The sequence below is a fragment of the Molossus molossus genome, unplaced genomic scaffold, assembly GCF_014108415.1.
Source record: "Molossus molossus isolate mMolMol1 unplaced genomic scaffold, mMolMol1.p scaffold_m16_p_12, whole genome shotgun sequence".
NCBI lineage: Eukaryota > Metazoa > Chordata > Mammalia > Chiroptera > Molossidae > Molossus > Molossus molossus.
The window spans coordinates 5,745,358-5,817,446 of NW_023425347.1; positions in this window are offsets into that span (position 1 = coordinate 5,745,358).

Consider the following 72,089-nt stretch of genomic DNA (forward strand, 5'->3'; position numbering starts at 1 on the left):
GCACCCCAGATCAGGCACCCCAATCTCACCCAGGCCTTTAATACAGTCTATATGCTACCGACCCAGACAGCTCTCTCCTGAGCACCAGCTGCCTCCCTGCACCTCTGTCGGTCTGTCTAACGGACAGCCCAAACTACAGCAGCCCCAAACCTAACTCCTGGCCGCGCCCACACAGCCTGCCCTCCCACAGCCTTCGCAGACGCAGCACCTCCTCACTCCCACCTCCCCAGGCCAAGAGCCTCAGAGTCAACTTCGGCGTCTCTCTTTCTCTCACACTTCACGTCTAATCCATCAAAAATTCTTTTGACTTTATTATCAAAGCACATCTGAATCCAATTGTTTTCACCATCACTGCCTTGGCCCAAGGAACCATGATATCTCAGCTAGATAATCACCAAGACTCTCCTCCTAGTCTCCCAATTCCTTTGCAATGTATTCTCTCCTCCCTGTTCAGACTCTTCAGTGGCTTCTCCTCTCACACAGGAGCATCCAGAGCCCTTGCTTTACTTACGAGGTCCGGCGCGAGATGCTCTTATGCACCACCTCCCAGCTCTCCCGATACCGCCCCTCTGTCCTTACCCTCTCTGTTCTCCATGCATCTGCTCCCCCAGCCACATCTGCTCTGTGCTGTTCCTCCACACGTCTCGGCAAACCTCAGGCCGGGGCACACTTACCGGTCTCCATGTGTGCCAGCTCACACCCGCACTACCTCCAGGCCCTTGCAGAGCCTCCGCTGACCACCTACCCCCACCCCTGCACTGCTGGACCCTCTGCCTGCAGGCATCCACACTGTTCATGTTCGCGCCATCCTCTCCTGTGGGAATGCGCTGATGCGCTCTATCCAGGAAGACGCCTGAGCTTCTCTTGCTCACTGCTGCATCCCAGGGACGGGGAGAGTCCGGGCTCCTGGTGGAGACTGACATCTGCTGACAGATTAACGGGTGCAACGTGGGGCAATGGGAAGCACATGGCCTTTGGAGCTAAGATACAGGTTTGAGCCCTATTTGACCTTTATTAATGAAAGATTTCTAAGTCACAACACCAAAAATCACAATCCATAAAATAACAAATTAATAAATTTTATTTTATCAAAATAAAGAAGTACCTTGCCCAGCCGGTGTGGCTCAGTGGATTGAGTGTGTCCCATGGACCAAGACGTCCCGGATCAGTTCCTTGTCGGGCACATGCCTGGGTTTCGAGCTCGATCCCCAGTAGGGGGCATGCAGGTAGCAGCCGATAGATGTTTCCCTCTCTCCCTAAAAATAAATAAAAAACATATTTTTTAAAAAAGAAAGTAACTCAACATGATAAAGGCCATATACGACAAACCTGCAGCTAATGTCATACTCAATGGTGAAAACTAAAAGCTTTCTCTCTAAGATCAGGAACAAAACAAGGGTGACCACTCTTACCGGTTATTCAGCACAGTAGTCCAAGCCAGTGCAATCAGGCAAGAGAAAGAAAATTCATCCAAATTGTGAATAAGGAAGAAAAATTGTCACTTTCTGCAGATGACATAATTTTTTATATAGAAAACCCTAAAGACTCCACCAACAAACTATTAAAAACAATAAACAAATACAATAAAGTTGCAAGACACAAAATCAATGTATAAAAATTAATTGTGTTCCTACATACTAACAATAAAATTTCAGAAAGAAAAAATGAAAAGAAAAATTCTATTGGAAAATGCAACAAAATAATTAAATACCTAGAAATAAACTTAACAAAAGATTTGAAGGACTTGTACACTGCAAACTATAAGACATTAGCCCGGCCAGTGTGGCTCATTGGTTGAGCATCGACCCATGCACCAAGAAGACACCAGTTTGATTCCCTGTCAGGGCACATGCCCAGGTTGTGGGCCAAATCCCCAGTGGGGGGTGTGCAGGAGGCAGCCAATTTATGTTCTCTCTCATCGATGTTTTCATCTCTCTCTCCCTCTCCCTTCCTCTCTCTCTAAAAATAAATAAAGAAAAAAACTACAAGACATTATTGAAAGATACTGAAGAAGAGACAAAGAAGTAGAAAAATACTCTGCGCTCATGGATCAAAAGAATCAACATAGTTAAAATGGTCATATTGCCTAAAGCAATGTACAGCTTTAATGCAATCCCCATCAAAATCCTAATGGCATTTTTCAAAGAAATAGAACAAAAAGTCATCAAATTTGTATGGAACCAGAAAAGACCCTGAAGCCAAAGCAATTCTGAGGTAAAAGAACAATCCAGAGGTATCACCCTCTCTGACATCAAATTATACTAAAAAGCTACAATAAATAAAACAGTATAACATTGATAGAAAAACAGACTCACAGACCAATGGGACAGAATTGAGAGCCCAGAAACTAATTCATATGTATATGGACAACGAATTTTTCAAAGAGGAGACAAAAACATACAACAGAGAAATGAAAGCCTTTTTATTTTTATTAAATTTACATTTATTGTTGAAAGTATTACAGATGTCCCTCTTCCCCCCCCCCCCCACTGACACCCTCCTCCCCACTCCTGGCCCCCCTCATCTTTTTAATAAATGGTGTTGGAAAAATTGGAAAGCCACATGCAAAAGAATGAAATTAGACGTATTTGATGCCACACATAAAAATTCACGCAAAAACCTAATTATAAGACCTAAAACAATACAATACATAGAAGAAAACAAATATTAAACTCATGAACCTTGGTCTCGGAGAAAATTTTATGAAATTGACCCCAGAGGTAAGGAAAGTAAAACAAATATAAATGAATGGGACTACATCAAACTAAAAAGCTTCTGCAGAGCAGAAGAAACCACTAACCAAACAAACAAAAAGGCAAGTAACCAAATGGGAGAAGATATTTGCTAACAATACCTCTGATAAGGAACTAATATCTAAAATATATAAAGAATGCATACAACTCAACAACAAAAACAAACCATCCAATCTAAAAAAATGGGCAGCGGACCTAAAGAAACACTTTTCCAAAACAAACAATCAGCCAACAGATATGTGAAAGGAAGCTCCACTTCACTGGCTACCAGGGAAATGCAAATCAAAACCACACGAGATACCACCTCACACTGTTAAAATGGTTATTATCAATGAGACAAGAAATAGCAAGGGTTGGAGAGGTTGTGGAGAAAAAGGAACCCTCATTCACTGCTGGTGGGAATGTAGTTGGTTCAGCAACTATAGAAAATAGTGTGGAGGTTTCTCAGAAAGTTAAGAACAGAGCTACCATATGACCCAGCAACCCCTCTTCTGGGTATCTACTCATAAAATTTGAAAACATTTATTTACAAAGATATATGCACCCCTATGTTCATTGCAGTATATTTCAGTGGTCAAGACATGGAAACAATCATTGATGGATTATTGGATAAAGAAGAAAATGAGGAACATCTGTAATAGTGTCAACAATAAAAAATAAGATGTGGTTCATACATACAATGGAATACTACTCAGCCATGAGAAAGGATGGAATACTGCCATTTGAGACAACGTGAATATAGATCTTGAGAGTATCATGCGAAGTAAAATAGGTCTGACAGAAAAGGACAAGAAAATATGGTTTCAGTCATATGTGGAATATAAAACAGAAAGCAACAATAAAACAAACAAAAAGCCTCATGGACACGGACAACAGTATTTTGGTTATCAGAGGGGAATGAGGGAGCTGTGAAGAGGGAAAAGGGTGTCACATATACGGTGATGGGAGGGGACTAGACTGTGAGTGGTAATGTATTATATAGAATTATATGCTTGAAACTTAAATAATGTTATTAACCAATGTCACCCCAATAAATTTAATTTAAAAAAAAAGACATGAGAATGACAAGACAAGCCACAGCCTAGGAGAAAACATTTGCAAATTATATATATGCTAAAGGACTTGTTTCTAGCATATATAAAAAGTCTCAAAACTCAAAAATACTAAACAAAAACCCCAACTTATAAAAATGGACAAAACGCCCTGGCTGGTTCGGCTCAGCAGTTAGAGTATAGGCCTGTGGTCCAGAGAGACCCCGGTTCGGTTTCCACTAAGGGCACGTACCTCGGTTGCAGTTTGACCCCGGCCCTGGCTGGATTGTGTGGGAGGCAACCACGCATGTGTCCCTTCCACGTCGATGTTTCTCTCTCTCTCTCCCTCTCTCTCCCTCCCACTCTATCTGAACAAAATACGGAAAAATGTCTTCAGATAAGGATTAAAAAAAAAAAAAGGACAACACATCTAAACAGACACTTCACTCAAGAAGACAGAAGTATGGTGACATTCAATGAAAAGATTTTCGTCCGCATCCATCGTTAGAGAAACGCAAAGGCAAACCACAGTGAGCAGCACTGCGCGCCTGACCGACAGCAGCCCTGTCGCCCGGCGCGCAGGCGCTGGGACTCTCACGGCAAAGGGAGGTGGAAAATGCTGCTGTCTCTTCGGAAAAGAGTTTGGTAATTTAAAAAATCTTTTTCATTTTCCAAGTAGAGTTGACATACAATATTTTATTAGTTTCAGATGTACAACATAATGATTAGACTTTTATATACCTTACAAAGAAAACATCTCGATAAATCTATTACCCATCTGACACCTTCCATAGTTATTAAAATATTATGGACTCTATTCCCAAAGCTGTACTTTACATCTCCTGTTTTTATAACTGGCAATTTGCACTTCTTAATTCCTTTACCCTTTTCACCCATCCCCCCAACCTTCCCCCGAATGTAAACATGTATCTATCATATGCCCCGGATTTTCTACTTCTAGGTTTTTATCCGAAAGAAATGAAAGCATATGTCCATCCAAAGACTTGTAAGTGAATGTTTATAGCAGCTGTACTTGTAAGAGCCCCAAATTGTAAGCAAACAAAATATCCACCAACAGGCAGACAATAAACAGTCATTCATCCAAACAATGGAATACTGCTCTGTAGTAAAAAAGAATGAAATATTAAAACTTGCTACAAAATGAATAAATTTCTGAATAATTACACTGAGTGAAAGAAGCCAGAATCCCCCCCCCCCAAAAAAAAAAATAAGAGAGAGCAGACCAGGGGTTTCCTGGCATTGGGAGGAAGCCAGGGGTGGTTGGGTAAGGGACTGCAGAGAATCAGGGGGGGTGGGAGGGGGACTGTGGCACCGGATTCACAGGTATGCGTGTGGGTCAGAAACGATCAAGTTATATGTTCTACAAAACATAGGCAACTTATTGTGTGTTGACTATACATCAATAAAGCTGTTAAAAATAAAATAATAATAATGATGAATTAATAAGAAAATGTGGGTAAAAATTAAGAAAATAAGATAAAATCATAGGTTAGGTAAAATACAAAAATGTGTACCAAGTGGTTCTATATACTAGCAACTGTAGCTCAGAAACTTAGCTCTGAGCTTTGCAGCAGCAAAAGCAAAGAAGACAACATGATGTTCTAGACTTACGAGATAAAATCATGCTAGTTTCTCCCAAGCACCACTTTCCAGGGTTCTAAGAGAGCCCTGAGATCATTTCCCCTCCAGTCCTCATGTGGATTGATTGCTATCCTCCACATTAGCACTAATCTCCCAGGCTCCTCTTTCTTTCTTTTTTCCTTTCAGTTTTATTTTGTGTTGGTTTCAGGTGTGCAGCTTAGTGGTTACACAATCATATACTCTACATAGTGTTCCCTTGATATTTCCAGTATCCCATCTGGCACCATACATACTTAACACAATATTATATTTCCTATGCTTTACTTGCATTCCTGAGACTACTTTGTAACTACCAATCGGTACTTCTTAATCCCTTCACCTCTTTCATCCAGCCCGCAACCCCCTGCCATCTGGCAACCACAACTTCACTCTCTGTGTCTATGAGTCTGTTTCCATTTTGTTTCTTCATTTATTTTGTTCTTTGGATTTTACATATAAGGGAAACCACTGATATTTGTCTTTCTCTAAGTGACTTATTTCACCAAGAGTAACACTTTGTCGGTCCATCCATGTTGTCACAAATGGTAAGATTTCATTCTTTTAATGACTGAGTAATATTCCATTGTATATATGTACCACTGCTTTTTAATCCACTCTGCTATTGATGGGTACCTGGGTTGCTTTCTTAGCTTGGCTATTGTAAATAATGCTGCAAAGGACATAGGGGTGCACATATTCTTTTGAATTAGTGTTTTGGGTTTCTTCAGGTAAATCCCCAGAAGTGGAATTGCAGGGTCTTAGGGAGATCCATTTTTAATTTTTTTTTTTTTAATCTTCACCCGAGGATATTTTTTCCATTTTTTTGTACAGATAGAGTGGGAGGGAGAGAGAGAGAGAAACATCGACGTGAAGGGACACATCGAGTGGCTGCCACCCGCACAACCAACCAAGGCCGGGGACAAACTGCAACCAAAGTACGTGCCCTTAGCGGGAACCGAACCCGGGTCTCTCCGGACCACAGGCCGACGCTCTAACCGCTGAGCCAAACTGGCCAGGGCCATTTTTAATTTTTTGAGGAATATTTCATACTGTTTTTTGTTGTAACCCAAGAGATCAACCTCACTCGGACACCAAGTAATTTTGAATATTAGGAGCTTTATTACCTGCGCAGGGACTGCAACCAACCTACACAGAGGAGAACTGCAGCCCCGAGCTCAGGGGGAGCGTTGCTTCTATAGGGCAGGGGTCATTCAAGAGTTTAGCAGAGCAAGCAAGCTGCGTGTACAGAAGCGGAGGCAGTTAGCGATAAGCAGGAGGGAACAGAGATGGGAGGGAGCTGAGGCGAAAGGGAACTGGGTGAACTGGGTCAGCACACATCTATCCTGCTATTCATGTACTAAGGAATATTTGTGGCAGCACTATTTATAATATCAGAAGTTTTGTCTGCCACAGTTTTGTGAGCCTTTAAAATGCTCATGTTCTCTGTGACCTTAGGTGGAAAGTATAATATATGGAAGGTTCTCAATTTTTTGACAAAGGAACTTTTGTTTATTTAATCAGGACAAAGTGATAGGAGCAGGTTATTACATTTTTTCATAGTGGCTGCATTCCCACCAACAGTGATATTCTCCATATCCTGGCCAACACTTGTCATTTGTGGATTTACTGATGATAGCCATTCTGACAGGTGTGGAGTAGTATCTCAATGCGACCTTAATTTTCGTCTCTCTGACAGTGACGTTGTCCCCTGCCCCTCCTTCTGACAGCATTTCTCAGAGAAATCACAGTCTCTGCAGGGGCCCCGGGCAGGTGTCAGGCCGGTGAAGCTGACTGGCCCTGCTCCGGAGCACATTCGAGATTGCAAAGAGCTGTGGGTTCAGGAACCAAAACCAGAGCTGTGGGAGAGGCAGGGTCATCACTGCCACAGTCATGCTGAGTGTTTGAGAACTTCAGATTCTCACCAGAGGTTAGAACCTTGAGCTCTGCTGCTCACTTCTTATGTTTTATAATTTCTATATTTACAATGAAATTCTCAATCCATCTGGAATTTATTTGTATGTGAAAACTGAGGGAAGGCTCTACCCCTATTTTTGTCTCAATCACTAGCCTGTTATCACATGTATTAGATAATTAATTTTTTACTCAAAGCTGACATGAGTCTTTAAATATTTATTTTATATTTCACATTCAGTAACCTTCACTTTCAGTATGTGGTTGCGGGAGTTTTGACAAATGTGTAGAGTTGTGTAACCAGTCACAAACAACATACAGGTGGGTTCTACCGCCTCCCCTCAAATCCCTCACTGCCCCTTTGTATTCAAACCCCACCCCATCCGTAACCATGACAACTCACTGATCTTTCCTGAACCCCTGTAGCATTGCCTTTTCTAGAACATCACCTGGATAGGATGTTCTAGTACGCTTCTGAGTATGGCTTCTACTTAGCACAACACATTTGAGCTCCATTGGCTGTCGTATGTGTATGTCTGTGTGTGTGTGTGTGTGTGTGTGTGTGTGTGTGTGTGTGTGTGTGTGATAGTTCATTGTTTTTTATTGCTCAGTAGTAGTTTGTTGTACCCATTTGTTTATCCATTCACTAGTTGAGGATCATGTGGAATGTTTTCTGGTTTTTGTGATTGTGCCTAAAGTTGTTGTATGAGCTGAATGCGTCCCTCCAAAAGGCCTATGTCTAAGGCCCAATGTGATGGTAGTAGGACATAGGAGGTGATTAGGTCGTGAGGATGGCGCCCTCCTGGGTGGGATTAGTGACCTTATACAAGAGGCCCCCAAGAGCTCTCACTCCTCCTCCGTGGAAGCGCACAGTGAGCAGCTGGCTCCCTCCGAGGTTCCAGGCCCTGGATCGGCCAACACTGTGACCTCAGACTTCCCAGCCTCCAGACCTGAGGGAGACACACGTCTGCTGTCCAGGCCGCAGGCTGAGCGACCAGGACAGTTCTTACAACATTTGCTACAAGTTTTTGTGAGAACATACATTTTTATTTCTCTTGGGTAAATACCTAGGAGTTGGACTACTGGATCACATGGTAAGCACTTCTTACCCTTACAAGAGGCCGCCTCACTGTTTTGCAGTGGCTGCTCCATTTTGCATCCCAGCAGCAGCGTGGGGGGTCCCAGTGCCCCGCACTCCCATCCGCACTTGGCCTTTTCCGTTTGTTTTGTCTCCATCCATTCTGATCGTTGTGTGACGGTAATCTCGTTACACTGATTTTAATTCACACTTCTCTCATGGCTAATGAGGTTGATCATCTTTTTTTATGTGTTTATTAAGCATTTGAATATCTTCTTTGGTGAGGTGACTTTTCCAATCTTGTGCCAAATTTTTTATTAGGTTGTTTGTTTTCTTATTTTTGAGTTGACATGGTAACTTTCTTATGCACTGCATTTTCATATTTATGTGAGTCTATTTCTGGATCCTCTGTTTCAGTCCATTAATCTACCTGTCTATTCCTGGGCCAGAACCACACTGTTTTTATTACTGTAACTGTTTTATTACAGTAAGAATGTATTTCATTCATATAAGACAAGTCCTCCTTTATTATTCTTTTCAAAATATTCTCAGTTATTTTCAAATATTTATTGCCAGATTTACTTTAGAATAATTTTGTCCATGTCCTCCCCAAATTCTGTTTAGATGTTTCCCTGAAATGATAATGAATTAAATAAAATGATTTAGGAAAAATGATCCTTTATAACACCGTCTTCCAATTCAAGAAAAGACAGATCTTTCCATTTATTAAAATCTTTATTTGCGTCTTATGGGTTGATTTTTTTTTTTCAGATATTTGTATTTAGTCTGTTTCTATATTCAGCATGTATCAACATCGGAGATACAATCAGAAATGAAAACAGGACACAGGACACTTTTGGGCAGAGCTCTGGTTCAGTCCCAAACTGGACAGGCTTGGGACTGAACCGTGACAATGATGTTCTTTACATCTGTCCTATTTTAGCTATTTGTAAAACTTACAGCTTTAAATTGAAGATTAGAAAGCAAAGAGCCCTAGTTACAGTTAAGACTCCACCTCCTTGTGCAGCCCATAACTCTTTCCAGTGAATGAAAACTCTTTCAGTTCTCTTTTCGCCCAAGGGATAGCCGACCCACTGCAGAGAAACTAGAGGAACTCTGCACGGCCACCTGTGGACGACAGCCACTCGTCTGGAGCTACACATTGGTGACACGTTTAAAATGCCACTTTCTTAGTTTTGAGAATAAACATAAGCCCATCTGAACAGGGCTTTTTCTTTTGAAAAGAACTATTTAGCTTGATGTACAAAAGAATTCTTGTGAATAAGAAGCAGTCCCCCAGCCTGCCTGCCAAGCTGCCTAGCTTTCCCTCTTAGCGATCAATCGATCAAAGTGATCAGCTCCATTTCCCGGTTTCTCTTCCTGACCTTTCCAAGTCTAGCCTTTGCTTCATTTTCAAGACACTGGTTTCCATAATCTACAATTTTGAAGGAAGAAAATGGCTCTTGTATATCTGACTTAAAATTTAAATAATATGAGTGTTGTCAGCTTCTATGAAGAAACTTGGTCCCGCACTGGCTGCGTGGCTCAGTTGGTTGGAGCACCCTACCATAGAACAAAAGGTTTGGGGTCTGATCCCAAGTTAGGACACATATTTAGGTTGCGTGTTTGATCCCCAGCTGGTGCACATAGCAGGTGGGGGGCACCGATCCATGTTTCTCTCATACATCAATATTTCTCTCTCCTTCTCTCTAATAGTCAATAAAAACATATCCTTGGGTAAGGAATAAAAAATGAATAAAAGAAGCTTGATTCCATTCATTATGCTTCCTGGAGGTTTCCGTCCTACCAAATTCAAGTAAATGTTTTAGTCATGACACAGGTTGGGCTTCCTTACAAGAAACCCCGAGTCACAGTGGCTTAAGAAGGAGAGGAGCTATTTCTCTCTTATGGAGAAGTGTGACTGGACACTTGGGACAGTTGGGCTCCCTCTGCCGCCGGCCCCCAGGCTCCTGCTCCGCTGCTCCGTCACGCGTGGGGCGGGCGTGCCTCGTCCGCGGGATCCTGGCACCGCCCAGCCTCCCGCCTCCAGGGGAGGGGAGGCCGCGCCCCTCCTTTACTGGCTCGAGTCGAGACCAGACGTGCCACTTCCACCCATGTCCCTTTGGACGATGTGTCAGTGGCTGCCAAGTTGCCCCGAAAACAGCCGTTTAGAGCAAGCATGTATTATTTCACAGTCCCCGCGGGTCAGAGTCTGCTCGTGGCTCAGCTGGGCCCTTGCAGCCCCAGGCTTCTCAGGGAGTCGCGCTGAGCTGTCACCGGTCTGCAGCGTCCTCTGGAGACTGACTGGGGAGGGTCCTGCTCCGGGCTCACTCACGGCGCCCTGGCGCCGCCGAGTTCCTCGCTGGCTGTGGCCAGAGGCTGCCCTCGGCTCCTCTCCTGCCGCATGGGCCTCTCCAGGGGCAGCTCACCATGTGGCCGCTGGCTGCTCTCGGAGCAAGCGAGTGGGAGAGCACGGGACGGACCCCAAGATGGAAGAAACAGCCTTTTTCTAGCGCGATCTTGTTCTAACACAGGCGGGCACAGACGGCCACAGCCCAGTGTTCCCTGATGAGCGATGTTTGCTCATATAAAACAAAGAAGAAGAAAGACAGAAACCATGATGACCATCTAGGCCGGGAAAGGACCACAACCAGACAACCAGGACTCGGTGGCTGAGCCACAGAGTGATGAGGCAGGTTGGGAAATGTCACCTTTATTCTATGCATCTATATGCCCGACTCAAACTTATCTGTTGGTGTGAGAGAGAAGAGGAGCATGGGTGCTGAGGAAAGAGCCAGGTGGCAGCTTCTGCCCCAGGACACGTTAGGAGACCTCCTGCAGGGCTCTCCAAAGCTTCGGTCAGGACAGACAAGGCTGTGTAGCAACAAAAGAACCCCAAAAGGTCTGCGAGTGACCCAACAGAAGGTAAGCTCTTGCAAAGTTCATTTGGAGTCTAGGTCCCTCCTCGGACAATGGCTGTCCTGGGGGCAGCTCAGTGTCCCAGGGTGCTTCACGTGCCATCATCACAGTCTCAGGGAGGAGCAGGAGCAGCGGGGACTGGATCCTAGATGCACCCTCTCAGAAGGGTGCCCAGCCTGAGCACGTCTGCTCAGACCCACTCCCCAGCAGGAGCCTATGGCCACGCTAACTTCAAGGGAGCAGGAAAGCGCAGTGCCCTGTGGACTTGGAAGCAGACAACCAAAGAACGGCTGGGCAACACTGCGTCTGATGTCTTCAGGGGCTTCGGGTTGGCCGGGGGCAGCAGAACAGGCCTAGAGAGGCAGTTCCTGCCCGGTGAGGGCTCCAACCCTGCGCTGCCACCCCAGCCTGCCGCTCGGTGCCAGTGGGTCCCCAGGTGTGGATGGCAGTCCGTTAACTCATTTACAGCCACGAACGGTTTTCAGTTGGAGCTCTGAGTGAACTTGGAACTCATTCAGACAGCAGGAACTAAAAGGACCACAAATAAATTATATTGTTTACTCGTCATTATAGGCCACCCACCTTGTAATTTCTTTGATGCTTTGGTGACATTTATTTATTTATTTATTTTAAATCCTCATCCGAGGCTATTTTTCCACTTATTTTCAGATACAGTGGGAGGGAGGAGGGAGAGAGACACATTGATTCGCTGCCTCCCGTACAACCCTGACCAGGGCCGGGGCGATCGGCAACCAAGGTATCCGCCCTTGACCAGAATTGAACCCGTGACTCTGGTCCACAGGCCAACGCTCTAACCGCTGAGCCAAACCGGCCGAGGCTTTGGGGACTTATGAAGTAACTTAGTCAGAAAAGTTGCACACAATCCGCTCAGCATGGAACGCCCTGAGAGCGGAAGGCCTGCTTGCTGCACCAGCTGTGGCTCATCAGCAGGGACCACGCTCTTCTCGGTCAGCGTCATGCACTCGCGGTCTCGGGGCCCATGCTGTGGTATCTTCCTTGTGGCCTCATCAGCTTCCTCTCACCCCCAGGACCGTATGGTAATTAATGAGATGATTTGGTTGCTTTAAGCCATCTTTTCCAGGATATCCTAGAATGTTCCGTGTTAAAGAGGACACACCTTGCCCTGGCCAGTTTGGCTCAGTAGTTAGAGCTTTGGCCCACAGACCAAAGAGTCACAGGTTCAATTCCGGTCAAGGGCACGTGCTTAGGTTGCAGTTCATCCCCGGCCCTGGTCAGGGTCATGTGGGAGGCAACCAGTCGATGTGTCTCTTTCATGTTGATGTTTCTCTCTCTCTCACTCTCTCTCTCTATCCCTCCCTCCCTCACACTCTATCTGAAGATAAATGAAAAATATCCTCAGGTGAGGATTAAACAAAAGAGGACACCACCTTCGCATTAGTATTTCTGCTGCTCCTTTTCCAGGTGTGACCATCTGTCTCCCTTTATCTACTGTGACTGCTTCTCCATTTGGGGAGGGTAACTCTAGCTGTTGTAATACATACATCTCCAAATCTCCATGGCTTTACACGGTACCAGTTTACTTCTCATTTACTGAAAATCTCGAGTAGGTATTCCTGGCTGTTGCCAATAGCAGGCTCCAATCCACAGCGGTATTCAGAGACCAGGCTGATGGAGCATCCACTCTCGTCAACAATGTTTCCACGTTTGCCCTGGTCCCCCAGAGCCCGCTGAGCAGAGACAGGGAGGAAGGGAGCAGAGAAGGCGCTCTGTGTTCATTCGCTAGGGCTGTCTAACCAGGTGCACAGGCCGGGGGGCTCACACAAGAATTGACTTCCTCAGTTCTGGAGGCTGGAAGTCTGAGCTCGAGCTGTAGGCAGGGTTGGTTCCCTCTGTGGCCTCCTTCCTTGGCTTGTGGGAGTTGTCTTCTCCCTGTACCATCACACAGCCTTCCCATGTGTCTGTGTCCTAATTTCTCCTTTTCTTAAGGACACCAGTCATATTGGATTAGGGGCCACCCTCATTAACTTATTAACCTTAATTACTTCTTTAAAGACTCTTTCTTGACTACAGTCACATTCTTAGATACTGGGCATCACAACTTCAACATGTGAATTTCGGAGGGACACAGTCCAGCCCATACCACAGTCCAGATCACATCAGACTGAGAGGTGGTCTTGGGCAGAGTCCCTGGCCAAAGCCGTCTGCACAGCACCACCCAGTGCACCGGCAGTCGGGAAGTGAGCCCCATGCCTGGCAGCGGCGTCTCCACCTCGGCATGGAAGGCGCGAGCGTGGTGGGCAGCCAGCCAGCTCTGCCACAGCCCGACGCTCTCCTTTAAGCCTCTTTATCCTGACTGCCCATCTGATTCAGACTGTCCGGTGCAGGGACTGGAAGCCTCAGAACATACTCATGGAATGTTAAAGCAAGTCCGCTCACTGCATACACTTCTTTTGTCGTGTGATGAGGACCAGTTGCAGGTTTCCAATTTCTTGCATTGCACTGTTAATGCGGAATAGACTTAACAATGTCGTTACACACTGAGATGACCATTACTGTCCTCACTGTCATCATCAGAAAGAGTAAATGGTGTCGTTAAAAGAGGGAGAGCAAAGATGCTGAGAAAGACCATCATAACCCCACACGAGAACCAGGGTAAGGCTCTCCCAAATGCCTGCCATAATCCTCACCCTTTGATTCCAACCCCACAAAAACGTCAGCCCTCCCAGAACTCTGACTTTCAGATGTCATGAAACACTAGCTGATTCCAGGGTCAGCCCCGATGAAACACAGCTTAAATGCCAGTTGGTAAGGTTCAGATACAGTTAACAAATGGAGAACACGTCTTAACAAATTCATCAGGGCAAGATGAAATGGCTGAAACCGACATTCTAAATATTTGTTTATCCTGAAACGTGGTTTATTAGACATCACCGCCTGTACAGTAAACTTCACAATCACCTGTGAGCTGTGACAGTCTTGGTAAGACAGGGGTCTGTCACCACGGGGCGCTCCTTAATTAATTTCTAGTGCTTATTTTATCTTTGAACATTAGGACCTTCCGCTGTGATTTCTTCAGGCCAGAATGACCAGAAAGTGAGCAAAAGGTGTCTGATAACTTTCAGAGAACAAAGGTATTATTAAGGAAGAACCAAGGCACTCATCTTAAAAACCTGATATATCTGTATCCAAACTTTTTCCTTTCCTATCAACAGATAAACATAAAATAAATATCTGTGTAGCCCGGCCGGTGTGGCTCAGTGGTTGAGCATCAACCCATGCACAAAGAGGTTGCCTGTCTAATTCCTGGTCAGGGCACATGCCCAGGTTGTGGGCCAAATCTCTAGTGGAGGGCATGCAGGAGGTGCCAATAGATGTTCTGTCTTATTGATGTTTCTATCTCTCTCTCTCCCTCTCCCTTCCTCTCTCTCTAAAATTAATAAAGAAAAATAAAATAAAAGTAAATAAATGTCTGTATAAACATAAAGATGGTGATTGTTTTATGAAGCTAGATTTGTGGTATAGTAGTCCCCCCTTATGCATGGTTTTGCTTTCAAGTTTCAGCAACCCACGGTCAACCACAGTTTGAAAATATTAAATGGAACATTCCAGAAATAAACATTCAAGTTTTAAATTGCATGCCGTTCTGAGCAGCGTGATGAAGTCTTGTGCTCGCCCTTTGTCCCACCTGGATGCGGCCCTTTCTTTGTTCAGTGTCTCCACACTGTTGTGCACACGACCTGCTCGTTATCACTTAGTAGCAACCTTGCTTATCAGGTTGAGTGTCAGGAATCACAGTGCTTATGTTCAAGTAACACTTGTTTGACTTAATAAGTTCCCCAAAGCACAAGGGTAGTAATGCTGGATGCCGATGAGAAGCCATAATGTGCTTCCTTTAAGTGAGAAGGGATGAATGTATACGAACATATCATAGTAGATATAGGATTCTCTACTACCCGTGGTTTTGAAACTGGACAATGAATGGATCCGGGCCACCTGTCAGTACTTGAGCCAATTGAGCGGAGACAAGTTGAATCGACATGAGCGTTTATTCCAACATTGCCGGCGGTATGGGGAGCAGTGGGTCATCCCGGGAACGCTCTGCCTCCTTCACTGCCAGATGCTTTCAAAGGGCAGAGAAACAATGACTACGTGAGAAAGAGAAGTTGGGCAAAAAGGAAAAAAAAAATGGGTAAAATGGTTACAGGCAAGGGGGAGGAATATGGGCCGGGGACTGCAGGGCTGATCGCCGGTGGGTCACTGTCAGGCCAGTGGGTCGCAGTCACGGGTCCAGGGTTCTGTTAATCAGGGAGTTAATCTTTCCATGATATCAGGTCGCCCCCTTGTCCTCGGATTGGGAGAACGGACAGCACACCTCCCAGCCAGGCCAGGGTGAGCTTTCCTTTAATCAGAACAAAGCAACCACAATTAACATTGTAAAGAATGATTAATATTTCTTGTGACTGTGGCTAGTATGTTACTATGATTAATTCTCTATTCTATTATTCTCTCCCGCCCTTTTCAGTTTCAGGCATCCCCTGTGGACGTATGCCCCGTGGATACGTGGGAAGTACTGTATACACACTAATTTGCAACGTGATTTTTTGACTAAATATATTTGATTTAATATATCTCCTACTCGTTTGAAGAACTCACGTTTCTTTTTCTAATTTCTTTCTGTAGATAAATAGGTAAATTAAATAGATGATAGATAGATAACATTTTACATGAATGAAATAATATCATGTATACCCACTTTTATTGTTGGCCTTCTTTCTCTTTTCCACTTGTCTCTCCCCCTGTCTGTGGCCCCCGCTGCAGGTGACACCTGGCACATGTCCTGCAGTTCTTCATCTGTGCGTGTGCAGCCGCCTTTATCTGCAAACTGTCCTGCAGAAACATACGTGGAGGCTTCTCGTTGTTAGTTTTGTAAATGAGATAGTGGTATTCACATTTCTCTGAGCCTTACTTTTTTCACCCAAACACTCCTCACAGAAATCCCTGCAGGTGAATTGGCAGGGCCATCATTCATTTCTTTTAGTGGCTGCATAACACTGTACAGGGTGGCCGTATCAGAATCTGCGGAACCATTCCTCTGCTGAGGGGTATATCTTTGCCAAAGGGAACAATGCCACTTTAAGAAGTTAATCATTGGAAGTTGTACAATATATACACATGTGTATTCATTGTAACAAATAAGTAGAGATTGCATCTGGCTGTGTGAACATTCCCCTTGTTTTAGGGTGTTAGCATTCTACCCAAGGGCCCCCTCAGATGCTGTAATGTTGAGCCCTTAGACTCCAACCCTCCATGTTGATCCCAAACCATCCCTGCCTTCTTTGTCCTCTCCTTTGAATGTTTTCAAGTTTGTCCAGCTCTAAGCTTCCCAAATAAAAATCATTTTTACTCCACTGATCCCAAAGATTCCCCTTACTGTATTTTAACAATATTATTGGGTCTCAAAAGCATCTGGAACAGTGATTCTGAAAAGCAGTTGAGAGACTGTGGGAACCGATGTACCCTCACGAAGCTGACCCTTGCAGAAGGGGCAGGGGTTTCTTGGGTGGAGGCGGGGCAAAGACAGCGTTCCAGTTGGAAAGGGATCTTGTTTGTGAATGACCACACAAGAACAACCCAAGAAAATTACAATTAAAAGTATGTTCCTTGTTTCCTCTGTCTTTTGCCTACCCCGGAGAATGGGGAACGGTTTCAGGACAGCCCTTTGTCATCCAGAGGGTTGTACTTCTCTTGACACAGAGTGGTCCTCCCTGCCGATTTCTAATGGGTTTCAGCTGGATCTCATCACTAGCAAGCAGCCAGATCCATTCACAGGGGATTTTTTTCTGCCTGATTCTAATCCTGGAACAATTAACACCTTTTCCCCCTAGCTCCATAGTCTTCTTTTTGCAGCCCTGATAATTATTTTTAAACCAGCAAATATGTCCACCCACCAAACCTTTATCAGTTCTTATTTGCTGAATAAAATTCCTATTGACACCAACCTATAAGGTCTCATTGAACATTATTTTTTTCTGAGTGGAAATGATCAGACTTAGCATTGAGATGAAAAGACATAACGCAAAAGATAAACAGCAGCTGCAAAAGGTTTATAAAGAGAAAAAACCTATTTGATTGTCATGAAGGGTGAGTCAAAGAAAGTATTGTGTTATTCCCATGCACAGTGACCTTACTTTGAGAATAAACTCGGAGAAATTTGAAAAATGGTAAAAAGGCATGTGGAGTGGACAAGGGAGAGGGTGATAAAATAGGAGGTGAAAGCCGGTAGGGTCTTGTAGTCTTGAGGTAAGGAATTTAGATTTTCCCCCCACAAGCTTAGAGAGCAGTCTTTGGAAGATGTTGTATAGATAATAAATTAGAATAGTAAAAATTGGAAACAGATGAATTAGAATGTTACTACAATAGAAGAGAGAAAAGATGATGTTGCTTAGGTAAGGGTGGTGGCAGGGGATATGAACAGAAGTGGATTAATTTTGGACATTTTTTGAAGATAAAAGATAGATTTGGTGGATTTGACTTGCGAGTAATTTAAAAAGGAAAAAAGGAAGGAGTCCGGGGTCTCTGGGTCCTCTGCCCAGGGTCCTGCGAGGCTGTGATTGGGGGTTGCCTGGGGCTGTGACCTCACCGGGGCTTGGATCCTCTTCCAAGATCAGTGATTACTGGCAGGATTTCATTGCTTATAGTTGTAGAGCCAAGACTCTCAGACCCCGGGTACCACTCCCCCTCCCTGCCATGCTGCCTTCTCTACCGCAGGCCCATTAGCTTCCCCTAGGCCAGGGGAAGACAGCCCTGGTTTTGAATCTCTGACTTCAGGAAGGGCCCACCTTCTTTTATGGACTCCTGATTAGGCCACTCGGAATAATCTCACCTTTTGATGAACTCACAGTCAATGGATTAATGATCCATCACAAGAGTGAACTCACTATCTTCACAGTCCCACCTACACTCAAAGGAGGGAATTAGCAGGCATGTGACCAGAGAGCAGACCCTCGATGGGCCAAAGAGGGACTGTGAGGTTTGGAAACAGCTGATGACACCTGATGCCACAGCTGCCATGTGTCCCACCCCTACTCTGTGCTGAGCTCCTCACCGATCTCCAAATACTCCTTACTGCAGGCCCTGTTATTAGTCATTTTACAAATGAGGAAACTGAGATTCAGAGCATTTGCTGACTTCTCAAGGTCATGTTACGAGAGAAGCACCAGGGTTCAAATTCCGATCCGTCCTCCCCCAAAGTTCCCTTGGGGGGTGTGCCTTATTTAAGAGAGTCATTACAAGGGTTAAATGAATTAATTATATGGCCAGGGCTTGCTAGAGAATACAGTCATTCTCTACAGGTAACAGGTAAAATTCTCCAAGGTAACACCTCAGCCTTGACTTTGCCTCCCCCTCTCTGTTCGGCCCCCTCCAGGCCACACCTGTCAGCTCCCCATCTCCTGCCACATCTCTGGGAGTCAGCCTCTCTTTTTTTTCTCCCCCAGCACAGGCCTTCTTCTCTCACACATTGGTTACTGTGTCAACCATAAAAAGACCTTCCTGGCCTCCAGGTCCTTTTAAAACCCAGCTGAGCAAAAGAATCTTCTCTGAATTCTACTTGCATCCCCCTTTCCTCCTACTAGACACACCTGCTCTGCCTACCTCCTGTCCAGCTGCTCTGAGCCATGTTTTATGCCTCAACATCACCCCCAAAAACTCCACCCATAGTCTTTAAGCAACAATGATTCCAAAACCTGAATAGAGTAATTGCTAGTTGACCAGACAAATGGAGGGACGTAAGTCACTGAAAGCCCTGGAGGAGGATCCCTGCAGCCTGCTTACATCTCAGGGCTAATGTGAACCCAGTCCGTGGACCCCCACCCCGCACGTCTTCATTCTGGGGTTGCACTGAGGGTGCCCACTGTTCTTCGTGCCTCCTCCTCATAAAGGTCCTTTATTTGAACCAGATCAAGGAGTTTGCTCCTTGCAACCTAAACCCTTAAGACACCTACTCCAGGCCTCCCAGCACCCAGAAAGAAGACTCATTCTTTTTTTATTTTCCTTTAGTGATGTTAGAGGGAGAGGACGGAAGAGGGAAAGAGAGATAAAAACATCGATGAGAAAGAACATTGATTGGCCGCCTACTGCCGCCCCCCCGCCCCCCCACCCCACCCCGGGACCAGGCCCACAACCTGGGCACGTGTCCTGACCAGAACTGAACCTGGACCTCTCAATCCATGGATTGATGCCCAATCCACTGAGCTACACCAGCAGGACAAGGAACTTTTCTTTTGAAATTAATTGTGGTAAATCCAGCCGCTGTGGCTCAGTGGTTGAGCATTGACCCATGCACCAAGAGGTCGCCTGAAGACTAGCCGAAGAGGGACCTTTTGTAAAAATTTATCGTTATTGTTGAAAGTATTACAGATGTCCCCCCATTTTCCTCCATTGTCCCCCTCCACCCTGCTTCTGACCTGCCAGGCCTTCAGCGCACTATGGTCTGTGTCCATTGCTTATTCATATATTCATGTAAGTTCTTTGGTTAAACTCTTCCCACCCACCCTCCCCCTTCCCTCTGAGGTTTGTCAGTCTGTTTCTTGCTTCTGTGTCTCTGGATTATTTTGTTTGTCAGTTTACTTTGTTCATTAGATTCCACAAATAAGTGAGATCACGTGATACTTGTCTTTCTCTGACTGGCTTATTTTGCTTAGTATAATACTCTCCAGGTCCCGCCATGCTGTCTCAAAGAGTAAAAGACTCTTCTTCTTCTTCTTCTTCTTCTCCTTCTTCTTCTTCTTCTTCTTCCTCTTCTTCTTCTTCTTCTTCTTCCTCCTCTTCTTCTTCTTCTTCTTCTTCTTCTTCTTCTTCTTCTTCTTCTTCACAGCTGCATAATGTTCCATTGTATAAATGTACCACAGATTTTTTTTATTTTTTTATTTTTATACTGATGAGCACTTGGGCTGTTTCCAGATCTTAGCTATTGTAAATAGCACTGCAATATACATAGAGGTGCATATATTCTTTCTGATGGGTGTTTCAGGGTTCTTAGGATATATTTCTACAAGTGGATAATTGGGTCAAATGGCAGTTTCATTTTTAATTTTTTTTTTAGGAAACACCATATTGTTTTCCATAGTGGCTGCACCAGTCTATATTCCCACCAGCAGTGTACTAGAGTCCCCTTTTCTCCACATCCTCGCCTGCACTTGTTTTTGTTGATTTGTTGATGGCAGCCATTCTGGCAGGTGTAAGGTGATACCATATTGTTGTTTTAATTAACATCTCTGATGATTAGTGACTTTGAGCATTTTTTCATATGTCTCTTGGCCATCTGCATGTCCTCTTTGAAAAAGTATCTATTTAGGTCCTTTGCCTATTTTTTTTTTATTTTTTATCCTCACCCAAGGACATTTTTGCATTTACCATCAGACAGAGCAGGAGGGAGAGAGAGAGACACACACATAGAGTGGTTGCCACTCACACGACCCCAACTGGGGCTGGAGACAAATTGCAACTGAGGTACGTCCCTTAGCAGGAACAGAACCTGGGTCTCTCTGGTCCTTGGGCTGACGCGCTAACCGCTGAGCCAAACCAACCAGCCCTTTGTCTATTTTTTAATTGGATTGTTTGTCCTTCATTTTTTAAGTTGTATTAGTTCTTTATGTATTTTGAAAATTAACCTCTTATCAGAGGTATCATTGGCAAATATGTTTTGCCATACAGACCCTTTTCATTTTGTTGATGGTTGTTTTTTGTTTTGTTTTTTTTCCTGAGCAGAAGCCTTTTAGTTTGATATAGTCCCATTTATTTTTTCCTTTGTTTCTCTGCTCTAGGAGATGTATTGATGAAAGTTCAATATATGAGATGTCTGAGATTTTGATGCCTATGGTCTCTTCTAGAATTTTTATGGTTTCACAACTTACATTTAAATCTTTTATTCATTTTGAATTTATTCTTGTGTATGGTGTAAGTTGGTGGTCTAGTTTCATTTTTTTGCATGTGCCTGTCCAATTTTCCCAATACCATTTATTGAAGAGATTTTCTTTACTCTGTTGTATATTCTTATCTCCTTTGTCAACTATTAATTGAGTGTAATGGCTTGAGTCAATTTCTGGGTTCTCTGTTCTGTTCCATTGAGCTATATGTTCGTTCTTGTGCCAGTACCAGGCTGTTTTGACTACAGTGGCTTTGTAGTATAACCTGATATCCAGAATTGTGATTCCTCCTACTTTGGTGTTCTTTATCAAGATTGATGTGGCTATTTAGGGTCTTTTTTGGTTCCATACAGACTTTTGAAATATTTGTTCTAGATTTCTGAAATATGTCATTGGTATCTTAATAGGGATTGCATTGAATCTATAGATTGATTTGGGTAGTATGGACATTTAAATGATGTTAATTCTCCAATCCATGAACAATGTATATGTTCCCACTTGTTTATATCTTCCTCTATTTCTTTTTTCAATGTCCTGTAGTTTTCTGAGTATAGGTCTTTTACCTTCTAGGTTAAGTTTATTCCTAAATATTGTAAATTTTTGTTGTTGCAATGGTAAATAGATTTTTTTTTTTTTTTTAGTTTCTCTTTCTGAGAGTTCATTATTGGTATATAAAATTCTATAGATTTCTGGATGTTAATTTTGTATCCTGCTACTTTGCTGAATTTATATATTAAATCCAGTAGTTTTTTGGTAGAGTCTTTAAGGTTTTCTATGTATAATATCATGTCATCTGCAAATGATGACAATTTTATTTCCTCCTTTTCCATGCAAACAAATAATCAAGAACTTCACAAACCTATGGAAAGAACTAGATCTTCAAATCCAGAAAGCTAACAAAACACTAAATTATCTCAATCCAAAAAGGCCTTTTCCAAGGCATATCATGTTAAAAGTGTCCAAAATTCATAACAAAGAAAACATTCTCAAGACATCCAGGGAAAAGAAGACAGTAACTTATAAAGGAAATATCATTAGATTATCATATAATTATTCATCATAAAATCTACAAATTAGATGAGAGTGAAATCAAATATTTAAATTATTAAAAGAGAGAAATTACCAGGCAAGAATAATATATCCAGAAAATTATCCTTTAGATATAAAGGATAAATAAAGACTTTTCCAGACCTACAGAAGCTGACAAAATTTATTACCACAAGACTTACAGAAAATACTAAAGGATGTTCTTCTATCTGAAATAAAAAGAAAAAGGAATACAAAACTATGAATAATATGAGTAATAGACAGAAGCAGGAATTTACAATCCTTGTTTAGAATAGGGTATTAAACACTTAAATATAACAAAGATTAAAGCAAGTAAAAACATAAAAAGCAAGAAGAAGAAAAGAAGAAGAAGAAGAAGAAGAAGAAAACAAAAGCTACTAGAACTTGGAAATAAATGCACAGCATTAAAAGTGATAATCTGTGACCCAAAAAAAGCATAAAAAGGCAAAAGAGTAAAGGACTGAGCATGCACAGGTGAAAGGAGATGAGATGCAATCAAAAGAAAAAGGACAACTACATATATAAAACTTTCTTTTCCATAAATCTAATGTTAACCAGGAAAAAATCTAGAACTGAGACACATGACAGAAAAAAGAAGAAACAGAAAAAACAAACTCATAAAACCACAGAATGCCATCAAAGTAAAATAAGACACAGAAACACAAGGGAGAAATTTTAAAATCCTTAGTCTGGACGAGTCGGTTGATATTTTCTCCTTAGAGGTAGCCCCGCAGGTCTTTCCCTCAGTAAACCTGCACTCCTCTGGATACTCAGCACTGCCTCGTTCTTATAGGTGAGGAATTCCAAAATGGTCATGAAATGAATGGAAGATACACAGACCATCTCCCAGGACAAAACTGGAACTGCAACTAAAACAAAGACAAATCAATGAGAAAAAGCAATAGAAAAGCAGCTAGCGAGGACCATATAACCAAGGAAACTGACTTGATCCTGGTAGGATTGCAGAGGTATGAGAGGGGGGCTGGGAGCCCACAGACAGCAGCGGCCTTAGCTCTGAGCAGTGCCCTCGGGGTTACACTCCCAAGTGGCTCCACAGTGCACAGCTGTGGCAGATGCCAAAATAGCCAAAACCACTCACCATGGGCTCGGGCAGAGGGAGGGCAGACTGAAATGGAACTGTGTGGGGACACTCGGGATTTGGAGGGTGCTCAGAGCTTTTGCAGAGTTGCAGCCACGCAGGACGGTGGCCATCTTACTCCTTCCCAAGGCTCTGGGGAGAGGCAGCGGCCCCTCTCTCTGAGATTCAACCCCACCCAGGTGGGCCATTGAAATGCAAATTGAGTCTCACTAGCACCAGCATCTGCCCCACTCTCAGGAAATCCCCCTACACTGAGCACCTGAGGTAGTTTTTCATTCAACTGAGAAACCAAGGCTCTTCAAGTAACCACTACTGATAGCCTTGAGGCAAAAAGCTAGAGGATCACTGTACCATTCCTGGGCTAGCAACTCTAACCAGGAAAGTAAGACTTGACAGTAGTGTTTAACGTGGGTCCTCCCTTGCTCATCCAAACCCAGGAGAGGGAGCCACAAACAGCAGAACGCCAACACCCACAGGGAAAATTTGGTAGGCTCCAAAACCCACTGAAATAACCAAAATTGTGAAACACAGAAACAAATCCCAAATGAAAGAACGAGAGACCTCTACCAACGAGGAGATAAATGAAACAAAGTTAACAGAGCTAAAATTCAGAGCCATGATCTTGAGGAAGCTCAACAGCATATGTAAGGACATGAGCACTATGAGTAGAGACATAGAAACATTGAAAATCAACCAACTGGAAATTAAAAACCACCAAGAAGAAATGAAGAATGACATAGCAGAAATAAAGAACACATTGGAAGGACTAAACAGCAGAATACAGGAAGCTGAGGACTGGATTAGTGAATTAGAATACAGGGTAGAAAAAATCAACCAATCAGAAAACCAAAAGGAAAAAAAAACAATTAAAAGACAGGAAGACAGCTTAAGAGAACTGTGGGACAACTGGAAATGTAATAATATTTGCATCATAGGAGTCCCTGAAGAAGAAGAAAATGAGCAAGGGTTAGAGAATATATTTGAAGAAATAGTGACAGAAAACTTCCCTAATTTGGTGAAGGAAGAAGGCATTCAAGTTCAAGAAGCACAGAGAGCTCCAAGTAAGAAGACCCAACCATGCCCACACCAAGTAATTAAAATGCCAAAAATTAAAGACAAAGAAAGAATCCTAATAGTAGGAAAAGATAAGCAACAGGTTACCTACAAATGAACCCCCATAAGGCTATCAGCTGACTTCTTAACAGAAACACTACAGGCCAGAAGGGAATGGCATGAACTAATCAAGGTCATGAAAAACAAGGATCTGAATCCAAGACTACTCTACCAGCAAGGCTGCCATTTAAAATAGAAGGTCAAATAAAGAGTTTCCCAGAAAAAAAAAAAAAAGCTAAGGGAATACATTAGCACTAAACCAGCACTGCAAGAAATGTTAAAAGGACTGCTGTAATTAGTAGAAGAAATAGGAAGAAAATTAAAACCAAACTAAACAAAAATGGCAATAAATAAGTACATATCAATAATCACCTTAAATGTAAATGGACTGAATGCTCTGTTAAAGAGACATATAGTAGCTGATTGGATAAGAAAGCACGACTCATGTATATGTTGTTTACAACAGACCCACCTCACAACAAAAAACTCACATAGGTTGAAAGGGATGGGAAAAAAATCTTCCAAGCAAACGGAAAGGGAAAAAACTGGGAAAGCAATACTCACATCTGATAAAGTAGATTTCAAAATGAAGGCCATAACTAGAGACAAAGAAGGCCACTACATAATATTGAAAGGATCTATGCAACAGGAAGATATAACCTTGATAAACATATATGCACCCAATATAGGAGCACCAAAATGTATTAAAAATCTTCTGAAAGACTTCAAAGGAGAAATGAATAGCAATGCAATCATAGTAGGGGACTTCAACACCCCGCTGACATCACTAGATAGATCCTCTAGACAAAAAATTAGCAAGGAAACAGAGACTCTACATGAAGCACTAGAACAAATGGATTTCAAAGATATCTACAGAAAATTACACCCAAAACTACAGAATTCACATTCTTCTCAAGTGCACATGGGACATTTTCAAAGATAGACCACATGTTAGGGCGCAAACTAAGTCTCTACAAGTTCAAGAAGACTGAAATCATATCAAGCATCTTCTCAGATCACAATGGCATGAAACTAGAAATCAATTGCAAGAAGAACATACAAAGACATTTGAACACATGGAAGCTAAATAACATGTTATTAAACAATGAATGGGTCACCGAGGAGATCAAGGAAGAAAATAAAAACTTTCTGGAAACCAATGAAAATGAAAACACAACAACACAAAATCTATGGGATGCAGCGAAAGCAGTTCTGAGAAGGAAGTTCATAGCACTACAGGCCTACCTCACAACTTAAAGAAATAGAGAGCAAACAAAAAGAAAATCCCAGAGCAAGTAGAAGGAAGGAAATAGTAAAGATCAGAGCAGAAATAAACAACATAGAGACCAAGAAAACAATTCAAAGGATCAATGAAATAAAGAACTGGTTTTCCAAAAAAGATAAATAAGACTGATGGACCCTTAGCTAGACTCACCAAGAAACAAAGAGAGAGAACCCAAATACACAAAATCAGACATGACAGAGGAGAAGTAACAACTGACACCACAGAAACACAAAAGATCGTTGACAACTACTATGAACAATTATATGGCAACAAATTCGACAATCTCAGCAAAATGGACAAATTTCTAGAAACACATAGTCTCCCAAGACTGGACCAGGAAGAGATAGAAACCTTGAACTGACCAATAACAACAGAAGAAATTGAAGATGTAATCAAGAATCTCCCAGCAAACAAAAGCCCAGGCCCAGATGGCTTCACGGGGAAGTTTTACCGAACATTCAAAAAAGAACTAACACCCACTCTCCTCAAATTATTTCAAAAAATTTCAAGAAGAAGGAAGACTTTCAAACTCGTTTTATGAAGCTAGCATAATTCTAATTCCAAAACCAGAAAAATACACTAAAAAGAAAGAAAACTACAGGCCAATATCCCAGATGAACATAAATGCCAAAATCCTGAACAAAATACTACCAAATCAGCTCCAGCAATACACCAAAAAAATTATCCACCATGACCAAATGGGATTCATCCCAGGGATGCAAGGCTGGTACAATATTCGCAAATCAATAAAAGTGATACACCACATAAATAAAATGAAGAATAAAAACCACATGATTATATCAATAGATGCCAAAAAAAGCCTTTGACAAAATCCAGCATCCATTTCTGATAAAAAAGCTCAGCAATGTGTGAAAAGAGGGATCGTATCTAGACATAATAAAGGCCATATATGAAAGACCTACAGCCAACATCATACTCAATGAGCAAAAACTAAAAGCATTTCCCTTAAGAACAAGAACAAGGCAAAGATGCCCACTTTTGCCACTCTTATTTAACATAGTACTGGAAGTCTTAGCCATAGCAATCAGACAGGAAGAAAAAAGAAAAGGTTTCCAAATGGGAAAGGAGGAAGTGAAATTGTCATTATTTGCAGATGACATGATACTATACGTAGAAAATCCCTAAGACTCCATCAAAAATGTACTAGACTTAATAAATGAATTTGGCAAAGTAGCAGGATACAAAATTAATGTCAAGAAATTGATGGCATTCTTATATACCAATGATGAACTCACAAAAAGAGAAACTAAGAAAACAATCCCATTTACCATTGCAGCAAAAAAAATTAAGATACCTAGGAATAAACTTAACCATAGAAATAAAGGACCTATTTGCAGAAAACTACAGGTCATTGAAAAAAGAAATAGAGGAAGATATCAAGAAGTGGAAGCACATACCCTGTTCATAGATAGGGAGAATTAACATCATTAAAATGTCAATATTACATCTTTAGATTCAACGCCATCCCCTTCAAAATACCATACCAACGGCATCCTTCACAGAAATAGAGCAAGTACTTCAAAAGTTCATATGGAACAAAAAAAGACCTCGAATAGCCACAGCAATCTTGAAAAGGAAGAACAAAGTTGGAGGGATCACATTACCAGATTTCAGGTGATACTACAAAGCCACCATAATCAAAACAGCCTCGTACTGGCACAAGAACAGGCATATAGACCAGTGGAACAGAACAGAGAACCCAGAAATGGACCCAAGGCAATATGCTCAATAATATTTGACAAAGGTGGCAAGAGCATACAGTGGAGTAAGGACAGCCTCTTTAATAAATGGTGCTGGGAAAATTGGACTGCTACATGCAGAAAAATGAAACTAGACCATCAACTTACACCCTACACAAGAATAAACCCAAAATGGATAAAAGACTTCAATGTGACTCATGAATCCATAAAAATCCTAGAAGAAAATGTAGGCAACAAAATTTCGGATATCATACGCAGCAGAATTTTCACTGATACATCACCTAAGGCAATAGAATCAAAGGAGAAAATGAGCACATGGGACTACAAACTCAAAAGCTTCTGCACAGCGAAAGATACAATCATCAAAACAAAAAGGCTACCCACTGTATGAGAGAGCATAATTGCCAATGATACATCAGATAAGGGGTTAATTTCCAATATATATAGAGTTCTCCTACAACTCCACAAAAGGAAGACAAAGAACCCAATTAAAAATTGGGCAGAGGAACTAAATAGACACCTATCCAACAAGACATACAAATGGCCAAGAGACATATGAAGAAATGCTCATTATCACTAATCATCAGAGAGATGCAAATTAAAACAACAATAAGGTATCACCTCACACCTGTCTGAATGGCCGCCATCAACAAATTATCAAACAACAAGTGTTGGCGAGGGTGTGGAGAAAAGGGGACTCTAGCACACTGCTGGTGGGAATGCAGTCTGGTACAGCCACTATGGAAAACAATATGGTGTTACCTCAAAAAATTAAAAATTGAACTTCCATTTGACCCAGTGATCCCACTCCTAGGAATATACCCTAAGAAGCCTGAAACACCAATCAGAAATAATATATGTACCCCCATGTTTGTAGCAGCACTATTTACAATAGCTACGATCTAAAAACAGCCCAAGTGGCCCTGGCTGGTTTGGCTCAGCGGTTAGAGCATCGGCCTGTGGTCCGGAGAGACCCGGGTTCGGTTCCTGCTAAGGGCACATACTTCGGTTGCAGTTTGTCCCCGGCCCTGGTTGGCCCTGGTTGGTCGTGTGGGTGGCAGCCACTCGATGTGTCTCTTCACGTCGATGTTTCTCTCTCTCTCTCCCTTCCCCTCTCTCCCTCCCACTCTATCTGTACAAAAAGTGGAAAAATATCCTCGGGTGAGGATGAAAAAAATAAAAATAAAAAAAATAAAAACAGCCCAAGTGTCCATCAGTAGACGAATGGATAAAAAAGCAGTGGTACATGTACACAATGGAGTACTATGCAGCTGTAAAAAAGAAAGATCTCTTACCCTTTGAGACGACATGGAGGGACCTGGAAAGTACAAGCCAAACAGAGAAAGACAAGTATCATATGATCTCACTTATTTGTGGAATATAATGAACATAACAGTCTGAGGAATGGGGTAGTCCCAGAGACGTGGAAGTGGGGCACAGACCGACAATCCCCAGACAAGAGGGTTGGGGGGAGAGATAAACCACAGAACTTATATGCATGTATGCATGAACAATGGACATGGACAACAAACTGGGGACAGGGCAGGGAGGGAGCGGGAGGGGGGAATAAGTGGGGGAAGAAGGAGAAACATCTGTAACAAAAATTATTTAATAAAGAATAAATAAAATTAAAAAAAGAAGATGATAGCAATAAATAAATAAATAAATAAATAAATAAATAAATAAATAAATAAATAAATAAAGTCCATACTACCCAAGGCAATCTATAGATTCAATGCAATCCCCATCAAAATACCGATCACATACTTCACAGAACTAGAACAAATACTTCAAAAGTTCATATGGAACCAAAAAAAAAGACCTCGAATAGCCACATCAATCTTGAAAAAGAAGAACAAAGTTGGAGTGATCACATTACCAGATTTCAGGTTATACTACAAATCCACTGTAATCAAAATAGCCTGGTACTGGCACAAGAACAGGCCTATAGACCAGTGGAACAGAACAGAGAACCCAGAAATGGACCCAAGGCAATATGCTCAATAATATTTGACAAAGGTGTTAAGAGCATACAGTGGGGTAAAGACAGCCTCTTTAATAAATGGTGCTGGGGAAATTGGACAGCTACATGCAGAAAAATGAAACTAGACCATCAACTTACACCATACATAAGAATAAACTCAAACTGAATAAAAAACTTAAATGTGACTCATGAATCCATAAAAATCCTAGAAGAAAATGTAGGCAACAGAATTTCAGACATCATACGTAGCAGAATTTTCACTGATACATCACCTAAGGCAACAGAAACAAAGGAGAAAATGAACACATGGGACTACATCAAACTCAAAAGCTTCTGCACAGCGAAAGATACAATCATCAAAATAGAATGGCAACCCACTGTATGGGAGAACATCATTGCCAATGATACATCAGATAAGGGGTTAATTTCCAATATATAGAGAGTGTTCATACAACTCAACAAAAGGAAGACAAAGAACCCAATTAAATTGTGGGCAGAGGAACTAAATGGAAACCTCTCCAAACAGGACATACAAATGGCTAAAAGATATATATGAAGAAATGGTCAACATCACTAATCATCAGAAAGATGCAAATGAAAACAACCATGAGGTATCACCTCGCACCTGTCAGAATGACTGCCATCAACGAATCATCAAACAACAAGTGTTGGCGAGGGTGTGGAGAAAAGGAGACTCTAGTACACTGCTGGTGGGAATGCAGACTGGTACAGCCACTATGGAAAACAATATGGTGTTACCTCAAAAAATTAAAAATTGAACTTTCATTTGACCCAGTGATCCCACTGCTGGGATTATACCCTAAGAAGCCTGAAACACCTATCAGAAAGAATATATGTACCCCCATTTTTATAGCAGCACTATTTACAATAGCTAAGATCTGGAAACAGCCCAAATGTCCATCAATGGGCGAATGGATAAAAAAATCTGTGGTACATATACACAATGGAGTACTCTGCAGCTGTAAGAAAAAAAGATCTCTTATCCTTTGAGATGACATGGAGGGACCTGGAATGTATTATCCTAAGCAAAACAAGCCAAGCAGAGAAAGACAAATATCACATGATCTCACTTATTTGTGGAATATAATGAACATAAAAGTCTGAGGAACAGGGTAGTCCCAGAGACGTCGAAGTAGGGTACAGACTGACAATCCCCTGAAAAGGGGTTGTGGGGGGAGATAAACCACAGAACTTATATGCATGAACAATGGACATGGACAACAAAGGTGGGGACAGGGTGGGGAGGCAGGGCGAGAGGGTATTCAGGGGGCGGGAAGGAGAAACATCTGTAAGAAAAATAAATTAATTAATTTAAAAAAAAGAAAGAAAGAAAGAAACACAAACAAAGTACCAACTGATAAGAAGAAAGAAAATAATAAAGATTAGAGTGGAAATGAAAGAAATAGAATTTTTTAAAAGCACAAAAATCAATGAAACCAAGAGCTGATTCTTTGAAAATATAAACAAATTGATAAACCTTGAACCAGACTCATCAAGAAAAAAAAGTGAGAGGACCCAAATAAATAAAATGAAAGAGGAGAAGTAACAACTAAAACCACAGAAATAAAAAGGGTTAGAATATAATACCATAGACAATTATATGCCAACAAATTGGACAACCTGGAAGACATGAATAAATTCTTACAAACATATTGCCTTCCAAAACTGAATCAAGAAGAAACAGAAATCTGAACAGACCAATAACTACTAATGAAATCAAGTCAATAATCAGAAAAACTTCAACAGACAAAAGTTCTGAACCAAATGGCTTCATGGGTAAATTTTACCAAACATTCAAAGAAGAATTAACACCTACACTTCTCAAATTATTAAAAAAAAAAAATTGAAGTGAAGGGAAGCTCCCAAGCTCATTTACAAAACCAACATAATCCTGATTCCAAAACCAGATAAACATATACTACCTCCCAAAAAAAGAGAATTATAAGCCAATATTTCTGATGAACATACATGCAAAAATTTCAACAAAATGTTAGCAAACTGTATTCAGCAATACATTAATAAGATCATATATCATGATTAAGTGGGACTTATTTCTGAAAAGCAAAGTTGGTTCAATATTTGCAAGTCAATTAATATGATAAACCATATTAATAAAAATGAAGGATAAAAATCAAAGATTATATCAATAAGTGCTGAAAAAGCATTTGACAAAGTACAGAATCCACTTGTGACAAAATCTCTCAGCAAAATGGAAATAGAGGGAACAAAGTAAAGGCCATACATGACAAAAACATAGATTACATAATGATCAGCAGTGAAAACTAAAAGTGTTTTCCTTAAGATCAGGAACAAGATTAGGATGTCTACTATGACCACTTTTATTCAACATAGTATTAAAAGTTGGAGCCATAGTAATGAGACAAGAAAAGGGAATGAAAGGTATCTAAATTGGAAAATAAGAAGTAAAAACTGTCATTATTTATAAATGAGACAGTACTATATAAAAACAACCCTGAAGACTCCAACAAAAACTATTAGAGCTGACAAATGAGTTTAGTGAAGTAGCAGGATACAAAATTAATGTCCAGAAATTGGTTGCACTTTTATTCACCAGTAACTATCAGAAAGAGAAATTAAAGGAACAATTGCATTTACAATTGCATATAAAATACCTAAAAAAAAAATTTAACAGAGAAGGTAAAAAAATCAAAACTTTACTCTAAAAAGTAAAACTCATTAAAGAAAGACATTTAAGAAGATACATATAAATGGAAGCACACATGTTCATGGATAGGAAGAATTAACATCATTAAAATGTCTATACTATTCAAAGCAGTTTATAGAGTCAATGCAATTCTTATCAAAATAACAATGGCATTTTTACAGAAGAACAAATAATCCTAAAATATATATGAAACCATAAAAGACCCTGAACAGCTAGAGCAATCTTAAGAAAGAACAAAGTTGGAGGGATCATGCTACCTAATATAAAACTGTGCTACAAGGCTACAGTAATCAAAATGGCATGGTACTGGCATAGAAAACAGACACATAGCCTTGGCCAGGTGGCTCAGTTGGTTGGAGCATTGTCCTGTACACCAAAAGGTTGCAGGTTTTATTCTTGGGCAGAGCAAATACTTATGTTGTGGGTTCTATCCCCACTCTGGGCACATACAGGAGGCAACCAATTGATGTTTCTCTCTCTCTCTCTCTCTCTCTCTCTCTCTCTCTTTTCTCTTTCTCCTCCTCCTCCTTCTTCTTCTTCTTCTTCTTCTTTTTCTCCTCTCCAAAATACATAAAAACATATTCTCAGGTGAGGATTTAGAAAAAATACAGATACGTAGAGCAATGGAACAGAATAGAAAGTCCAGAAATAAATTCATGCCTATATGGTGAATTAATCTCTGACAAAGAAGGTAAGAATATACAAAGGGGCAAAGACAATCTCTTCAATAATGGTGTTGGAAAAATTGGACAGTAAGTGCAAAAGAATGAAAGTAGACCACTTTCTTACATCATATACAAGAGAAAACTCAAAATGGATTAAAGACTTAATATGAGACTCAAAACCATAAAACATCTAGAAGAAAACATAGGCAGTGAATGCTTTGACATTGCATTTAGTAATTTTTTAAAAATAAATTTATCTGGGCAAGGCAAACAAAAAAATAAAATAAACAGGACTACATCAAGCTAAACACTTTTTGCACAGCAAGAGAAACCATCAACAAAACAAAAAGAAAACCTGAGTAAACATTTCTCCACAGTGAACATGCGGATGGCCAACAGACATATGAAAAGATGCTCAATGCCACTAATCATCACAGAAATGCAAATTAAAACCACAATGAGATACCACCTCACACCTGTCAGAATAACTATTTTCAATAAATGAATAAACAATAAATGCTGATGAGGATGTGGAAAAAATGTAACTCTCCTGCTCTGTTAGTGTGACTGCAAATCGGTGCAGCTACAATAAAAACAAATATGAAGGTTTCTCTATTATTAAGAATAGAATTAACAAATCACTTAGCAATTCCACTTTTGAGTATTTATTTAAAGAAACCCAAAAGACTAATTCAAAAAGACACATAAATTCCTATGATTGCTGCAGCATTATTTACAATAGCCAAGATATAGAAGCAACTTAAGTGTACATCAACAGACAACTAGATAAAGAAGTTGTGGTATATATATATATACAATGGAATATTACTTTGCCATAAAAAGAATGAATGCTTACTATTTGCAAGAACATGGATGGATCTAGAAGATATTATGCTAAGTAAATTAAGTCAGAGAAAGACAAATACCATATAATTTCAATTATATATGGAATCTAAAAAACAAAACAGAAACAGACTTATAACTACAAAGAACAATCTTATGGTTGTCAGGTTGGGGGCAAGGTGAAAAAGAAGGGATTAAGAAGTACAATTTTGGCCCCACCACGTGGCTCAGTGGTTGAGTGTTGACCCACGCACCAAGAGGTCACCAGTTCAATTCCCGGTCAGGACACATGCCCAGGTTGTGGGCCCATCCACAGTGAGGGGCAGGCAGGAAGCGACCAATCAATGTTCTCTCTCATCCATATTTCTGTTTCTCTCTCTCCCTTTCCCTTCTTCTCTCTAACATCAATAAAATAAATAAATAAATAAATAAATAAATAAATAAATAAATAAATAAAAAACTTAAAAAAAAGAAGTACAATTTTTCCACTACAAAATATTCATGAGGGTGTAAATTATGGCACAGGGAATATAATCAATAATATTGTAATAATTAAGTATAATGTCATGTGGGTACTAGACAACTTGGGTGATCACTTCATAAATAGTTTAACCACTATGCTGTACACATAAAACCAATATAATACTGAATGTCAATTGTAATTGAAAAAGGTTTTTAAAAAGATAAACACACACCCGGTTGATAAAATCCCCAAACACAACTATATGCTGCCTTAGGAAACACACCTCAACTGGAAGGACAAAGATAAAGTGAAGGGGTAGAAAATGATACTCTAAGCAAATGGCATCCATAAGAAAGCAGGTGTAGCCATATTTATATCAGACAAAATAGATTTCAAAATAAAATAGGTAATAAGATACAGATTGAAATTTTATAATGATAAAAGGGACAATCCATCAAGAAGGCATAACACATTAATATATATGCACCCAACCTGAAAGTATCAAAATATATAAAGCAACTACTATCAGAACTAAAGGGATAAACTGACAAGAACACAATTATAGTAGGAACGTAAGTACTCTATTAACAACAACAGATAGATCATCCAAACAGAAAATCAATAAATAAATATCAGCCTTCTGAGGACTGAGGGGTCCCCGTCCCACACTAGACACCCTGCTCAGGGTTCCAGTGCCAGGAAGAGAAATCCCCATAACTTCTGGCTGGAAAAACCTGTGGGAACTGAGGTTCAGGGAAGCTAACACGGCTGGAGCCCCAGGCAGCTCCTTAAAGGGCCCGTGCATGGACTTACTTAGACTCTCACCCTCTAAGCTTGGAGGGGAGGCAGCTCGAGGGGCAGCAGAGACATACAGGGAAAAACTGAGCTGTTTGGCACTGGAGCGAGGGCTAGAGAGGGGACTTTCTCCTGGACAGATGTGCTGTCGGAGGCCTTTGTTCCTTTGGTGAGCCCTTCCCTGGGGCGGCAGACAGTCGCCATATCTGGGACTCCAGAAACCTGACTCACACTGTTAGCCCCGCCCTGGTGATTCCCTGAGGCCCTGCCCCACCCAACTTTCAGGCCCACCCAAGCTGTTGCTAGTTGCTTAACCATAGGACTGGCCTGTCTTGGATCCTGCTTCAGGTTTTCCTAAATTCTTTCAAACAAGCAACATCTGGTCTCATATCTCTCGTTAAGTAATACATAGAAACAAACACAGGGAGGCAGCCAAAATGAGGAGACAAAGAAACAGGTCTCAAATGAAAGAACAGAACAAAACCCCAGGAAAAGAACTAAGCAAAATGGAGATAAGCAACCTAACAGATGCTGAGTTCAAAATACTGCTTATAATGATGCTCACTGAACTTAGCGAGAACCTCAGCAAACTTAGGGAGGGCCTCAAGAGCATAAAAAAGAACCAGTCAGAAATGAAGGAGGCACAGTCAGAAATGAAGGAGGCACTAACTGAAATAAAGAATAATTTACACAGATTCAATAGTAGAGTAGGTAAAGCAAAGAAGCAAACCATTGATTTGGAATATAAGGAAGCAAAAAATACCCAATCAGAACAGCAAAAAAAAAGAATCCAAAAAAATGAGGATAGTGTAAGGAGCCTCTTGAACAACTTCAAGTGTGCCAACATTCGCATCTTGGGGGTGCCAGAAGGAGAAGAGAGAGAACAAGAAATAAAAAACCGCCCTAGCTGGTTTGCTCAGTGGTTAGAGTGCCGGCCTGTGGTCCAGAGAGATCTGGGTTTGGTTCCCGCTAAGGGTATGTACCTCGGTTGCAGTTTGTCCCTGGCCCTGGTAGGGTTGTGCGAGTGGCAACCACTCTATGTGTCCCTTTCACATCGATGTTTCTCTCTCTCTCTCTCTCCCTCCCACTCTATCTGAACAAAATATGGAAAAATGTCCTCGGGTGAGGATTAAAAAACAAAACAAATTGAAAACCTATCTGAAACAATAATGGCAGAAAACTTCCCTAACTTGGTGAAGGAAACAGACATACAAGTCCAAGAAGCACAGAGAGTCCCAAACAAGATGAACCCCAAGAGGCTCACACCAAGACACATCATCATCAAAATGCAGAAGGGTCAAGACAAAGAGAGAATCTTAAAAACAACAAGAGAAAAGCAGTTAGTCACCTACAAGGGAGCTCCCATAAGACTGTCAGCTGATTTCTCAAAAGAAACTTTGCAGGCCAGAAGGGAGTGGCAAGAAATATTCAGAGTGATGAAAAGCAAGAACCTACAACCAAGATTACTCTATCCTGCAAAGCTGTCATTTAGAATCGATGGCCATATAAAGACTTTCCCAGACAAGAAAAAGTTAAAGGAGTTCATCACCACCAAACCGTTACTATATGAAATGTTGAAGGGTCTTTTTTAAAAAAAGATAAAATATTTGAACAAACAAAATGGCAATGAATACATATCTATCGACAATGGAATCTACAAACAAAATGAACAGGCAAACAGAAACATTCTCATAGATACAGAAAACATTTTGTTGGTTGCCAGATGGGAGGGGGGTTGGGGGAATGGGTGAAAAAGGTGAAGGGATTAAGAAATAGAAATTGGTTGCTAGCCTGGCAAACCTCAAAGGGAAGGGGGTTGGGGGGTGGGAAGAAATAAACCAAAGAAGTTATATGCATAACCAATGGACACAGACAACAGTGTGGGAAAAGACAGGAGGGGGACAGAAGTGGGGAGGAAGGGGTCAATGGGGGGAAAATGAGGAACATCTGTAATATATTCAACAATAAAGATTTTTTTAAAAACACCATTAAAAAAAAAAATACTGTGAAAGGTGATACACCACCAAGTTCTTAGAAATATAAAACTTTTTAGACCGAATCGTGAGAAGTTGGAATCTCTAAATGGACCAATCAACATAATGGAAATTGAAAAAATCATCACAGCCACCCCTAAAAGTAAGACTCCAAAACGAGATTGCTCCACTAGTGAATTCTGTTGAACATTCAAAAATGATTTAATACCTATCCTTTTTATACTCTTTCAAATAATTGAAGAAGCAATACTGCCTACCTTATTTTATGAGGTGAACATTACCCTGATTCCAACACCTGCAAGAATAACACAAAAAAAGAAAATTATAGACCATTATCTCTGATGAATATAAATGCAAAAGTCTTAAACAAAATATCAGCAAATGGAATACAACAATACATTTAAAAGACAATATATCACAATCAAGTGGGGTTTATTCCAGGGGTACAAGGATAGTTCAACATATGCAAATCAATCAATTTTATACACGTTATCAAAATAAAAATTATATGATCATATCAATAGATGCAGAAAAAAACATTTGACAAGATACAACATCCATTTATGATTAAAACTTTCAAGAAAATGGGTATAGAATAAAAGTACCTCAACATAATAAAAGGCATATATGACAATCTGCAGCTAATGTCATTCTCAATTGTGAAAAACAGAAACCATTTCCTCTAAAATTAGGAACAAAACAAGGAAGCCCACACTCACCACTGTCATTCAACACAGTATTGGAAGTCCTAGCCAGAGCAATCAGGCAACAGAAAAAAATAAAAAGCATCCAAATTGGGAATGAAGCCCTGGCCAGTTTGGCTTAGGGGTTGGAGCATCAGCCTGCAGACCTGAGAGTCTTGGGTTCAGTTCCCGCTAGGGGCAGGTACCAAAAAAAACTAAAAGGAATAAATTGGGAATGAAGAAGCAAAATTGCCTCTTTTTGCAGATGAAATGATTCTTTATATAGAAAACCATAAAGTCTCCACCAAATAACTATTAGAAACAATAAACAAGTAAAGTTCCAGAATACAAAATCAATACACAAAAATTCATTGTGTTTCTATATACTAACAATAAGATTTCAGAAACACAAATTTTAAAAAATCTATTTCCAATTGCAACAACAACAACAACAAAGTACCTAGGGATAAACAATAAAGGGTTTTAAGGACATGTACACTAAAAATGACATTATTGGAAGAAAATCAAGAAAACACAAAGAATAGAAAGATATTCCACGTTTTTAATTGGAAGATTTAACATAGCTAAAAGGCCTTATTATCCAAAGCAACATATAGATTTAATGGAATCACCATTAAAATCTCAATAATATTTTTCGAAGAAACAGGACAAAAAATAAAATAAAATAAACTCTGTATGGAACCTCAAAAGATCCCAAAGCCAAAGCAATCCTGAGAAAAAAGAACAAAGTCAGATATAGGACATTCCCTGACTTCAAATTACACTACAAAGCTACAATAATCAAAACAGTATGGTGTTGGTACAAAACAGACACACAGAACAAAAGAACAGAATTGAGAGCCCAGAAATTAACTACCATGTACATGCACAATTAATTTTTAATAAAGGAGCCAAAAACATAAACTGGAGAAAAGAAAGCCTTTTTAATAAATTGTGTTAGAAAAATTGGAAAGCCACGTACAAAAGAATGAAACTAGACTGCTATTTGATACACAAACATTAACTTAAACTGGATTAAAACCTAAATATAAGACCTAAAACAAAACAATCCGTAGACAAAAACACAGGTATTAAACGTATAGACTTTGGTCTCAGAGAGAATTTTATGAAATTGACCCCAAAGGTAAGGGAGGAAAAAGCAAAAAATAGATGAATAGGACTGTGTCAAACTAAAAAGCTTCTGCACAGCAATAGAAACCATTAACCAAACAAAAAGGCAGGCAACCAAATGGGAAAAGATATTTGTGAGCAATACCTCTGATAAGGGGCTAATATCCAAAATGCATAAAGAATGCATACAACTCAACAACAAAAACAAACAATTCAATCTAAAAATTGGGCAGAGAACATGAAAAGACACTTTTCCCAAGAAGGCAAAACAAATGGCCAACAGATACACATGAAAAGATGCTCTACTTCACTGGCTATTAGGGAAATGAAAATCAAAACCACATGAGAGCCTGGCCAGTGTGGCTCAGTGGATTGAGCATCATCCCATGGACTGAGAGGTCCTGGTTTGATTCCCAGTCAGGGCACATGCCCGAGTTTCAGGCTCAGTCCCCAGTAGGGGACATGCAGGAGGCAGCCAAACCATATTTCTCTCCAACATCGATGTTTCTATCTCTCTCTCCCTTTCTGTCTCTCTAAAAAATTAATAAAAATATATATTTTTAAAAACCACATGAGATACCACCTCACGCTGTTACAATGGCTATTATCAACAAAACAAGTAATAACAAGTGTTGGAGAGAATGTGGAGAAAAAGAAATACTCATACACTGCTGGTGGGAATGTAGTTGGTACAACCACTAAGGAAAACAGTATTGAGGTTTTTCAAAAAGCTATCATACGACCCAGCAATCCCTCTTCTGGGTATGTACCCCCAAAATTTGAAAAATTTATTCACAAAGATATATGTACCGCTATGTTCATTGCAGCATTATCCATGGTAGCCAAGCCATAGAAACAATCATCGATGGATGACTGGATAAAGATGTACATGTATTCAATGAAATACTACTCAGCTGTAAGAAAGGATGAAGCACTGTCATTTGGACGAATCTTGAGCACATCATGCTAAGCAAAATAAGTCAGACAGTAAAGGGCATGAATCCTATGATTTTACTCATATGTGGGATATAAAACAGAAAGCAACAGACGGACGAACAAAACAAAACAAAAAAACTCATAGACAAAGACAACAGTATTGTGGTTGCCAGAGGGAAAAGCTGGGGGGAGGTTGAAGAGGGTAATGAGCTTAAATACCTCGTAGCAGAAGAAGACTTGGCTTTGGTTGGTGAATGCACAATGCAATATAGAGATGATATCATGTGTTATAGAATTGTACACTTGAAACATATAATGTTATTAATCATTGTCACCCTAGTAAATTTAATAAAATTAAAAATTTTAAGAAGAATTTTCTAATAACCCAAAGAGACCAAATCAACATACCTGAAACCACTTGAGTTAAAGAGCGGAAAGATCTTTCTAGGTAGGCCCAGAGCCTAGCTAGGTGTGCAAACCCATTTCCACCACCAGGGATTGCCTTGAGCTCACCATACCTCAAACCTCATGAGCCGATCTGTAAAAGTGGGATCTACATAATGTGTCCTCTTTTTCTATTTTAACATACATATTGCCCTCACCTTTTCACAGCTCTAATGTTAGCATGTGTTACATTTGATGGTGTACCACATTTTAATTATAGCAATTTTCATTCTTTTGTTGAGCCCTGCCCCACCCAGCCTACACTTGCAGGCGAGGACCATATCTGAGTCTCCATCAAGTTAGCTAACACCATTCATACTGCCCTGGTGATTTCCTGAGACCCCATGGCACCCCACTTCCTGGTGCACCCTAGCCGCTTCCAGTGGCTTTTCCATTCAAACAGCCTGTCTTGGCTCATGCCTTTTACTTTCCTAAAATGAATCAAAGAGCCCTGGCCAGTTTAACTCAGCGGCTGGAGGGCCGGCCTGCAGACCAGAGAGTCCCAGGTTTAGTTCCCGCTAGGGGCACGTACCAAAATTAATTAATTAATTAATTAAAAAATAAAAATGAAATCAGTCAAAGGTTCACAAACTTCAAACAAACAGCGTCTGGCCTTGGCAGGCCTTGTACCTCTGCTGAACAGTCCCAAGGCTGGCACAGTGGCAACCAGCCTCAGTTTACAGCTTACCTACTTACAGACACCTTCAAGCCCAGCACAAGTGGCAGCCATCTGTAGATCACTTTGTAGCTCATACCAAGTGGCTACAGGAAGGGTACAGAAAGTGGCTGACCTTGGCCTGTACAAGAGCCCCTCCCAAGAGGACCCAGAATCAACACACCTGGTGACCAGCTTCAGACCACACCAGAGCATCACCCAACCCCTCCACAAGTGACACACCCAAAGAGCAGACTCAGCAGGCACCAAAGCCCCTCTAAAATGAATCCTGCATTCTAGGGTCTGTCCCTGCACACCAACTCCTCTGCTGTACTCATGGCCAGTCGTCACTTGCCAACAGTAATCAAGGCTCAATTACAACAGGAGGGCACACAGCCCACATGATGGACACACCTGGAGTACCTGTCTCAGGTGACCAGAAAGACTGCCACAGGGCCTCACAGGGCACCTAGTATATAGAGCCACCCCACCAAGGCTGGGAGACCAAAAGCTCTACTAATACATAGATACAAACACAAGGAAGCAGCCAAAATGAGGAGACAAAGAAACATGTCCCAAATGTAAGAACAGAACAGAAAAGTAAACATAATGGAGACAAGCAATCTGCCAGAAACAGAGGTCAAAACACTGGCTATAAAGATGCTCGATGAACTTAAGGGAAGAGTAGAGAAACTTAGTGAGAACTTCAACAAAGATCCAGGAAACATAAAAATAGAGATAGAAAACCTAAAGAGCCAGTCAGAAATGAAGAACACAATAACTGAAATGAAGATAAAAAATGGGCAAAGGATCTGAATAGACACTTCTCCAAAGAGGAAATACAGATAGCCAATAGACATATGAAAACATATGAAAAAATGCACAAGGTCACTAATCATCAGAGAGATGCAAATAAAAACTACCATGAGGTATCGCTTCACATCTGTCAGAATGGCTACCATCAATAAGTCATCAAACAACAAGTGCTAGTAAGGAGGTGAAGAAAAGGGAACCCTAGTACACTGCTGGTAGGAATGCAGACTGGGGCAGCCACTATGAAAAACAGTACAGAGTGTCCTCAAAAAATTAAAAATGAAACTGCCTTTTGATCCAATGATCCCAGTTCTGGGATATGTCTTAAGAATCCCAAAACACCAATCAGAAAGAATATATGTATCCCTATATTCATAGCAGCATTATTTACAAGAGCCAAGATCTGGAAACATCCCAAGGGCCCATTAGTAGATGAGTGGATAAAAAAGTTGTGGTACATGTACTCGAGGAATACCATGTGGCTGTAATAAAGAAGGAAATTTTATCCTTTGTGACAGCACGGATGGACCTGGAGAGTATTATGCTAAGTGAAATAAGACAGTCAGAGAAAGATAAATACCATATGATCTCACTAATAGGAACAAAATAAACTGACAAATAAAATGGAACTGGAAACATGGACACGTGAAATAAACTGGCCAGTACTTGAGGGGAAGGGGTGGGGTGACTGGATAAAGAAGGTAAAGGGATTTGCTAAGGAACATATATGCATACTCGCTGGACACAGACAATAGTCTGGTGAAGGCCAAGGGAGGGGGGAGCGGGGGGGAGGAGGTGGGCGAAGAGAACGATAAAGGGGGAGACCTGCAATCATGTCAACATTAAAAAGTTTTAATTCAAAAAAAGAATACATTAGAGGAGCCCTGGCAAAGTAGCTCAGTTGGTTAGAGTATCGTCCCCATATGCCAAGGTTGTGGATTCAAGGCACATGCAAGAATCAACCAATGACTGCATAAATAAGTGGAAAAACAAATCGATGTTTCTCTCTCTCTTGCTCTCTTCCTTCCCTTTTGTCCTATCTCACTATAATCAATGAATAAAATAAATTTTTAAAAGAGTATACATTAAAGGGAATGGATGGTAGATTAGATGAAATAGAGGATCAAATCAACAATGTGAAAGATAAGGTAGCAAAAGAAATATCAGATCATAAAAAAAAAAAAAATAGAATCCAAAATTATGAGGATAGTTTAAGGGGCCTCTGGGACAACATCAAGCATACAAACATTTGCATCATAGGGGCACCAGAAGGAGAGAGGGCAAAATATGGAAAACCTATGTGAAGGAATAATAAAAACGTTTCCTGACCTGGTGAAGGAAAAAGACACATAGACCCAGGAAGCACAGAGAGTTTGAAACAAGGTGAATCCAAAGAGGCCCACACCAAGACACATCTTAATTAAAGTGCCAAGATGAAAGAGAGAATTTTAAAAACAGCAAGAGAAAAGCAATCACCTACAAAGTAATCACTGTTGTTTACCTGAAACTAATATAGTACTGTATGTCAACTATAATTAAAAAATAAAAAATTATTTAAAATATAATGCTGTAATGCATGTTTGAGTGTCATTAAGAGGGTAGATCTTAAAAGTTCTCATCACAAGAAAAAATTAGTTACATATGATGATGGATGTTAACGAGACTTATTGTGGATATTATTTTGAAAAAAAAATTTTTTTTCTGAAAAAGACCTCCTCAAAAATCAATGGTAAGTAAACAAACAATTCAAATAGAAAATAGCAAAGACTTGAATAGACATTTTACCAGAGTGTATGTTGGTGACAAGTAAGTACATAAAAAGTTGTTCAACATCATTAGTCTTTAGGGAAACACAAATTAAACTACAATGATATAGCTGAGATAACACCATGTGTTGAGTAGAGAAGCTAAAATGAAAAATAGTGGCAATAAAAATGATGACCAGGAGGCAGAGATACTGAATATCTAGGACATTTCTGATGGGAATATAGAATGGTGCAGCTACCTTTGAAAAATAATTTCACAATGTCTTCTAAAACAAAACATACACTTACCATAGGCTGCAGCAATTGCCCTCCTCAGCATTTATGCCAGAGAAAGAAAAATATGTCCACTCAAAAACCAGTACACAAATGTTCATAGCAGCTTTATTTAGTAATAGCCAAAACCAGGAAACAATCCAAATGTCCTTTGACAAGGGAATGTAGTACCTCCTTGCAAAAGAATACTACTCAGCAACAAAAAGGAATGGACAATTAATACATGCAATAGCTTGATGACTGGGGCTTTATGCTGAGTGAAAACAGACAATCTTGAAAGAATACACCACCTACTGAATTATTTCATTTGTGAAAATGGCAGAATTAAATAGATGGAGAAAAAAAATTTTCTTTTTATTTTTTTAAATATTTTAATTAATTTATTTTTGTTACAGATGTTTCTCCTTTTTTCCCCCATTGACACCTCTTCCCCAACCTTCCCACCCCATACCAAGCTCTGTTGTCCATGTCCATCAGCTATGCATACATGCATATAAGTTCTGTGTTTTCTCTTCCCTCCCTCCACCACCCCCTCTTCTGAGAGTTGTCAGTCTGTACCCTACTTCAATGCTTCTGGGTCTACCCAATTCTTCAGCCCGTTATGTTCATTTTATTCCACAAATAAGTGAGATCATATGATTCTTGTCTTTCTCTATTTGGCTTGTTTTGCTTAGGATGATACTTTCCAGGTCCCTCCATGTCGTCTCAAGGGATAAGAGATCTTTCTTTCTTACAGCTGCATAGTACTCCATTGTACTGCATACTACTCCAGAGCTTTCTTATCCATTCATCTACCGATGGACACTTGGGCTGTTTCCAGATCTTAGCTGTTGTAAATAGTGCTGCTATGAACATGGGGGTACATATATTCTTTCTGATTGGTGTTTTGGGCTTCTTAGAGAAATTCCTAGAAGTGGGATCACTGGGTCAAATGAAAGTTCAATTTTTAATTTTTTGAGGTAACACCATATTTTCCATAGTGGCAGCACCAGTCTGCATTCCCACCAGGAGTGTATTAGAGTCCCCTTTTCTCCAAACCCTCACCAACACTTGTTGTTTGATGATTTGTTGATAGTGACCACTCTGAAAGGTGTGAAGTGATACCTTATTGTTATTTTCATTTGCATCTCTCTGATGATTACTGATGTTGAGCATTTATTTATATGTCTCTTAGCCATTTGTACGTCCTGTTTGGAGAGGTGTCTATTTAGCTCCTCTGTCCATTTTTTTAATTGGGTTCTTTGTCTTCCTTTTGTTGAGTTGTATGAGCACTCTCTATATATTGGAAATTAACCCCTTATCTGATGTATCATTGGCAATGATGCTCTCCCATACAGTGGGTTGCCTTTTCATTTTGGTGGTTATTTCTTTTGCTGTACAGAAGCTTTTTAGTTTGATGTAGTCCCATGTGTTCATTTTCTCCTTTGTTTCTGTTGCCTTAGATGATGTATCAGTGAAAATTCTGCTGCGTAAGAATCCAAAATTTTATTGCTTATATTTTCTTCTAGGATTTTTATGGATACATGACTTACATTTACATCTTTTATCCATTTTGAGTTTACACTCATGTATGGTGTAAGTTGGTGTTCTACTTCGTTTTTTTGTAAGTAGTTGTCCAATTTTCCCAACACCATTTATTAAAAAGGATGTCTTTACTTCATTGTATGCTCTTGCCTCCTTTGTCAAATATTAATTGAGCATAATGTCTTGGGTCTATTTCTGGGTTCTCTGTTCTGTTCTACGGGTCTATATGCCTGTTCTTGTACCAATACCAGGCTTGTACCAATACAGTCGCTTTGTAGTATAATCTGATATCCGGTACTGTGACCCCACCTACTTTTTCCTTCTTTCTCAAGATTGCTGTGGCTATTTGGGGTCTTTTTTTGTATATGACACTTTTGAAATATTTGTTCTAGTTCTGTGAAATGTGTCGTTGGTATTTTGATGAAGATTGCATTGAATCCATAGATTGCTTTGGGTAATATGGACATTTTAATGATGATAAATTTTCCAATCTATGAACAAGGTATGTGCTTCCACTTTTTTATATCTTCCTCTATTTCTTTATTCAATGACCTGTAGTTTTCTGCAAATAGGTCCTTTATTTCGTTGGTTAAATTTATTCCTAGGTATCTTAATGTTTTTTGCTGCAATGGTAAATGGGATTGTGTTTTTAGTTTCTCTTTCTGTGACTTCATCTTTGGTATATAGGAATGCGATCGATTTCTTGACATTAATTTTCTATCCTGCTACTTTGTCTAATTCATTTATTAAGTCTAGTAAATTTTTGATGGAGTCTTTAGGGTTTTCTATGTATAATATCATGTCATCTGCAAATAATGACAGTTTCACTTCCTCCTTTCCAATTTGAATCCCTTTTACTTTTTTTTCATGTCTGATTGCTGTGGCTAAGATTTCCAGGACTATGTTATATGAGAGTGGCAAAAGTGGGCATCGCTGTCTTGTTCCTGTTCTTAAGGGAAATGCTTTAAATTTTTGCCCACTGAGTATGATGTTGGCTGTAGGTCTTTCATACATGGCCCTTATTATGTCGAGATATGATTCCTCTATTCCCACATTGCTGGGCGTTTTTATCAGAAAAGAGTGCTGGATTTTGTCAAATGCTTTTCAAGCATCTATTGATATGATCATGTGGTTTTTATTCTTCATTTTGTTTATGTAGTGTATTATGTTTATTGAATTGCGAATACTGTACCAGCCTTGCATCCCTGGGATGCATCCCACTTGGTCATGGTGCATAATTTCTTTGATCTATTGCTGGATCCTATTTGCAAGTATTTTGTAAAGGATTTTGGCATCTATGTTCATCAGGGATATTGGCCTGTAGTTTTTATTCTTTGTAGTGTCTTTTTCTGGTTTTAGAATTAGAATTATGCTGGCCTGATAAAACGAGTTTGGAAGTCTTCCTTCTTCTTGAATTTTTTGAAATAGTTTGAGGAGAATGGTTGTTAATTCTTCCTCCATGAAGCCATTCATTCCTAGACTTTTGTTTGATGGGAGAGTCTTGATTATATCTTCAATTTCCTTAGTTGTTATTGGTCTGTTCAAATTTTCTATCTCTTCCCAGTCCAGTTTTGGGAGACTATGTATTTCTAAAAATTTGTCCATTTCACTTAGTTTGTTGAATTTGTTGCCATATAATTGTTCATAGTATTTGTAACAATCCTTTGTATTTCTGTGGTGGCAGTTGTTACTTCTCCTCTTTTATTTCTGATTTTGTGTATCTGGGTTCTCTCTCTCTGTTTCTTTGTGAGTGTAGTTAAGGGTCCATCAATCTTGTTTATCATTTTGAAAAACCAGCTCTTTGTTTCATTGATCCTTTGAATTGTTTTTTCGTCTCCACATCATTTATTTTTGCTCTGATCTTTCCTATTTCCTTCCTTCTACTTGCTCTGGGGTTTTCTTTCTGTTTGCTTTCTAGTTCTTTAAGTTGTGAGGTTAGACAGTCTATTAACGATTTTTCTTGTTTCATAAGGTAGGCCTGTATTGCTATAAACTTCCCTTTCAGACCTGCTTTCGCTGCGTCCCATAGATTTTGTGTTGTTGTGTTTTCATTTTCATTGGTTTCCAGGGAGATTTTAACCTCTTTCTTGATCTCCTTGGTAACCCATCCATTGTTTAATGACATGCTATTTAGCCTGCATGTGTTCCGATGTCTTTGCATGTTCTTGTTGCAATTGATTCCTAGTTTCATACCATTGTGATCTGAGAAGATGCTTGATGTTATTTCAATCTTGTTGAACATGTAGAGACTTGCTTTGTGTATTAAAATGTGGTCTATCTTTGAGAATGTCCCATGTGCACTTGAGAAGAAGGTGAATTCTGCAGTTTTGGGGTGTAATTCTCTGTAGATATCCATTAAATCCATTTGATGTAGTGATTCATTTAAAGACCGTGTTTTCTTGTTAATTTTTTGTCTAGATGATCTATCCAGTGATGTCAGTGGGGTGTTGAAGTCCCCTGCTATGATTGTATTGCTGTCAATTTCTCCTTTGAAGTCCTCCAAAAGTTTTAAAATATATTATGGTACTCCTATATTGGGTGCATATATGTTTACCAAAATTATATCTTCCTCTTGGATAGAGCCTTTTAATATTATGTAGTGGCCTTCTTTGTCTCTAGGTATGGCCTTCATTTTAAAATCTACTTTATTTGATATGAGTATTGCTACCCCAGCTTTTTAATTTTTTTTTTGCTTTCTGTTTGCTTGGAAGATTTTTTCCCTTCCCTTTCAACCTATGTGAGTCTTTTGTTGTGAGGTGGGTCTCTTGTAAACAACATATAGATGAGTCATGCTTTCTCATCTAATCAGCTACTCTGGTGTCTTTTTATTGGAGCATTCAAACCATTCACAATTAAGGTGACAATTGATATGTACTTATTTATTGCCATTTTTTGTTTAATGTGGTTCTATTTTTCTTCCTATTTCTTCGAATAATTACAGCAGTTCTTTTTTTAACATTTCTTGCAATGCTGGTTTGGTGCTAATGCCTTTTTTTTTTTTTTTTTTTTGGTCTGGGAAGCTCTTTATTTGACCTTCTATTTTGAATGACAGCCTTGCTGGGTAGAGTAGTCTTGGATTCAGATCATTGTTTTCCATGACCTTGATTACTTCATGCCACTCCCTTCTGGCCTGTAGTGTTTCTGTTGAGAATTCAGCTGATATCCTTATGGGGGTTCATTTGTAGGTAACCTGTTGCTTATCTTTTTCTGCTTTTAGGATTCTCTCTTTGTCTTTAATTTTTGGCATTTTAGTTACTTTGTATCTTGGTGTGGGCCTGTTTGGATTCTTTTTACTTGGGGCTCTCTGTGTTTCTTGAACCTGAATGTCTTCTTCCTTCACCAAATTAGGGAATTTTTCTGTCACTATTTCTTTGAATATGTTCTCTAACATTTGCTCATTTTCTTCTTCTTAGGGGACTCCTATGATGTGAATATTATTACATTTTCAGTTGTCTCACAGTTCTCTTAATCTGTCTTCCTGTTTATTCATTGTTTTTTGTTTTTTTTTTTCCTTTTGGTTTTCTGATTGGTTGATTTTTTCTACCCTGTATTCTAATTCACTGATCCAGTCCTCAGCTTCCTCTACTCTGCTGTTTAGTCCTCCCAATGTACTCTTTATTTCTGATATGTCATTCTTCATTTTTTCTTGGTGGTTTTTAATTTCCAATTGGTTGATTTTTAATGTTTCTATGTCTTTACTCATGGTGCTCATGTCCTTACACATGCTGTTGAGCTTCCTCAAGATCATGGCTCTGAATTCTAGCTCTGTTAACTTGCTTAACTGTGTTTCATTTATCTCATCTTTGGTAGAGGTCTCTTATTCTTTCATTTGAGATTTGTTTCTTTGTTTCACCATTTTGGCTATTTCAGTGGGTTTTGGAGCCTGCCAAATTTTCCCTGTAGGTGTTGGTGTTCTGCTGTTTGTGGCTCCCTCTCCTGGGTTTGGATGAACAAGGGAGGACCCACGTTAAACATCACTGTCAAGTCTTACCGTCCTAGATAGAGTTGCAAGCCCAGGAATGGTACAGTTATCCTCTAGCTTTTTGCCTGGAGGCTATTAGTCAGGGTTACTTAAAGAGCCTTGTTTTTTCAGTTGAATGAAAAACTCTCTCACATGCTCAGTGTAAGGGGATTTCCCAAGGGTGGGGCAGATGCTGGTTGCTAGTGAGCCTCAATTTGCATTTCAATGGCCCGCCTGGGTGGGGTTGAATTTCCGAGGGAGGGGCCGCCACCTCTCCCCAGAGCCCTGGGAAATAGTAAGATAGCCACAGTCCTGTGTGGCCGAAACTCAGCTAAAGCTCTGAGCACCCTCCAAATCCCTAGTGTCCACACACAGTTCCAGTCCAGTCCGCCCTCCCTCTGTTGAAATCCAAGGTGAGTGGCTGTGGCTATTTCAGTATCTGTCGCAGATCTGAGTTGTGGAGCAGGCTTGGGAGTGTAATCCTGAGGGCACTGATCACAGCTAAGGCTGCTGCTGTCCATGGGCTCCCAGCCCCCCTCTCACACCTTTGCAATCCTACCAGGATCAAGTCAGTGTCCCTGGTTATATGGTCCTTGCAAGATGCTTTTCTGTTTCTTTTTCCCAATGATTTGTCTTAATTTTAGTTGTAATTCCAGTTTGGTCCTAGGAGATGGTCTGTGTAGCTTCCATTCACTCTGCCACCATATTGGAATCTCAAGAAAATAATTTTCTAGGGAACAGGGATGGGAAAGGTATGCAACATGGGGTGAATATAAGGAGGTATAAAGAGGTTTGTGAGAGAGCTACTTTGTGGGGGTAGAACAGTTGAGATCTTGCTTATGGTGGTGCTTACATGAACTTATTCTTGTGATAAAAATGCATAGATGTATATACATTCTCACACATAAATGAGCAAAGGCAAAAGCTGGTGAGATCTGCTAAAGGTCTGTAGTCTAGTTAATGTCAATTTCCTGGCCTTGATGTCATTCTAAAATTATATAAGATGTTCCTTCTGGGGAAAGATGGAAGAAAGGTATAACTCTCGGTACAATTTTTGCAACTTCCTTTTGGTCTAAAAGGATTTCAAAATAAAAAGTTAAAAACTTTTTTTTGTAATTTTAGAAGCTAATATACTCTAGAATCCATAAGGTAGAAAAGGATTTGAGTCAAGGACTATTTTATGAAGAGGTGACATCTTCTCCAGGACTTCAGAGAGGAGCTTCTCTTCATGTAAAGTTGCATCACCCCTGCGGATGCTGCGGGTCAGCTGCCCTCTTAGAGCTGGTCCAGTGACTTCCTGTTGGAAGTGGAATCCTTCCGAGTGTTGATAGAAGTCATTGAAACAGACCTTGGGAGGCTGGGAGAAAAAAAAAGGCAATCACCAAGAAACAAAGAGAGAGAACCCAAATATACAAAATCAGAAATGAAAAAGGAGAAGTAACAACCGAAACCACAGAAATACAAAAGATCATTAACAGCTACTATGAACAACTATATGGCAACAAATTCGACAATCTATGCGAAATGGACAAATTTCTAGAAAAACACAGTCTTCCAAAACTGGACTGGGGAGAGACAGAAAACATGAACAGACCAATAACAACTAAGGAAATTGAAGAGGTAATTAAGACTCTCCCAGCAAACAAAAGCCCAGGCCCAGATGGTGTCACGACCGAGTTTTACTGAACATTAAAAAAAAAAAAAAAAAAACTAACAGCCATTCTCCTCAAACTATTTCAAAAAATTCAAGAAGAAGGAAGACTTCCAAACTCATTCTATGAGGCCAGCATAATTCTAATTCCAAAACCAGAAAAAGACACTACAAAGAAAGAAAACTATAAGCCAATATCCCTGATGAACATAGACGCGAAAATCCTGAACAAGATACTAGTAAATCAGATCCAGCAATACATCAAAAAAATTATTCACCATGACCAAGTGAGATTCATTCCAGGGATGCAAGGCTGGTACAATATTCGCAAATCAATAAATGTGACACACCACATAAACAAAATGAAGAATAAAAACCACATGATCATATCAATAGATGCTTAAAAAGCATTAGACAAAATCCAGCATTCATTTCTGATAAAAACGTTCAGCAATGTGGGAATAGAGGGGTCATATCTTGACATAATAAAGGCCATGTATGAAAGACCCACAGCCAACATTATACTCAATGGGCAGAAACTAAAATCATTTCCCTTAAGAACAGGAACAAGACAGGGATATCCACTTTTGCCACTCTTATTTAACATAGTACTGGAAGTCTTAGCCACAGCAATCAGACATGAAGAAAAAATAAAAGGGATTCAAAATGGAAAGGAGAAGTGAAACTGTCATTATTTGCAGATGACATGATATTATACATAGAAAACCCTACAGACTCCATCAAAAATCAACTAGACTTAATAAATAAATTTGGAAAAGTAGCAGGATACAAAATTAACATCAAGAAATGAACAGCATTCTTATGCACCAAGGAAGAACTCACAGAAAGAGAAACTGAAATATCAATTCCATTTACCAGAGTGGCAAAAAAAAAAAAAATACCTAGGAATAAACTTAACCAAGGAAATAAAGGACCTATTTGCAGAAAACTACATGACATTGAAGAAAGAAATAGAGAAAGATATAAAAAAGTGGAAGCACGTACCTTGTTCATGGATTGAAAGAATTAACATCATTAAAATGTCCATACTACCCAAAGCAATCTATAGATTCAATGCAATCCCCATCAAAATACCAACGGCATATTTCACAGAACTAGAACAAATACTTCAAAAAGTCATATGGAACCAAAAAAGTCCCCAAATAGCCACAGCAATTTTGAAAAAGAAAGACAATGTAGGTGGGATCACAATACCAGATATCAGGTTATACTACAAAGCCACCATAATCAAAACAGCCTGGTACTGGCACAAGAACAGGCATATAAACCAGTGGAACAGAACAGAGAACCCAGAAATGGACCCAAGGCAATATGCTCAATTAATATTTGACAGAGGTGGCAAGAGCAGACAGTGGAGTAAAGACAGCCTCTTTAATAAATGGTGTTGGGAAAATTGGACAGCTACATGCAGAAAAATGAAACTAGACCATCAACTTACACCATACATAAGAATAAACTCAAAATGGATAAAAGACTTAAATGTGACCCATGAATCCATAAAAATCCTAGAAGAAACTGTAGGCAACAACATTTCAGACATCATATGCAGCAGAATTTTCACTGATACATCATCTAAGACAACAGAAACAAAGGGAAAAATGAACACATGGGACTACATCAAACCAAAAGGCTTCTGCACAGCAAAAGAAACAACCATCAAAATGAAAAGGCAACCCACTGTATGGGAGAACATCATTGCCAATGATACATCAGATAAGGGGTTAATTTCCAATATATATAGAGTGCTCATACAACTCAACAAAAGGAAGACAAAGAACCCAATTTAAAAATGGGCACAGGAGCTAAATAGACACCTCTCCAAACAGGACATACAAATGGCTAAGAGACATATGAAGAAATGTTCATCACTAATCATTAGAGAGATGAAAATTAAAACAACAATGAGGTATCACCTCACACCTGTTAGAATGTCCACCAGCAACAAATCATCAAACAACAAGTGTTGGCGAGGGTGTGGAGAAAAGGGGACTCTAATACACTGCTGGTGGGAATGCAGACTGGTGCAGCCACTATGGAAAACAATATGGTGTTACCTCAAAAAATTAAAAATTGAACCTCCATTTGACCTAGTGATCTCACTTCTAGGAATATACCCTAAGAAGCCTGAAACACCAAACAGGAAGAATATATGTACCCCCATGTTCATAGCAGCACTATTTACAACAGCTAAGATCTGGAAACAGCCCAAGTGTCCGTCAGTAAACGAATGGATAAAAAAGCAGTAGTACATATACACAATGAAGTACTATGCAGCTGTAAGAAAGAAAGATCTCTTATCCTTTGAGACGACTTGGAGGGACCTGGAAAGTATTATCCTAAGTGAAATAAGCCAAGCAGAAAAAGACAAATACCACATGATCTCACTTATATACAGAATATAAGGAACATAACAGTCTGAGGAATACGGTAGACCCAGAAATATGGAAGTAGGGCATAGACTGACATCCCTCAGAAGAGGGAGTGGGGTTGGGAGGAGCTAAACCACAGAACTTATATGCATGTATGTATGACCAATGGACATGGACAACAAAGCCGGGGATGGGACGGGGTGGGGTGGGGAGGGTGCTGCCAATGGGGTAAAAAAGGAGAAACATCTGTAACAAAAAATAAATAAATAATTAAAATAAAAAAAAAAAAGAAAAGAAAGGCAAGACCTGGAGTTGTGCAGGTCGAATATGGTTGTGTAAGTGTGCATACATGTGTGCACATGTGTTTGCATATAGAAGGGAATTAGTAGTTACCTGTTTTCCCCAGAGTTGGCTCCAGGTAGGTATTAGTTTAACTTGGACTGATCCAAGATTTCAAGTGCAGTCTCTTAAGACTAACTTAGCTTTGTTCCAAAGCTGTGGAACGTTCTCTCACCCCACTGGTCCCAAAGATGTCTGGGAATGGAATCAAAGTGATTCCAGACTGGTCCTTTTGTAACCCACAGTGTAAGTGTGTAATCTGCTGTCACAGGAGGACATTACTGATGAGATGGAAAAGTGGCCTGCAGACTCACCTAGAACAGGACTTAACACTCTGAATTCTGGTCTTAACACTCACTAGCTGTGGGACCAAGAGCACATGATTTAACTTTTCTTGGCCCACGCATTGTAGTAATTAAAATCATGTCTCCTCTTTCTTCAATACTGTCTATGTGCCAGGCACTATGCAAGCACTCACCCACCACACAGTTTTCTTGAACAATTAAATGAGCTTATGAATCTCAAATTGCTTAGTCGAATAGTTGTAGCAAGAAGTCAATTGATATACTCTGCACTTAAATAAATATTATCACTATTATTACAGCAACCTAGAGAGGAAAAGAAGCTCACTTCTCCAATGGCACAAGATTCTCTGAAAATAGTACCAAATGATGGTTTTCAAATGGTGAGAGAAGTCAGACTACCTCTGATATGTGATTTTTTGAAATTTATTTATTTTTGTTATAGATGTTTCTCCTTTTTCTCCCCTAGACACTCTCCTCCTGACCCTGACCCCACCCCCCAGCATTGTTGTCTATGTCCATTGGTTATGTATATATGCATATAAGTTCTTTGGTTTATCTCTTCCCTCCCCCTCGCCCCCTGTTAGTCTGAACCCTACTCCTTTCTGTCTCTGAGTCTATTTTGTGCATTAGCTTATTTTGTTCATTATATTCTACAAATAAGTGAGATCATGTGGTATTTGTCTTTCCCTGATTGGCTTATTTCACTTAGCATATGTGATTTCTAGTCACTAAATGTGCTTTGCACTGGACATTAGTCATGATTCTTCAAAATTTCAGCACAAAGAATCCATGTGTTTGCTGGCATGTGTCTTGAGGTTGAAGTTCTTCTTAAAATACTTAGAATAAATGATCTCCTAAGTGCTAACAATTTAGAAAACACAGAGCCATTTTGTCTCTTCTAGCTATGCAATGATGTATCAGCCAAAGTAAACACAAAGAACAGAGTTGAGTAAAAATGCAAGAAACATCAATATGATGTAGATTTGAAAACAGTTAAATTCCTTAAGTAAGGGTTTGGCTGAATTGTGGATTATAGTGGACTAAAATGACAAATAACCTGACATTGATACATAATCTCTGATAGGAGAAGAACTGATTTGGAAGAATTTTGTAACAGATGGCTGTTAAATTATACTTTTAATCCTCTTAAGCAGACTTGGTAAATATAAATCCAAAGTGGACTGATTTCTGCATGCTCATATTTTGTTCTTGCTTGTAGTCTGGAGTGTCTGCCTTTAAACTCTAAGGGTGGTGTTGTGTTGGTGAGGGTGATGGTTATGGTGATGGTAGTAGAAGTGGTGGTAATGATGATAGTGTGATGGTAGCAGTGGTGGTGGTGGGGGTGGGGGTGGTGATAGTGGTAGTGGGGGGGTGGTGATGGTGATGGTGGTGGAGCGTGTGGTGGTGATGGTGGTGGTGGTGGTGTTGATGGTGGTGGTTGGGGGTGATGGTGGTGGTGGTGATGGGGGTAGGGGGTGGTAGTAATGGTGGTGGTGGAGGTAGTGGGGGTGATGATGGTGGTGATGGTGGGGGTGGTGATGGTGGGGGTGGTGATGGTGGGGATGGTGGGGGTGGGGGGTGGGGGTGGGGTGGTGATGATGGTGGTGATGGTAGGGGTGGTGATGGTGGGGGTGGTGATGGTGGGGATGGTGGGGGTGGTGATGGTGGGGGTGGTGGTGGGGGTGGTGATGGTGGGGATGGTGGGGGTGGTGATGGTGGGGATGGTGGGGGTGGTGATGGTGGGTGTGGGTGTGATGGGGGTGGTTGTGCTGGTGGTGGTGATGCTGGGGGTAGGTGTGATGGGGGTGGTTGTGTTGGTGGTGGTGATGGTGGGGGTGGGTGTGATGGGGGTGGTTGTGCTGGTGGTGGTGATGGTGGGTGTGGGTGTGATGGGGGTGGTTGTGTTGGTGGTGGTGATGGTGGGGGTGGAGGGGTAATGTGTGTGTGTATTAGTTATAAGCAGCACCTCAGAGTGTGACAAACGACATTCCAAACCTTCACTACAAAGGACGCTGATAGACCACTACAAAAGTAAAATACCAAGTTAAACAGACAAAATTCAGAGACTTTGCAGCAGATCTTTCCCCTTAAATGTTCCACCTTCCTCTTCCCTGGAGCTCAATGAAATCTTTAGGTTTCCAAGTTTAATTTTGCATTTCAGTTTTTATGAAATCTTGCATATGTTTTCAAAGGCCATCTGCAGCACAATGATACTGTTTGACCATTTCTCCATCTGGAGGGAAATAAGATATATGAGTGATCACATAAGGACTCCCATTTTCTATTTTACTCTGTGTCACTTGAACCTATGGAGGCACAGATGTGGTCTTTGGGGAGAATATTTGAAATCAAACACATCTGTTTGAATTTATTTTTAAAATAGAGGTCCCAAGCCCTCAGTAAAATGGAAAAACTATGGTTTTGTGTGGTTTCCAAAGCAAGTAAAATGGCTGAAATCACTTATGTTTCTTAATCCCAGCACAGCTACTAGGTTCGTCAATCTTCCATGTGAGTTTTTTTCAAATCAGTTACTTCCACAATTTGGTTTTCTTAATCTTCTTCCTCCACCTTCCCTTCAGGTTAGCTGTGTGACCTCAAATCTCTGCTCCCAACTAAACCTATTGGCAAGCACACACCACCCAATTTGTTTTCTAAGTTACATATTATAACCATAGGCCCAAAGAGAGAACAACAGGAAAGCTACCATGTCTTAGAAATTCGTTGGGCAGTTTAAAAAATAATTCAAACGAGCTTTATTCCTGAGCTGAGGTTTTTATTGCCTAATGTTAACTCTCAAAAGATTATATTCCAACAGCCAAGAGTGCAAGAACATTGAGCTTCACATTTCATATGCTTAAAAAAACATTGAACTACTACTGCTTTTCCCTTCCCACTTTTAGGAAAGAAAACAAAAAAAAGATCAGAAGAAGATTAACTAATGTTGGGGACTGTGTGAGGGAAATTAACAAGAAAAGGAAACATCGCTCCAGGGAATTTTCTAGAGTCAATATATGATAATCCCCTCTACCTTCTACTGCTCCATTAACAGAACTTGACAAAGAACAAATATCACCAAGTCATCACAAATCTCTAAACGTGAAAACGAAAGTCTATTGCCATATACTGTAACAAATGAATCTTCATTCTCATTTGATATGACTCTTGAATGGCTACTATGTTCCAGGCCAGGGGCTAGGTACTCAGGACAGAGAAGTTCTTTTCTTCATGAGGCTGCTCCTAAGTGTAGATTGCTAGGCTCATCTGCTCTGAGGTCTAGTCCTGAGCTGCTCACTAGACAGCAAAACCTGGTACCTCAAACGCAGCTTCTTTTACGATAAAATCATTACCTCCTAAGTATGTCCCTCTTCTTTTGTTTTGCAAGTAACACTAATGCATTAAAAGTAGATTGAGAATAAGTAGGTTACCACAAAGATATGGAGACAACCTTGCAACTCAAGGACAAGAAGTGCAGTCAAGCACATGAGGGACCAGACCAGGGAAAGGAGAGCATCTAAAACCGAGCAGCCCTTCAGCCCTTCTCCATTTCTCCACCTTTCTCTCTGACATCCACAGTTCTCTTGTCCTTGCTTCTCTTCACTTCTCTCTCTCTCTCTGACTCTCTCTTCTCTCAGTTTCTGTCTTTTATTTTTTCTTTCTCTCCCTGCCATGTTTCTCTGTTTCTCAATTCATAGGGCAAAATGTGGTTGCCATTATGTTCCCAAAATTCTATGGCCTCCCAGCTCACATCTTAATCAAGTCTGTTTATTGGCTCCAGTTTCAACTCCAAATTCCTAGAAGAGAAAATCTTCCCAATATAGCTCAACTACAAAACCAAATATATATATATATATATATATATATATATATATATATATATATATATATATATCCCAATGAATCATTTTCTTGACTCCCTAGGCAATTAGTAAGTGGTGGGAGCACTTACTAATTGTATGACCTTGATTGTGTCACTTACCTCTCTGTCTCACTTTCTTTGTTTATAAAATAGATAAAACAACAGTACATATCACAGAAAGTTGCTATTAAGATTACATGAGATAAGGTAGATAAGAAATTTATCAGTCTATACACATAATATTCCCCAAATAAAATGTTACCTATTACTGTTATGCTAAGGTTATTTTGAGTCAGATGTTTGGCAGTTGCCTGGACACATTTTCCCAGGGAAATTTTATATATGATTGTTGGGTTCCCAAGTATGCCTCTTCAAAGCCTTGAAACTTAAATGCTACCAGATCCCACCAGCCCATTAAAAATGATGCTCTATTCATGTACATATTCTATCTGTCTCAGTGTCCCATCTGCATACCTGCATAATATTATAGTCGCAACACATTCTCTTCTAATTCTTCTCCAATTTATTTTCCTGGAAGTTTACAAATATCTCAAATGAATGCACTAATATCCCCCCCATGCTTACTTACTCAAGCTCCTGATTTGATGGCTATGCAATGTAAATGTATTTGTGGTCATGAGAGAGTACCTTTACAGTGCTGTGGGTACCTTCATGAAGAACACTTATGCCTTCTTAAGGATGACATCTCTCCATGTCCCCACAATGCCAATGCCCACCCCTACCTTGCCATTCCACATGTAAAATGTCTGTTTAAGAGCCACAGGCTTTCATACATACAAATGGATAATATGCACATAATGGTTATGGTATAGAATTTAGAGTTAGGTTGTCTATCTATATGCATATATTCCTTTCCATTACTGACTGACTGTGTGACTGTTGGTTAGTTACTTAATCTCCTTGAGTCTCAGTGTCTTCTTCTGTCAAATATACTGATCCCTATAGAGATGTGGTAAAGATGAAATAAAATAGTGTATTTAAAGCCTTGGAAATTTCCATCTTCTAGAAATGGCAAAATACTTTATATCAGACTAACCTTCCTGCAAGAATCAATTATAAGCTTTTAAAAACTATTTAGAGGCACTGGAGAGCAAGCAAAAGGAAAAAAATTAAAGAAGATTCAAATTGTAAAAGGAAAGAACATACAAGGTAAGATCCACATTTACCCAATTTTCCCCTTCAGGCACCCCACAGTCCACAAGGAAAATAGAGTTCAAGCAAAAGCAGCAGTTTTATTGGACTAACATGTCAAAGGTTATAGTTTGGAACTGCCATAGTGACTAGAAATCAAGGTGGGAAGAAGTCCTATACAGGAGAGATGCACATAGGAGATTAATGAATTGCCTGTCAGAATAAAACTCAAAAATTTTCAGAGGAATATAACCCAATCTAGGTTTTCTATATCATATAATTCACAGTATCCAATATACAATCAAAATTACTATACATCAAAAGAAGCAGAAAAATATGACCCATAGTCAGGAGGAAAAACAGTCGACAAAGCAGACTCACAAATGACCAAAAGTTAGCAAGTAATAGATAGGTTAAGGACTTTGTTGGAAAACATAAATATACAGATAAAGAGATAGAGGATTTTGTTGTTGTTGTTGTTAATTGTCACCCAAGGGTATATTTTCCCACCAGGGCTGGGAAGCAAACCTGCAACCCAAGTATGTGCCCTGACCAGGAATCAAACCTGTGACCCTTCTGTGCACAGGCTGACTCTCTAACCATTGAACCACCAGTGCAAGAGTTAGGGCATTTTAGGAGACAAATAGAAATTCTAAAATAATAGAGAAATAAATAAGTAATTAAATCTCTTAGAACTGAATAAATATCTGAAAAAAAATTAGATCTGGACAATGCAGAATATGTCAAGACCGTTCACCCAGGAGATAGACAATTTCAATAGAAATTATCCAAACTAAAAAACTAAAAATAATAATTTGAAAAACACTAAGCAGGGACAAATGACATATAAGATAGGCTCAAGATCAAGTAATGTAACCTATACATTAGAGTCCCTGAAAGGAGAGAAAAAAGAAAATGGGACAGAAAAAAATACTTGAAAAAAATCTTGGCTAAACATTTTCCAAATTTGATTAAAAATATCAACCCCCAAATAAAGATGAGTAGATCTCAGGTGGCATAAATACAAATAAAACCACACCTGTGCACCATATCAGCAAATTGTTAAGAACTAATGATAAAAAGAAAAATCACAAGACAGAGAAATAAAACACATGATACAGTTGACTTCCCATCAGAAATATTGGAAGCCATAAGTAGGTAAAAAAAATATCTTCAAAGTGCTGGAAGGAAAATGTAAATTATAAAAATTTGTGCCCTATAAAAATTGGAAGCAAAATAAAGACATTTTCATATTTAAAACATGGAGATGAGGCTAACGTGGATCATCCAGTCCAGTCAAGTTTTCAAATGAGCAGTGCCCCACTGAGCCAGGACCATATTGCAAAATTGTAGATAAATAAGTGGTTATTATTTTAAGCTACCTAATTTGGGGGTTTGCTTTGTAGTCATAAAGCAAGCAAAGAAAATTGATTTTAAATTTATTACAGCTAAGATTTTTAAGGACTAAATGCAGACCTATCTTTTTTTTTTTCAAAGATAATCAGAAAGAGTGCAATACATATTACAAATGAATTGGCCCATCTCCAACACTAATCTACTTTATACCTACTAGATGCCACGTTTGAAATAGTTACTCCATCAAAGATAGAAAGTAGAAGGCATAGAGTTTGCAACTTCGTTGAAGGAGATCATTTATGCACAAAAACAGCACACAGTATCATTTGTAATGGTGAAATGTGAGTATTGCAACAAGTCAGTGGGGTATATATTTCAGGTAGATGCCCAACAGTGCTGCAAGCAGGTAATCAGGAAACACCCTAACCTAGCAGAGAATTCAGGAATGAGTCATCTGGGCCCACAAGGAATGAGTCTGAAACCACACAAGAGTCCGTTCATTTACACCCTTGGTAAATGAACCCATGATGGACACCAGTGCTAACAGAAGTGACTAAAACAGGCTTTGTCATTTTTTCCTAGCAAGTCTCTTCTGCTACATATGAGTAGAAGATTATATACAAAATTTAAAATGATAATAAATAGATGTTAGCTTGAAGAAAGTTAATCTATAAGTAACCTGCAGTTCCACAGAGTGGGCCAAGGAGCATGAATAAATGTGCCTCATCAAACAACTTCTGTCTGATTTCAAAATATACCATAAAGCTACAATAATCAAGACAGTGGAATTATGTAAGTATTACATAGTTCAATGAAACAGAATAGAAAATCAAGAAATAAACTCTTAAATTTCTGGCCAAAGTGGCCAAAGTAATTCAATGTTTCACAACAAATGATTCGGGGACAATTAGATATACAAATGCAAAAATAAATAAATAAAATTAAACCATTACCTCACGCCATACACAAAAATCAATTCAAAATCAATATTCACCTAAATATAAAAGTTAAAGTTATAAAACTTCTAGAAGAAAATAGAAAGAAATTTTTGTGACCTTGTGTTAAGCAAATATTACTTAGATATGACATCAAAAATACAAATCAAAAAAATGTTTTGATAAATTGGGCTTTGTAAAAATTAATAACTTTTGCTTTTCAAAAGATATCATTAAGAAAATTAAAAGACAAGATACAGACTAGAAGAAAAATGCAAATCATATATCTAATAAAGGACTTTAATTCATACTATATAAAGAACTACAACTTAATAACAAAAAGACAAACAGCTCAACTTTAAAATGGACAAAATATTTCAGTAGATATTTTACCAAGGAAGAAATATATGAATGATTAATAACACCCCCCCCAAAAGCATTGCAAGCTTATTAAAATAACAGTTTTTAAAAGACTCAATGCCAAAGATTTATCCTGCAACTTAGATAAATCTCAAAACTTGTGCTAAGTGGGAAAAAAAAATAGACAATGATTCTATTTATATAAAATGTCCAAAACTGCCAAATCTATTGAGTCAGAAAGACGAACTGTTGCCTAGGGTTGGGGTGGGAGCAAGGACTGACAGCAAGTAGGTACCACACACAGGAGTTTTTGGAGAGATGGAAACACTCTAAAACTGGACTGTAGTGACAGCGGCACGACTTTAGAAATTTACTAAAAAATTTATTAAATTGTACACTTTTATTAGATAAAATTTAAGGTATGTAAATTATATTTCAATAGTTCTGTTTCTTAAAAATAGGAAAAAAGAATGAAAACCAGAATCAAGGAAAGTCTGAGCAAGAGGTACATGACATTTCATGAGATAGTCCGGGTGAAAGCACACTGGGAGGTTTGAAGCCAGGTATGAATCAGAGCAACAATACCAGGTGCTTGATTACAAAAAACAAAACAAGGACTGCAGCAATTTTTGATGTTGTTGTTAATCCTCACCTGAGGATATTTTTTTTCCATTGATTTTTAGAGTGTGGAAAGGAGGGAGGGGGAGAGAGAGACAGACACATAGATTGGCTGCCTCCTGCCTGGACCAGCACTGGGGATAGAACCTACAACCCAGGAATGTGCCCATGATCAGGAATCGAACCTGCAACCCTCTGGTGCATGGGCCAATGGACTAACCACTGAGCGACACCAGCCAGGGCAACCACTATAGCAATTTAAGGTAAATTAGCAACCAGGATAATTTTGGTTAGCCATAGAGAATGACATTAAAAGCTTTTTAGAAAAAAGTTGGCTGGGTGGCTCAGGGGCTGCAGTGTTGTCCCACACACCAAAAGGTTGCAGGTCTGATTTCCTGTCCAGGCACATACCTATATTTTGGGTTTGATCCTCCAGGCAGAGTGTGTGTGGGAGGCAGACAATGTTTCTCTCTCACATCAACGTTTCTCTCTCTCCCTCCCTAAAAAGAAAACCAAAACAGCATTAAAAACAATAAAAAAGCATATCCTCGGGTGAGGATTTAAAAAAATTAAAAACATAAATGAGTAAAGATTTTTTTAAGTATTTTTTTTATTGATTTTAGAGAGATAGGAAGGGAGAGAAACATCATTGTGAGAAACATCAATCAGTTGCTGCCCATACACACCCAGACCAGGTCATTATCTGAAACCTGGGCATATGCCATGACAAGTATCGAACTGGTGACCTTTTGGTGCACAGGTTGATGTTCAACCAACTGAGCCACACTAGCCAGGGCAATAAAAACAACTTTTAAAAAGGTCAATGGTTGTTAAATCTTACAGAGTTTTTTTTTTATAATTTATTTATTTTTATTAAATAATTTTTGTTACAGATGTTTCTCCTTTTCCCCCCCACTGATTCCCCCCTCCTCCTCCCTCCTTGCCATGTTCCCAGTTTGTTGTCCATCTCCCCTGTTCATGCACACATGCATATAAGCTCTGTGGGTTTATCTCTCCCCCAACACTACCTCTTCTGGGGATTATCAGTCTGTACCCCACTTCCACGTCTCTGGGACTACCCCATTCCTCAAACTGTTAGGTTTATTATATTCCACAAATGAGTGAGATCATATGATACTTATCTTTCTCTGTTTGGCTTGTTTCACTTAGGATGATATTTTCCAGGTCCCTCCATGTAGTCTCAAAAGATAAGAGCACTTTCCTTCTTACAGCTGCGTAGTACTCCATTGTGCATATGTACCACTGCTTTTTTATCCATTTATCTACTGATGGACACTTGGGCTGTTTCCAGATCTTAGCTATTGTAAATAGTGCTGCTACAAACATGGGGGTACATATATTCTTTCTGATTGGTGTTTCAGGCTTCTTAGGGTATATTCCTAGAAGTGGGATCACTGGGTCAAATGAAAGTTCAATTTTTAATTTTTTGAGGTGGCACCATATTGTTTTCCATAGTGGCTGCACCAGTCTGCATTCCCACCAGCAGTGTACTAGAGTCCCCTTTCCTCCACACCCTCGCCAACACTTGTTGTTTGATGATTTGTTGATGGTGGCCATTCTGACAGGTGTGAGGTGATACCTTATTGTTGTTTTCATTTACATCTCTCTGATGATTAGTGATGATGAACATTTCTTCATATGTCTCTTAGCCACTTGTATGTCCTGTTTGGAGAGGTGTCTATTTAGTTCCTCTGCCCAATTTTTAATTGGGTTCTTTGTCTTCCTTTTGTTGAGTTGGATGAGCACTCTATATATATTGGAAATTAACCCTTTATATGATATATCACTGGCAATTATGCTCTCCCATACAGTGGGTAGCCTTTCCATTTTGATGATTGTATCTTTCACTGTGTAGAAGCTTTTTAGTTTGATGTAGTCCCATGTGTTAATTTTCTCCTTTGTTTCTATTGCCTTAGGTGATATATCAATGAAAATTCTGCTGCGTATGATGTCTGAAATTTTGTTGCCTACAGTTTCTTCTAGGATTTTTATGGATTCATGAGTCACATTGAAGTCTTTTATCCATTTTGAGTTTATTCTTGTGTTTGATGTAAGTTGATGGTCTAGTTTCATTTTTCTGCATGTAGCTGTCCAATTTTCCAAACACCTTTTATTAAAAAGGCTGTCCTTACTCCACTGTATGCTCTTGCCACCTTTGTCAAATATTAATTAAGCATATTGCCTTGGGTCCATTTCTGGGTTCTCTGTTCTGTTCCACTGGTCTATATGCCTGTTCTTGTGCCAGTGCCAGGCTGTTTTGATTACGGTGGCTTTGTAGTATCACCTGAAATCTGGTAATGTGATCCCTCCAACTTTGTTCTTTCTTTTAAAGATTGCTGTGGTTATTCAAGGTCTTTTTGGGTTCCATATGAACTTTTGAAGTACTTGTTCTAATTCTGTGAAGTATGCGTTGGTATTTTGATGGAGATTGCATTGAATCTATAGATTGCTTTGGGTAATATGGACATTTTAATGATGTTAATTCTCCCAATCCATTAACAGGGTATGTGTTTCCACTTTTTGATATATTCCTCTATTTCTATTTTCAATGACTTGTAGTTTTCTATGAATAGGTCCTTTATTTCTTTGGTTAAGTTTATTCCTAGGTATCTTAATTTTTTTGCCGCAATGGTAAATGGGATTGTTTTTTTAGTTTCCCTGTCTGTGAGTTCATCATTGGTGTATAAGAATGCCATCAATTTCTTGATGTTAATTTTGTATCCTGCTATTTTGCCAAATTCATTTATTAAGTCTAGTAAATTTTTGATGGAGTCTTTGGGGGTTTTCTACGTATAGTATCATGTCATCTGCAAGTAATGACATTTTCACTTCCTCCTTTCCAATTTGGATCCCTTTTATTTTTTCTTCCTGTCTGATTGCTGTGTCTAAGACTTCCAGTACTATGTTAAATATGAGTGTCGAAAGTGGGCATCCTTGCCTTGTTCCTGTTCTTAAGGGAAATGCTTTTAGTTTTTGCCCATTGAGTATGATGTTGGCTGTAGGTCTTTCATATATGGCCTTTATTATGTCTAGATATGATCCCTCTATTCACACATTGTTGAGCGTTTTTATCAGAAATGAATGCTGGATTTTGTCAAAGGCTTTTTTGGCATCTATTGATATGATCATGTGGTTTTTATTCTTCATTTTATTTATGTGGTGTATCACGTTTATTGATTTGTGAATATTGTACCAGCCTTGCATCTCTGGGATGAATCCCACTTGGTCATGGTGGATAATTTTTTTGGTGTATTGCTGGAGCCAATTTGCTAGTATTTTGTTGAGGATTTTGGCGTCCATGTTCATCACGGATATTGGCCTGTAGTTTTCTTTCTTTGTAGTGTCTTTTTCTGGTTTTGGAATTAGAATTATGCTGGCTTCATAAAATGAGTTTGGAAGTCTTCCTTCTTCTTGAATTTTTTTGAAATAGTTTGAGAAGAATGGGTATTGGTTCTTCTTTGAATGTTCGGTAAAACTTCCCCATGAAGTCATCCGGGCCTGGGCTTTTGTTTCCTGGGAGAGTCTTGATTACATCTTCAATTTCCTTAGTTGTTATTGGTCTGTTCAAGTTTTCTATCTCTTCCTGGTCCAGTTTTGGAAGACTATGTGTTTCTAGAAATTTGTTCATTTTGCTTAGATTGTCGAATTTGTTGCCATATAATTGTTCATAGTAATTGTTAACGATCTTTTGTATTTCTGGGTGTCAGTTGTTACTTCTCCTCTTTCATTTCTGATTTTGTGTATTTGGGTTCTCTCTCTTTGTTTCTTGGTGAGTCTAGCTAAGGGTCCATCAATCTTGTTTATCTTTTCGAAAAACCAACTCTTTGCTTCATTGATCCTTTGAATTGGTGTTTTTTTGTTTGTTTTTTTCTTGGTCTCTATGTCATTTATTTCTGCTCTGATCTTTACTATTTCCTTCCTTCTACTTGCTCTAGGTTTTCTTTTTGTTTGCTCTCTAGTTCTTTAAGTTGTGAGGTTAGGTAGTCTTTTAGAGATTTTTCTTGTTTTTTGAGGTAGGCCTATAGTGCTATGAACTTCCCTCTGAGAACTGCTTTTGCTGCATCCCTTAGATTTTGTGTTGTTGTGTCATCATTTTCATTGGTTTCCATGAAGTTTTTTATTTCTTCCTTGATCTCTGACCCATTCATTGTTTAATAACATGCTATTTAGCTTCCATGTGTACAAATGTCTTCGTATGTTCTTGCAATTGATTTCTAGTTTCTTGCCATTGTGATATGAGAAGATGCTTGATATGATTTCAGTCTTCTTGAACTTGTAGAGACTTAGTTTGCGCCCTAACATGTGGTCTATCTTTGAAAATGTCCCATGTGCACTTGAGAAGAATGTGAATTCTGTAGTTTTGGGGTGTAATTCTCTATAGATATCTATTAAATCCATTTGCTCTAGTGCTTCATTTAGAGTCTCTGTTTCCTTGCTAATTTTTTGTCTAGAGGATCTATCCAGTGATGTCAGCGGGGTGTTGAAATCCCCTGCTATGATTGTATTGCTATCTATTTCTCCTTTGAAGTCCTCCAGAAGATTTTTAATATATTTTGGTGCTCCTATATTGGGTGCATATATGTTTATCAAGGTTATATCTTCCTGTTGGATAGATCCTTTCAATATTATGTAGTGGCCTTCTTTGTCTCTAGTTATGGCCTTCATTTTGAAATCTATTTTATCAGATATGACTAGTGCTACCCCAGCTTTCTTTTCCTTTTCGTACGCTTGGAAGATTTCTTTACCATCCCTTCACTTTCAATCTATGTGAGTCTTTTATTGTGAGGTGGGTCTCTTGTAAACAACATATAGATGAGTCATGCTTTCTTATCCAATCAGCTACTCTGTGTCTTTTTATGGGAGCATTCAATCCATTTATATTTAAGGTCATTATTGATATGTACTTATTTATTGCCATTTTTGTTTAGTGTGGTTCTATTTTTCTTCCTATTTCTCCTGCTAATTACAGCAGTCCTTTTAACATTTCTCGCAGTGCTGGTTTGGTGCTAATGTATTCCCTTAGCCTTTTTTTGTCTGAGAAGCTCTTTATTTGACCTTCTATTTTGAATGATAGCCTTGCTGGGTAGTGTAGTCTTGGATTCAGATCCTTGTTTTTCATTACCTTGATTACTTCATGCCATTCCCTTCTGCCCTGTAATGTTTCTTGTGAGAAGTCGGCTGAGAGCCTTATGGGGTTTTCTTTGTAGGTAACCTGTTGCTTATCTCTTGCTGCTTTTAGGATTCTCTGTTTGTCTTTAATTTTGGGGAGTTTGATTACTATGTGTCTTGGTGTGGGCCTGTTTGGGTTCTTCTTGCTTGGGGCTCTCTGTGCTTCTTGAACTTAAATGCCTTCTTCCTTCACCAAATTAGGAAAGTTTTCTGTCACTATTTCTTTGAAAATATTCTCTAACCCTTGCTCATTTTCTTCTTCAGGGACTCCTATGATGCGAATATTATTACATTTCCAGTTGTCCCACAGTTCTCTTAAGCTGTCTTCCTGCTTTTTAATCGTTTTTTCCTTTTGATTTTCTAATTGGTTGATTTTTTTTCTACCCTGTCTTCTAATTCACTGATCCGGTCCTCAGCTTCCTCTACTCTGCTTTTTAGACCTTCCAATGTGTTTTTCATTTCTGATATGTCATTTTTTTATCTCTTCTTGGTGGTTTTTAATTTCTAATTGGCTTATTTTCAGCATCTCTATGTCCTTACACATGCTGTTGAGCTTCCTCAAGATCATGGCTCTGAATTGTAGTTCTGTTAACTTGCTTAACTGCACCTCATTTATCTCATCTTCGGTAGAGGTCTCTTGTTCTTTCAATTGGCTTTTGTTTCTGTTTTTCACCATTTTGGCTATCACAGTGGGCTTTGGAGTCTGCCAAATTTTCCCTGAGGGTGTTGGTGTTCTGCTGTTTGTGGCTCCCTCTCCTGGGTTTGGATGAGGGAGGGAGGACCCACTTTATACACCACTGTCAAGTCTTAACTTTCCTGGTTAGAGTTGCTAGTCCAGGAAATGGTAGTTATCCTCTAGCTTTTTTTGCCTGGAGGCTATTAGTAGAGGTCCCCTGAAGAACCTTGGTTTCTGAGTTGCCTAAAAAATTCCCTCAAGTGCTCAGTTTTAGAGGATTTCCCGAGGGTTTCTGGGCAGATGCTGGTTGTTAATGGGCCTCAATTAGCATTTCAATGGCCACCAGGTGGGGTTGAATCTCTGAGGGAGGGGCCACCGCCTCTCCCCAGGGCCCTGGGAAGGAGTAAGATGACCACAGTCCTGCGTGGCTGCACTCATCAAAAGTTCTGAGCACCCTCCAAATCCCAACTGTCCCCATACAGTTCCAGTCTAGTCTGCCCTCCCTCTGCCGGAGCCAAGGTGAGTGGCTACTGCCAATTTAGCCTCTGTTCCGACTGCGTTGTGGAGCCGCCTGGGACTTTTAAACGAAGGGCGCTGCTTCCAGCTTAGGGCCGCGGTGCCTGTGGCACCAGCCGAGTGTGTAGCACCCAGCCGAGTTCGCAGGACTCAGCCGCGGTCGCTGGACGCAGCCAAGGTGTCAGCAGCTTCCAGCTGAGTCCCCTAGTCCCAGCTGAGTCCACTGGTCCCAGCCCAGGCAACTGCCGACCGTGGGCTCCCGGCCTCCTCTAGCGTCCTCGCAAGCCTACCAGGATTGAGTCAGTGTCCTTGGTTATGTGGTCCTCCAGGCTGCCTTTTGGTTTCCCCTTCCTGACGATTTGTCTTTATTTTCATTGTAAATCCAGTTTGGTCCTGGGAGATGGTCTGTGTAGCTTCCTTTTACTCCACCGCCATTTTTTCAATGTCCTTACAGAGTTTTCAAATGATTCCAATTCCCATCTACAGTCTGTTTGTTTTTTTATTTTATTGAATTTATTGGGGTGACATTAGTTGATAAAATTTTGTAGGTTTCAGGTGCACAATTCTATAACACATCATCTGCATATTGTATTGTATGTTCATCACCCAAAGACAAGTTTCCTTCCTTCACTGTTCATCACCCTTTTACCCTCTTCTGTCTTCTGTCAACCCCTTTTTCCTCTGGTAATCAATATACTTTGGTCTATATGTCTATGAAGTTTTTTTTGTTTTTGTTTGTTTTTTTGCTCAATCCCTTCACTGTTTTCACCCAGTCACCACACTGCCTCACCTGTGACAGCTCTCACTATGTTCTTTGTTATAATTCTGTTTCTATTTTGTTATTTTGTTCATCATATTTCACATAGAACTGAAATAATACAGTATTTGTCTTTCTCTGATTGGCTTATTTCACTTAGCATAATACTCTCCAGGTCCATCCATGCTGTACAAAAGATAAGGTTTCTTTCTTTTTGAAAACCAAGTACTATTCTATTGTGCAAATGTATGAAAGCTTTTTTCCCATTCATCTAGTAATGGGCACTTGGTCTGCTTCAAAATCTTGGCTATTGTAAATAACACAGCAATAGACATAGGGGTGAATATATTCTTTCAAATTAGTATTTTGGGTTTCTTCGGATATATTCCCTGAAGTTGAATCATTGGGTCATAAGGTAGTTCTATTTTTAATTTTTTTGTGGTAACTCCATACTACTTTCCACAGTGGCTGTGTTACCATAGGCAATAAATCAGGGGCTGGGAGAATCTCCCCCACTGGCCAAATGGCACCAAGGGAGGTTCTTACACTCAGCCCACCAAAAATCAGAAAGACGAATGGATAGGGCCCTAGTGTGGCAAAGCTAAAAAGATAAACAGGACCCACGTGCCAAGGGAAGGGAGTTGGGAAGAGATTAATTAATCAAAGAACTTATATAAGCATAGCTCATGGTGGGGGTGGGAGTGAGATGAAGGGGGTTTATGGGGGGAAAGGTAAAGGTAAATATGTTTTTTAAAGCTAGCAAGATAATTAAAATTTAAAAAGCCTTTGCCTGTCTATCTTTATTAGAACTTCAGGCTTGAGCAGGAAGGGGAGGTGGTGTTTGAGATGAGAGTCCACTATTCTCCCAGGTCACACAGCACCTGAATAAAACCTCTTTCCTTTTGCACCACCACCTGCCTCACAAATTGGCTTTCATTGTGGCAGGCAACTGAACTTGCATTTTGTTGTTGTTGTTCTTGTTGTTGTTTTAGTTACAGTTCACCAATCTGCATTCCCACCAATAGTGTTTGAGAGTTCCTTTTTCTCCACATTATCGCTAACACTTGTTGTTTGTTGATTTATTGATAATAGCCATTCTGACAATTTTAAGGTAATAATATCATTGTGGTTTTAATTTGCATTTCTCTGATGATGAGCATTGTTTCATACATATTGGCCATCTGTATGTCCTCTTTGGAGAAGTGTCTACTCAGGTCCTTTGCCCATTTTTTACTTGAATTGTTTGTTTTTTTAATGTTGAGTTATATAAGTTCTCTATAAATTTTGGATAGTAACCCAATATCAGATGTATCATTGCTGAATATATTCTCCCATTTAGTGCATTGTCTTTTACTTTTGTTGATGGTTTCCTTTGCTGTGAAAAAGTTTGATGTAGTATTATTTATTTATTTTTGTTACCCTTGCCCAAGGAGATATATCAGAAAAATATTACTATGAGAAATGTCTGAGATTTTACTGGTTTCTTCTAGGTTTTTTATGGTTTTGTGTCTTATATTTAACTCTTTAATTCATTTTGAGTTTATTCTTGTACATGGTATAAGATGATCTATTTTCATTTTTTTTTCAAATACCTGTCCAATTTTTCCAACACCATTTATTGAATAGACTGTTTTTAACCCATTGTATGCCCTTTGTCAAATATTAATTGACCATAAAGGTGTGGGTTCTATTCTGTTCTATTGATCTATGTGTCTGTTTTTATACCAGTACAATGCTGTTTTGACTACTATGTCCTTGTAGTACAGTTTGATATCAGGTAGTGTGATTCCTCAATCATTTGTTATTCCTTCTCAAGACTACTGTGGCTATTGAAATATTTGTTCTATTGCAGTGAAATATGCCATTAGTATCTTGATGGGAATTGCATTGAATCTATAGTTTGCTTTGGGAAGTATGAACATTTTAATTGTGTTAATTTTTCTGATCTATGAACATGGTATACGCTTCCACTTATTTGTATCTTTATTCATGTTTTTCTTCAGTGTTCTTATAATTTTCTGACTATAGGTATTTTACATCCTAGGTTAAATTTATTGTTAGGTATTTTTATGCCGTTGTAAATGGGATTGTTCTCTTAGTTTCCCTTTCTGATAGTTCATTATTAGTGTCTTAAATGCAATTGATTTCTGTATATTTATTTTGTATCCTACTTTACTCAATTCATTTCTCACTTCTAGTAATTTTTTGGTGGAATCTTTAGGGTTTTCCATATACAGTATCATGTCATCTGCAAATAATGACAGATTTAATTCTGCCTTTTCGATTTGGATGCCTTTTATTTCTGATTGCTGTGGCTAGGTCTTCCAGTACTGTGTGGAATGAGAGTGAAAGAGGACATCCCCGTCTACTTCCTGGTCTTAAGGGAAACACTTGTAGTTTTTATCTACTGAGTATAATGTTAGCTGTGGGTTTGTCATGTATGGCCTTTATTATATTGAGATGTTCCCTCTAATCCCATATTGCCAAGAGTTTTTATAATAAATGGATACTGGATTTTATCAAATGCTTTTTCTGCATTTATTTATGTCATAATGTGATTATTATCCTTAATTTTGTTTATGTAGTGTATTACATTTATTGATTTGCAGATATTATAGCAACCTTAATGCCCAGAATAAATGGCACTTGATCATGGTGTGTGATCTTTGTAATGTATTGCTAGATTCTGTTTGATAATATTTTATTGAGGATTTTAACATCTATGTTCACAGATATTGACCTATAGATTTCTTTTTATGTAGTGTCTCTATCTGGTTTTGAAATTAGGATAATGCTGGCCTCATAAAATAAACTTGGGAATTGT